Source organism: Elephas maximus, chromosome 16 (genome assembly GCF_024166365.1).
Source record: "Elephas maximus indicus isolate mEleMax1 chromosome 16, mEleMax1 primary haplotype, whole genome shotgun sequence".
Lineage (NCBI taxonomy): Eukaryota > Metazoa > Chordata > Mammalia > Proboscidea > Elephantidae > Elephas > Elephas maximus.
In genome coordinates this window covers 46332978-46405066 of record NC_064834.1, presented here as the reverse complement: position 1 = coordinate 46405066, position 72089 = coordinate 46332978, and the positions used below count along the sequence as shown (strand labels likewise).

At 38.8% G+C, this 72089-nt stretch overlaps 1 pseudogene; it reads left to right on the top strand.

Annotated features, from left to right (window-relative positions):
* Nucleotides 1-28962: 28962 nt before the first annotated feature.
* Nucleotides 28963-63397, top strand: LOC126059564 (cytochrome P450 2C9-like; annotated as a pseudogene).
* The last annotated feature ends 8692 nt before the right edge of the window (nucleotides 63398-72089 follow it).

Genomic DNA, 72089 nt, shown 5'->3' with positions numbered 1-72089 from the left:
AATTTGTTTTTGTGATTTACCTATTTGAGTTGATATCAGGATGTTCTGTTTTGTGACCTTGTGTTGTGCTGGTATCTGATGTTATTGGTTTTCTGACCAAACAATATCTTTTAGTATTTCTTGCAGCCTTGGTTTGGTTTTTGCAAATTCTCTAAACTTGTGTTTGTCTGTAAATATCTTAATTTCGCCTTCATATTTCAGAGAGAGTTTTGCTGGATATATGATCCTTGGCTGGCAGTTTTGCTCCTTCAGTGCTCTGTATATGTCGTCCCATTCCCTTCTTGCCTGCATGGTTTCTGCTAAGTAGTCTGAACTTATTCTTATTGATTCTCTCTTGAAGGAGACCTTTCTTTTCTCCCTGGCTGCTTTTAAAATTTTCTCTTTATCTTTGGTTTTGGCAAGTTTGATGATAATATGTCTTGGTGTTTTTCTTATTGGATCAATCTTAAATGGGGTTCGATGAGCATCTTGGATAGATATCCTTTCGTCTTTCATGATGTCCGGGAAGTTTTCTGTCAGCAGATCTTCAACTATTTTCTCTGTGTTTTCTGTCCTCCCTCCCTGTTCTGGGACTCCAATCACACGCAAGTTATCTTTCTTGATAGAGTCCCACATGATTCTTAGGGTTTCTTCTTTTTTTTTAATTCTTTTATCTGATTTTTTTTCAGCTATGTTGGTGTTGATTCCCTGGTCCTCCAGATGTCCCAGTCTGCATTCTAATTGCTCGAGTCTGCTCCTCTGACTTCCTATTGCGTTGTCTAATTCTGTAATTTTATTGTTAATCTTTTGGATTTATGCATGCTGTCTCTCTATGGATTCTTGCAACTTATTAATTTTTCCACTATGTTCTTGAATAATCTTTTTGAGTTCTTCAACAGTTTTATCAGTGTGTTCCTTGGCTTTTTCTGCAGTTTGCCTTATTTCGTTTCTGATGTCTTGAAGCATTCTGTAAATTAGTTTTTTATATTCTGTATCTGATAATTCCAGGATTGTATCTTCATTTGGGAAATATTTTGATTCTTTTGTTTGGGGGGTTGTAGAAGCTGTTATGGTCTGCTTCTTTATGTGGTTTGATATCGACTGCTGTCTCCGAGCCATCACTGACTGGGACGCTGGCTCCAGGCTCCGAAAACAGTCGCTGCTTCCCCGTATTTTTTCGTTCTCCGTCTCTAAATCTTTGTTTGTTGTTCAGGGTTCGTAGATTGTTATGTATGTGATCGATTCACTTGTTTTTCCGAGTCTTTGTTGCAAGAGCGATCTGAGGTAACGTCTACCTAGTCCACCATCTTGGCCCTCGCAGCTCTTTTCAACTTTTGCATTCCATTCAGCAGTAATTATCAATGCATGCTCATTGCATGTTTCATCAATTTCAGGCTGCAGAAGTTGGTAAAAATCTTCAATTCCTTCATCTTTGGTCTTAGTGTTTGGAGTGTAAATTGGAATCATAGTTGTATTAACTGGTCTTTCTTGTAGGCATGTAGATATTATCCTATCATTGACAGCATTGTACTTCAGGGTAGATCTTGAAATGTTCTTTTTGACAACGAATGCAACCCTGTTCCTCTTCAAGTTGTCATTCCTGGCATAGTAGACCATATGATTGTCAGATTCATAATCACCAATACCAGTCCATTTCAGCTGACTAATGCCTAGGATATTGATCTTTATGCATTCTGTTGCATTTTCGACAATTTCCAATTTTCCTAGATTTATGCTTCATACATTCCAGGTTCTAATTAAATGAAATTCAACTGTGTGGATTATCATGAAATATGAATAACACTGTGAAGGGTGGGAATTCAAGAACACTTAATTGTCCTCATGAGGAACCTGTAGGTAGATCAAGAGGCAGTCGCTCAAATAGAACAAGGGGGTACTGCGTGGTTTAAAGTCAGGAAGGCATGTGTCATGTCAGGGTTGTATCCTTTCACTATACTTATTCAATATATAATCCGAGAAGCTGGACTGTATGAAGAAGAATGGGGCATCAGGATTGGAGGAAGACTCGTTAATAACCTGCCATATGCAGATGACATAACTTTGCTTGCTGAAAGTGAAGAGGACTTGAAACACTGATGAAGATGAAGATCAAGGACCACAGCCTTCAGCATTGATTACACCTCAACATAAAGGAAACAAAAATCTTCACAACTAGACCAATAAGCAATGTTATGATAAATGGAGAAAAGGTTGAAATTGCCAAGGATTTCATTTTACTTGGACCCACAATCAACTTGCATGGATGCAGCAGTCAAGAAATCAAAAGATGCATTGAGTTGGGCAAATCAGCTGCAAAAGACCTCTTTAAAATGTTGAGAAGGAAAGATGTCACCTTGAAGACTGAGGTGCACTTGACCCAAGCCATGGTGTTTTCAATCGAGTCATATGCATGTGAGAGCTGGACAATAAATAAGGGAGGCAAAAGAAGAATTGACACCTTTGAATTGTGGTGTTGGGGAAGAATATTGAATATACCATGGACCGCCAAAAGAACGAACAAATCTGTCTTGAACGAAGCATAACCTGAATGCCCCTTAGAAGCAAAGATGTCGAATCTATGTCTCATATACTTAAGAGATGTAACAGGTGGGATCAGTCCCTGGAGAAGGACATGATGCTTAGTAAAGTAGAGGGCCAGGGAAAAAGAGGAAGACCCTCGAGGAGATGGATTGACACAGAGGCTGCAACAAGGAGCTCAAGCATAACAACATTTGCGAGGATGGCACAGGACTGGGCAGTATTTTGTTCTCTTGTACAGAGCATTGCTATGAGTCGGAACAGAATAGAAGGCACGTAATAACAACAACAGTTTTTGACCAAACAATTGGACAGTATAGCCTAGCCACATTGAAGCAAAAACTATTAGAGTGTGCATTTGGGAAAAGAAAATAATTAGGCTTTGGGGGATTACTCCACACTGCTTATGTACTGACATGATTACAGAGAACCCCAAAACCACTATGGTTCATCAGTCGGAATAGGAGTTTATGAAGGTCAGGTAATCAGGGAATATAGAAAGGATAGTAGAAGAAAGTTGTTATAAACATTGGAGACAACACAAATGCTTCTTTGCTGTGCTAAAATAAATTCTAATGCAATTGAGCAGTCCAATACTACCTTGGCTAAAGACTCCAAACATTCTCGTTGTGTAGTTATTGCATTAGCAACATATTAGCAATTTGGATCAGAGTGGCAGATAGATTACGAACAGAATGGACATTTCTAATTTCACGATTATAAAAGCATGGTATAGTAGCACATAAGAAAGGCTATTCTTTTCCTGAATAATCAGCTTATGGGATTGCTTGTAAGAACAAGGTCTCTCCTGTCTGCAGATTAAATCTGAATCACTGTTCAGTAGTAAGTTGTCACTGTAGGAATGGGTACTCACGAAAAACCAAACCAAACCCAGTGCCGTCGAGTCGATTCCGACTCATAGCAACCCCCTACAGGACAGAGTAGAACTGTCCCATAGAGTTTCCAAGGAGCGCCTGGTGCATTTGAAGTGCCAACCCTTTGGTTGGCAGCCGCAGCACTTAACCACTACGCCACTGGGGTTTCTGGATACTCATAGAAACTCCTAATCCTAAAGTATATTGGCCTATCATACTCCAGCCATCTAAATGTGGCAAAGCTCAAGTATAAGTTGAATTATTGGACTTCTTTGCTGCATAAATTGACCCTCCACATAAAAGACATACCCAGCTGTGGTACATAACATGCTATTTCCAGTTCAAGTATCAGGAAATGCAATGGACTGATCAGCTCTTTAAAGCTAGGTTGTAACTAATGAGTCATCACAGATGGGAAATTCTCCAAAATTCCAGAGGCAAGCACAAATAGGGAGATCTGGATTAAATTCAATAGAGTCATTGATTATTAAGGGATAATATCAAGCACTATTAACCAAAAATTCACATTTTGTGACCAGAGTAGAACATTCTACCCATGTAGGAGGAAAAACTGAAACAGGGAGTTGATAAGTGGATAATTCTGGCCACCACTGTTAAGACATTGGGGGTAGGCTGTGGTTACAGGGTCCAGCTGTAGGCTGTACTAACCCACAGGTCTACTTTGTCCCCAGTGTTTCTGAGTAGGAACACTCAATGCATTACCAGAAACTTCACGTACAAACAGTGTGAAGTCTAAATGATAGGAAAGCTTAAAGCAGGTGTTTTAATCACAGCTTTTTAGTTATTGTCTCTTGATCTTTGGGGATAAGATAGAATGGATCAGGTTTAGAGGGGTCTCAATATTTACATAAAATTTGTGTCGTTAAAGAGTAATTAGGAAACTAAGCTTGGCAATAACTGTAAAGACCTAGAAATCCCCTTGTTTCTTTGCCTTAGGCAAGGGAAAATCAGCAATAGCCTGTTTTCTCTTGGAATCAATAGAAGTGCCTTCTGCAGAGATTAAATGACCTAGGTATTTGACAGGAGGCTGAGCTAATTGCAATTTTTCCTTTGAAACTTTGTGTCCATCAAGGGCTAAATGCTTTAACAATTCAATGCTACCTTAACAGAGTAGATTTATTTGAAAATTGCAAAGGCTGCAAATCTGCATGTAATATTTGAGAAAAATACCTGGGGGCCTCTATAATCCTGGGGCATGACATTCCAAGTTGTTGATTTTCCCAGGTAAAAGTAAACAGACACCACTTCTGGGGTCAAGAGAAATGTTCAAAAATGCTCTAAGCCCAAATGCGCTAAACCAGGCTCATAGCAGCCCTATGGGACCGAGTAGCATTGCCCCATAGGGTTTCCAAAGAGTGGCCGGTGGATTTGAATTGCTGACATATAGCTCTTAACCACTGTGCCACCAGGGCTCCATGCTCTATACAGAAACAAGAAAAAGCAAGTGTTGCCAAGCCAGAATTTTTAAACAGCTTCACATGTGATTTTGGTCAGGTAGTGTTTATTGTGGAAACCCTGTGTCGCATAGTGGTTAAGTACTAGGGCTGCTAACCAAAGGGTCAACAGTTCGAATCCACCAGGCGCTCCTTGGAAACTCTATGGGGCAGTTCTACTCTGTCCTATAGGGTCGCTATGAGTTGGAATCGACTCAACAGCACTGGGCTCCCGGGGTAGTGTTTATTGTGTCAGAAATGTACATATACATTTGAGGTGGGACTTCGCTGGGGTTTACAGCACAAATTTGGGGAATCTGTGAAGATCCCAAGACATTTCAAGGGCCCCACGTTTATAATGGTTTTAGATTTAGCGCCTTTGGCATTTCCTCTAAATGAGCTGTAAGACTGAAGGAAGCCATTCATAGGCTTAAAGGCCTGAATCGTTGCTGGATCGTGCTCTTGTAGTGTCCTATAAAAATAGTTTTGATTTTGTATTGATCTTTTGAGTAATATAATTATATTACATTGCAGTTTTAGGTTAAAATATTAACATAGTGAATATAAAACTTTTTAACTATACCATACCACAAGTTTCATGTTCGTGTTGTTTAAAAAGCCCCCCCCCCCCACCCTTTTTTAAACACAGTGGAGCTTCAAAAAATTAAAGCAGCAGAACTTCCTCTACCTCCGAGAGGCCCTATGACTATTCCGCAGAAACAGGAAGGTGTCTCCTCGGTCCTATTTAGCCAGGATGGATGCTGTCAACAAATAAGGATAGAAAAAATTAAATACATGTCGAGGTTGAACCTGCTTTCCTTTCCAAGCTGCATTATTCCCTCTGCACCCATTTTAGTTTAGATGTGCTTGTCTTTCTTCCCCTCTGGTTTGCAGGCTCTTTATTGAATCATAAAGTGAGTCCCAGAGCTGTTAAGTGAGCAGCTCAAGATCACCCGGGCAGTCAGCAGCTCCATCGGGGCCAGAGCCCAACTCTGCTTCAGCCTCTTCATAAAAATCACACCTTCGTCAGCTGTGTTATTTTGGAGAACTCTTGTTCAGACTCATTGTCACTCTTAATAGACTGTATGCATCTCAAGGGGGAGCCACATCCTCTGTAGCACCCAGAAACAGGTGGAAAGTGGAACTCACTAGTTACTCAATATAATAAATATGACCATTCTCATTAACATTATATATAGGTTTATATACACTATGTGTAGATACATATGTACACATATATATGTGTGTATGTGTATATATATACAAACATATCTGCCGATATGTCTTTCTCTATATCCTTTTATTTTCAAAATAATGTTGATATTTATGCCTCCCACTGTGGTGTAGTGAAAATAGCATGAGCTCTTCCACCAGAACAGCAAAAAATGAAGACTGGTACCACACAGTGTTGGTGCAGATGCGAAGGAACGGGCACAGTCTTACAGTGCTGGTGAGTGCAAGTCCATACAACCTTTCTTCTCAGACTGCTCTGGGTGGATTAGAACTGCCAGCCTTCTCGTTAGTAGTCGAGTGCTTAACTGCGCCATCAGGCACTCCTCAACAGTAAAAGAGGCACTACTAATATTTCACGATCAGATGTGGCTGTAGAGACATGCAAAATATCACCATCGTATATTCCAAATATCAGACTTATAGAAGGCAAGATTCTGGATGACCATGTATTTGAAACCCTACAAAATGTGTGTGAAACTAATGAGTATAATGAGATTGGGTGGTTGCTCTTAAATGCTTTGGAGAAAGTGGAGAAATAAAAGGATGATCTGTGGGCTTCAAATTCCCAGGACCAGTGCCACATAAATGACTTGAAAGTTTCTATGTCTTCCCTGAAAGAAAACCTTAACTCCTATAGTTACAAGGTGAGGTTTCAGGAAAGCAAAACCCAGAGTCTCATCCTGTGAGTGGCTGAATTATAATACAAATTGATTTCTAAACTTTGCAGGGTATTTCCTGATAATGTGAGAACATTGATTGGAAAGCAAGGGGATCTTACAAATAGGAATGGAAAAGACACATAAGAAACCCTAATAAAGCTGGGGATATTGAACCCCAGAGTTCTGATGTGGCTTCTCTGCCAGCAGAAGCAGCCCTTACACCCCTGTCTGAGGACCTTAACCCTGCTTTTCCAAGAGGAACTGTAATAGCCACCCTCCCTCAAGTCATTACCTGCAAGACACTGCTGATTCTTCTCAGATCTCACCCAACCACCCACCCCTCTTGGCTTCTGAATTATAACTAGACTCAAGTCCCATCAGGCCCAAAAAGGTGAGGAACAAAATATGATCCAGGAATAAGTGTGCCGCACACCAAAAACTGCATGATTATTCCAATTTATACAGACAAAAATCTAGAGAATATATGTGAGAATGGATATTAAGGATGTGGGATTATGGTGAAAGGAAAATGAAGTTGGAGCACAGTGAATTTATTGACATGGGCACACTAAGCAGACATTCTAGATTCAGCTTCAAAGCTCAAGGGATTAGACTGCTCATCCACCCCCCAAAACTCAGAGGACACATCTTTCATCATGACTTTTGAGAAATAAATAGGAGAGAAGAATGCAAGTATCCTTAAAAAGCCCTGTGGTTGATCTTCTCTGTAGGTCAGAAGTTACAGTGGGAAATGCTGCTGCTGACCTGGGAATCCTTAAGTGCAATGGGGATAACTGAATCCTGGGGAGCAGGGGCCAAGTGGCTGCGCTTAATCACCAAAGACAAGGTGTGTGTGGTTGCCACAAGGGACAGAGGCATCAAAGCAGCAATCAGAATAGTCTGACTCACAGACACCTGTGGTTGATTAGAGTCTATTTAAAAGAGAAATAGATAGGCAGTGTACTCAATACTTGATTTTTATAAGTGAAAGAGCTCTAGGTTGAGTGAACAGAAGTCTGTCTTGAATCACTAAAAGACAGAGTCATGTTCCTTCAGTTAATACCCAGGCTTGAGCAGCTTATACACCCAAAACACCTTGAACGATGGGAAGGCCTGGACTTTTGACGAAGGACTCCACCACACTGCCAGTAATTTATACTGTTATTATTTCTCCCAGCTGTTTCCAAAACGACCTATAGCTTTTACAAGAGTGACTATAAGTCAAAGTCAGGATTTTTTAGAGAAACAGACCCACTATGATAGATGATCAATAAATGATAGAGATAGAGAGAGAGAGAGAAAGAGGTTGAGATATAAATGTGTATATATAAGGAGAGAGATTGATTGATATTTGAGGAACAGGTTCATGTGATTCTCAGGGCTGGCAAGTCTACAATCTGTAGGTCAGGCTGGAAAATATGGCAGTCTAGGGTCTCAAAACTGGTAGGTCAGTTGATGGAGGAGCAGGTAGAATTCTGACAAGTTACCTATTCATCTTTTGGAGCAAAATACTTCCTTGAGAAACCTCCATATTTGATTTTAAGGCCTTCAACTCATTGAATGAGGCCCACCAAGATTATGAGGTTCATTTGTTATAATCAAGGTCAATTGATTTAATCACATGTATTTTATTACATCTGGACTAGAATTTGACCAAAAATTGAGCTCTACATTCTAACCAGGAAACCCTGTTCGCATAGTGGTTAAGTGCTCCAGGTGCTAACCAGGAGGTGGCAGTTCCAATCCACCAGGCCCTCCTTGGAAACTCTATTGGGCAGTTCTACTCTGTCCTATAGGGTCGCTATGAGTTGGAATTGACTTGACAGCAGTGGCTTTGGTTTTTGTTTTTTTTTTCTGACAGTCTACCCAAGTTGAAGCAGAAACCATCACACGGTACATTTGTGAAAAGAAAATAATCAGACTTTTGCAGATTATTGGACACTGATTATGCACTCACACTAATTACAGAGAACCCAAAAACCACTATGGTTCACCAGTCAGAGTAGGGGCTTATGGAGATCAGGTAATCGGGCAATTTGGAAAGAATAGTAGAATAAAGTTGTTATAAGTAAGAGCTATATCCACATGATCAGTTTCAGAAGTGAGGACTGTAATTGATATGAGCGTTTCTTCTTTATATTCCTATAATACTCATAAGAATCTGCAAAAGTCTGACATGCTTTTTCCAATTTGAAAATCAGGAAATAGAATGGACTGATTGCTCTTTCAAGCTAGGTTGGAGCTAATGAGTCATCACAGATGGGAAATTCTGCAAAATTTAGGGGTTTCCAGAGATGAGCACAAATAGGGAGATTTGGATTAAATTCAATAGAGTGAATAATTATTAAGTGATATCTAGCACTATTAACCAAAACTTCCCATCTTGTTTGTGACCAGTGCAGAACATTCTATCCACGCATGAGAAGATTGAAACAGGGAGTTGATGGGTAAGTAGATAATTCTGGAGGTAGCACAGTTTAACATGGATGGCTTTTTAAAAGTTTTTTTTTTTTTTTTAAATCAATAGTAAAATTAGATGTGAGCTTCTAATCTAAAACTGGCATAAGTAGAGGACGGGTGTGGTCCTGTGTGGATCGTGTGGCAGAGTCACAAACCCAACATTCTGTTAAATTGCTGATGAACTAATCTGATAAAAGCATTTTCTTTCCAAGCATCTGTGGTGGTTATAACAAACAAAAAGAAAATGTATTATAGACTCTGTAATAAAAGGCAAATTAAACAATATAGTAAAGTAAAAAGGAACTTAATGAACATAAAACACATTTTGTAGTAATTCACCAAGAGAAGAACAAGTAGGTCCCAATGAATCTTTTAGCTGATGTCCTTTCCAATAAACTTAATCTCCTGGGTTAATATTAATTCATGGAGGAGGGTCACATTTCAGCTCCTCAAATGCCTCCTTAACTTGTGAGAGATTTCTCAGGGTGTTACATTAAAGATGGACAATATTTTAATAATGCAGTTTGTACTAAATGAGGGTCAGTAGAGGCAATGTAGGGAAGAATCACAGGACTTCCAGTAATTATGTCATAAGGAGTAAGTTTATAAGATCCAGAAGGAGTGCTTCTGAAATTCAGAAGAACTAAAGGGAGAACTAATTTGTTTTTATACCATTACCTCTTTCCACGAGACCAGAGGACAGTGGGAGGTAAGGGCAATGCAATCTCTGGTATATGGGGCAAACTTGGCACAATTCATGAATAACTTGTCCAGTAAAGTGAGTTCCTAATCACTACAAAGAATCTTGGGTGCTCCCCAAGTGGGTTTTATGTTTTCAAGAAGCTTTTTGCCACAGAAGAGGCAGTAGCCTGTTGGCAAATAAAAGCTTTTACCTAGTGTGAAAATCTGCAAGTCATCACTAAGGTGTATTTGTAACCACTCGAAGGTGGAAGCTGGATAAAGGCCAAATGCTATTAGAGCATAGGCTCAGAGGGCAAAAGATATTGTCCAGGGGAGGTCTTAAAATGTTCCCAGGATTATAACAGGGTCAAATACAACAGTGAGCAGTCACATGCTAGGCTGCTTTAGAAACTTTCCCCACTGGTATTTCTTTAAAACTTCAATCGTTTTGTCTCTCTTTAGATGAATATTCTCATGTAGAGTTCTCATCATAGGGACATGGGAAATTTAGGAAGAAGGATTTTGACATTGGGTCCTCACGATAGCTTAGTGTCAGGAATTTGATAACAGCCTGACTTTTTGTCTCACCTTCTTTAGATGGAGCCAGTTGCTGATGTTTTAAATGCTGTTCTTCGTGGGTGTGAACGTATCAGCAGTTTCACGTGGACAGGTCTCTATTGCTTCTTCCCAAAGCCTCTCTGTATCCTCTTTTGCTGTAGCAGCATCAATAATTTTGGCAGCAGCTTTTTTGTAGCTAAATTGTTTTTTCTAATTTTCTCAGTTTGGGGCTCTCCCTTTGGCTGCTGTGCTTGTGTATTCACTAAGCAGTAAGACATCTAATAGGTCTGCTACTAAAGCCTCATTTTTGTAATTTTACTAGAGGAAGTTGAAAATTTCTTTGTTTCATAACATTTCAAAATTATGTGTAATTTTATATTCATATCTTGAATTTGTAAAAATAGTTACAGACTTCTCTTTAGCTAATTTATGTGTTTGGGTAAGAGCAGTAAGTACGGTGTCTTGAGCCGAAGTAATTGGGGAGAGTGACTTGCTTTTAAGGACTCTGGTATAAGTTGTAACAATGTAGCCAGTCTGATAGTGAGAACTAGAAGTTTATTTTGAATACAAAACATCTACAAATAATGTCATATCAGGGTTTGCCAAAACCGGGTTTTTTTGTTTTGTTTTTTTAATTACTCCCATGAGGCAGAAGCTGCTCAGTCAAGTCCAGACAGCTATATTGTGGGAAAGACAGTCATCTTTATCAGCTATAGGGAGAGGCATAAAAAAAATAGGGAGAGGCATAGCCAGGTGTAAAGTGTCTACCGTATGTAACCTAATATTAGCATCTGCCAGAAGGAGCACTTCATAAGAAGCGAGTCTGCTAGCAGATATAAAAAAAAAAAAATTTTTTTTTTTTGGAGGGTTAAAGCAGAATTAAGCAATGGAGAATCAGCATGGGGTACATACATTTAAAAGATTTCTCAAGACTATATCCGCAGTGTTTTCTACTAACTTTGCTGTAGTAGCCACTACCCTAAGACATGGGGTGTAGCCCCTGGTTACAGGATCCAGCTGTAGGCTATAATTACCCACAGGTCTACTTTCTCCCATGTGCTTCAGAATAAAAACACTTAATACATGACTAGAAACTTTGTGTACAAGCAGTGTGAAATCTAACCGCTGGTTAGGAAATCTTAAAGCAGGTGTTTTAATCAAAGCTTCTTTTTTACTTATCACCTCTTGATCCTTGGGCATAAGATAGAATGGATCAGGTTTAGAGGGTTTTCATTATTTATGTAGTGTTTGTGTCATTAAAGAATAATTAGGAATCTGAGCTTGACAATAACTATAAAGACCTAGACATCTCCTTAATTGTTTATTCAACAGAACAAAACACTGCCTGTTCCTGGGTCACCTTACAACCGTCAGCATTTTTGAGTCCATCACTGTGGCCACTGTGCCGGTTCATCTCACCAAGGGTCCTCCAACGCTCATTGGCCCTCTTCTTTGCAAAACATGATGTTCTCCTCCAAAACTGTTCCTTCTGGATGACATGTCCAAAGCAAGTGAGTCAGACAATGTTCTCTTGTGATTCATAAAGTTTTCTAAGTCTAATTTTTGGAAGTAGATCAATAGCCCTTTTTTCGTAGTCTGTCTTAGTCTGGAAGTTCTGTTGAAACCTGTCCACCAGGGGGCCATGCTGATATTTGAAATGCTGCTGGCATGCTTCAAGGATCATAACAACGTGAAAGCCGCCATGGTATGACAAACGGACAGATGTGTTGTAGATTTGGATATTAAGTATGGCTTAAGGACATGTGAATAGTTGCCAAGTTGACATGGGGTGGATTGTGATGGTTAATTTTATGTGTCAACTTGGTTAGGATATGCCCATAAAAACAAATGAAACCCCTTGCTGTTGAGTTGATTTTGACTCATAGTGGCCCTATAAGACAGAGTAGGAGTGCACCATACAGTGTCCAAGGAGTCACTGGTGGATTCAAACTGCCGCCGTTTTGGTTAGCAGCCTAATGCTTAACAACTGTGCCACTGGGGCTCAGGCTAGGCCATAATACTCAGCCACTGAATCAAACACTAATCTGGGTGTTGTGAAGTTATTTTCAGTGATGGCTAACATCTTCAGTTTACTCTTGATAATATAGGTGGGTCTCATCCAATCAGTTGAAGGTCTTATGAGAAAAAGCTGAGGTTTCCCAGAGAAGAAGAAATTATACATCAGACTGAAATATCAACTCCTGCCTGAGGTTCCATCCTGTCCACATTCCCCATTCATTTTAGACTTACATCCACTCCAAACCCCCATAACTGCCCACCTTGGTAGAGTAGAAAGCACACACCAGAATAAAAGCAAATAAACTGTGACATTTGCCTGGAGTAATACGGCTGCTTTAGGGTTTGAGGCCCCACCCCATCTTGCCTTTCTTCTGGTGTCCCTAATCTACTTTTTAGGACCTGTAACTAAGTGTAATTAAGGAAAGATCCTTCTCTGTGGTTAAACTGGAAGAAAGTCAATAAACTGTTTCCCAGGGGCTGTCAAAACCTCCCTGCCAGTTGGCCTCCGGAAATACATCTTCGTTGATAAGGAGGTAAAAAGAATATCTCAGGAAAAGGCCTTTGTTCTGACAGTTATCTGAATCCCCCAGGCAACCATGTACAAGAAAGTTTTCTCTTCAGCCAGCTGTTTCAAAGGAACTCTGTAACCCTCACAGTAAACCAGCCTTATGCTAAGTTTCTAATGTCCAATTGCAATAGTTCATCTTAGGTTCTTTTTCTCATCTGTTAAAAAGTCTGTGCAGGGAAGTCCCCGGGAGGCAGTGACTGGTCTTGGAGCAGAAAGAGCAGCGTCCGAGCCGGGGAACCGTCCCACAGGGATTTGGACTGGACGCAGTTTCCCAGTGATGGCTCGGAGACAACAATCCATATCAAACCACTTAAAGAAGCAGACCATGACAGCTTCTCCAACCCCCCAAACAAAAGAATCAAAATCTTTCCCAAATGAAGATACAATCTTGGAATTATCAGATACAGAATATAAAAAACTAATTTACAGAATGCCTAATGATATCACAAATGAAATTAGGATAACTGCAGAAAAAGCCAAGGAACACACTGATAAAATTGTTGAAGAACTCAAAAAGATTATTCAAGAACATACTGGAAAAATTAACAAGTTGCAAGAATCCATAGAGAGACAACATGTAGAAATCCAAAAGATTAACAATAAAATTACAGAATTAGACAACGCACTAGGAAGTCAGAGGAGCAGACTCGAGCAATTAGAATGCAGACTGGGACATCTGGAGGACCAGGGAATCGACACCAATATAGCTGAAAAAAAATCAGATAAAAGAATGAAAAAAAATGAAGAAACCCTAAGAATTATGTGGGACTCTATCAAGAAGGATAACCTGCGGGTGATTGGAGTCCCAGAACAGGGAGCGGGGACAGAAAACACAGAGAAAATAGTTGAAGAACTCCTGACACAAAACTTCCCTGACATCATGAAAGACGAAAGGATATCTATCCAAGATGCTCATCGAACCCCATTTAAGATTGATCCAAAAAGAAAAACACCAAGACATATTATCATCAAACTCACCAAAACCAAAGATAAACAGAAAATTTTAAAAGCAGCCAGGGAGAAAAGAAAGGTTTCCTTCAAGGGAGAATCAATAAGAATATGTTCTGACTACTCAGCAGAAACCATGCAGGCAAGAAGGGAATGGGACGACATATACAGAGCACTGAAGGAGCAAAACTGCCAGCCAAGGATCATATATCCAGCAAAACTCTCTCTGAAATATGAAGGCGAAATTAAGATATTTACAGACAAACACAAGTTTAGAGAATTTGCAAAAACCAAACCAAAGCTACAAGAAATACTAAAGGATATTGTTTGGTCAGAGAACCAATAATATCAGATATCAGCACAACACAAGGTCACAAAACAGAACATCCTGATATCAACTCAAATAGGGAAATCACAAAAACAAACAAATTAAGATTAATTAAAAAAAAATACACATAACAGGGAATCATGGAAGTCAATATGTAAAAGATCACAATAATCAAAAAGAGGGACTAAATACAGGAGGCATTGAACTGCCATATGGAGAGTGATACAAGGCGATATAGAACAATACAAGTTAGGTTTTTACTTAGAAAAATAGGGGTAAATAATAAGGTAACCACAAAAAGGTATAACAATTCTATAACTCAGGATAAAAACCAAGAAAAACGTAACGACTCAACTAACATAAAGTCAAGCACTATGAAAATGAGAATCTCACAATTTACTAAGAAAAACGCCTCAGCACAAACAAGTATGTGGAAAAATGAAATTGTCAACAACACACATGAAAAGGCATCAAAATGACAGCACTAAAAACTTATTTATCTATAATTACCCTGAATGTAAATGGACTAAATGCACCAATAAAGAGACAGAGAGTCACAGACTGGATAAAGAAACACGATCCATCTATATGCTGCCTACAAGAGACACACCTTAGACTTAGAGACACAAACAAACTAAAACTCAAAGGATGGAAAAAAGTATATCAAGCAAACAATAAGCAAAAAAGAAGAGGAGTAGCAATATTAATTTCTGACAAAATAGACTTTAGACTTAAATCCACCACAAAGGATAAAGAAGGACACTAGCTAATGATAAAAGGGACAATTGATCAGGAAGACATAACCATATTAAATATTTATGCACCCAATGACAGGGCTGCAAGATACATAAATCAAATTTTAACAGAATTGAAAAGCGAGATAGATACCTCCACAATTATAGTAGGAGACTTCAACACACCACTTTCGGAGAAGGACAGGACATCCAGTAAGAAGCTCAACAGAGACACAGAAGATCTAATTACAACAATCAACCAACGTGACCTCATTGACTTATACAGAACTCTCCACCCAACTGCTGCAAAATATACTTTTTTTTCTAGCGCACATGGAACATTCTCTAGAATAGACCACATATTAGGTCATAAAACAAACCTTTGCAGAGTCCAAAACATCGAAATATTACAAAGCATCTTCTCAGACCACAAGGCAATAAAACTAGAAATCAATAACAGAAAAACTAGGGAAAAGAAATCAAATACTTGGAAAATGAACAACACCCTCCTGAAAAAAGACTGGGTTATAGAAGACATCAAGGAGGGAATAAGGAAATTCATAGAAAGCAACGAGAATGAAAATACTTCCTATCAAAACCTCTGGGACACAGCAAAAGCAGTGCTCAGAGGCCAATTCATATCGATAAATGCACACATACAAAAAGAAGAAAGAGCCAAAAGCAGAGAACTGTCCCTACAACTAGAACAAATAGAAAGTGAGCAACAAAAGAATCCATCAGGCACCAGAAGAAAACAAATAATAAAAATTAGAGCTGAACTAAATGAATTAGAGAACAGAAAAACAATTGAAAGAATTAACAAAGCCAAAAGCTGGTTCTTTGAAAAAATTAACAAAATTGATAAACCATTGGCTAGACTGACTAAAGAAATACAGGAAAGGAAACAAATAACCCGAATAAGAAATGAGAAGGACCACATCACAACAGAACCAAATGAAATTAAAAGAATCATTTCAGATTATTATGAAAAATTGTACTCTAACAAATTTGAAAACCTAGAAGAAATGGATGAATTCCTGGAAAAACACTACCTACCTAAACTAACACATTCACAAGTAGAACAACTAAATAGACCCATAACAAAAAAAGAGATTGAAACGGTCATCAAAAAACTCCCAACAAAAAAAAAGCCCTGGCCCGGACGGCTTCACTGCAGAGTTCTACCAAACTTTCAGAGAAGAGTTAACACCACTACTACTGAAGGTATTCCAAAGCATAGAAAATGACGGAATACTACCCAACTCACTCTATGAAGTCACCATCTCCCTGATACCAAAACCAGGTAAAGACATTACAAAAAAAGAAAATTATAGACCTATATCCCTCATGAACATTGATGCAAAAATCCTCAACAAAATTCTAGCCAATAGAATCCAACAACACATCAAAAAAATAATTCACCCTGATCAAGTGGGATTTATACCAGGTATGCAAGGCTGGTTTAATATCAGAAAAACCATTAATGTAATCCATCACATAAATAAAACAAAAGACAAAAACCACATGATCTTATCAATTGATGCAGAAAAGGCATTTGACAAAGTCCAACACCCATTCATGATAAAAACTCTTACCAAAATAGGAATTGAAGGAAAATTCCTCAACATAATAAAGGGCATCTATGCAAAGCCAACAGCCAATATCACTCTAAATGGAGAGAACCTGAAAGCATTTCCCTTGAGAACGGGAACCAGACAAGGATGCCCTTTATCACCGCTCTTATTCAACATCTTGTTGGAAGTCTTAGCCAGGGCAATTAGGCTAGACAAAGAAATAAAAGGTATCCGGATGGCAAGGAAGAAGTAAAGTTATCACTATTTGCAGATGACATGATTATATACACAGAAAACCCTAAGGAATCCTCCAGAAAACTACTGAAACTAATAGAAGAGTTTGGCAGAGTCTCAGGTTATAAAATAAACATACAAAAATCACTTGGATTCCTCTACATCAACAAAAAGAACACCGAAGAGGAAATAACCAAATCAATACCCTTCGCAGTAGCCCCCAAGAAGATAAGATACTTAGGAATAAATCTTACCAAGGATGTAAAAGACCTATACAAAGAAAACTACAAAGCTCTACTACAAGAAATTCAAAAGGACATACTTAAGTGGAAAAACATACCCTGCTCATGGATAGGAAGACTTAACATAGTAAAAATGTCTATTCTACCAAAAGCCATCTATACATTTAACGCACTTCCGATCCAAATTCCAATGTCATATTTTAAGGGGATAGAGAAACAAATCACCAATTTCATATGGAAGGGAAAGAAGCCCCGGATAAGCAAAGCACTACTGAAAAAGAAGAAGAAAGTGGGAGGCCTCACCTTACCTGACTTCAGAACCTATTATACAGCCCCAATAGTCAAAACAGCCTGGTATTGGTACAACAACAGACACATAGACCAATGGAACAGAATTGAGAACCCAGACATAGATCCATCCACGTATGAGCAGCTGATATTTGACAAAGGACCAGTGTCAATTAACTGGGGAAAAGATAGCCTTTTTAACAAATGGTGCTGGCATAACTGGATATCCATTTGCAAAAAAATGAAACAGGACCCATACCTCACACCATGCACAAAAACTAACTCCAAGTGGATCAAAGACCTAAACATAAAGACTAAAACGATAAAGATCATGGAAGAAAAAATTGGGACAACCCTAGGAGCCCTAATACAAGGTATAAACAGAATACAAAACATTACCAAAAATGATGAAGAGAAACCCGATAACTGGGAGCTCCTAAAAATCAAACACCTATGCTCATCTAAAGACTTCACCAAAAGAGTAAAAAGACCACCTACAGATTGGGAAAGAATTTTCGGCTATGACATCTCCGACCAGCGCCTGATCTCTAAAATCTACATGATTCTGTCAAAACTCAACCACAAAAAGACAAACAACCCAATCAAGAAGTAGGCAAAGGATATGAACACACATTTCACTAAAGAAGATATTCAGGCAGCCAACAGATACATGAGAAAATGCTCTCGATCATTAGCCATTAGAGAAATGCAAATTAAAACTACGATGAGATTCCATCTCACACCAGCGAGGCTGGCATTAATCCAAAAAACACAAAATAATAAATGTTGGAGATGCTGCGGAGAGATTGGAACTCTCATACACTGCTGGTGGGAATGTAAAATGGTACAACCACTTTGGAAATCTATCTGGCGTTATCTTAAACAGTTAGAAATAGAACTAGCATACAACCCAGAAATCCCACTCCTAGGAATATACCCTAGAGATACAGGAGCCTTCATAGAAACAGATACATGCACACCCATGTTTATTGCAGCTCTGTTTACAATAGCAAAAAGTTGGAAGCAACCAAGGTGTCCATCGACGGATGAATGGGTAAATAAATTGTGGTATATTCACACAATGGAATACTACGCATCGATAAAGAACAGTAACGAATCTCTGAAACATTTCATAACATGGAGGAACCTGGAAGGCATTATGCTGAGCGAAATGAGTCAGAGGCAAAAGGACAAATATTGTATAAGACCACTATTATAAGATCTTGAGAAATAGTAAACCTGAGAAGAACACATACTTTTGTGGTTACGAGGGGGGGAGGGAGGGAGGGTGGGAGAGGGTTTTTTATTGATTAATCAGTAGATAAGAACTGCTTTAGGTGAAGGGAAAGACAACACTCAATACATGGAAGGTCAGCTCAGTTGGACTGGACCAAAAGCAAAGAAGTTTCCGGAATAAACTGAATGCTTCAAAGGTCAGCGGAGCAAGGGCGGGGGGTTGGGGACTATGGCTTAAGGGGACTTCTAAGTCAATTAGCATAATAAACTCTATTATGAAAACATTCTGCATCCCACTTTGAAGTGTGGCGTCTGGGGTCTTAAATGCTAACAAGCGGCCATCTAAGATGCATCAATTGGTCTCAACCCATCTGGAACAAAGGAAAATGAAGAACACCAAGGCCACACGACAACTAAGAGCCCAAGAGACAGAAAGGGCCACATGAACCAAAGACCTACATCATCCTGAGACCAGAAGAACTAGTTGGTGCCCGGCCACAATCGATGACTGCCCTGACAGGGAGCACAGCAGAGGACCCCTGAGGGAACAGGAGATCAGTGGGATGCAGACCCCAAATTCTCATAAAAAGACCAAACTTAATGGTCTGACTGAGACTGGAGGAATCCCGGCGGCCATGCTCCCCAGACCTTCAGTTGACACAGGACAGGAACCATCCCTGAAGACAACTCATCAGAAATGAAAGGGACTGGTCAGCGGGTGGGAGAGAGACGCTGATGAAGAGTGAGTTAATTATATCAGGTGGACACTTGAGATTGTGTTGGCAACTCTTGTCTGGAGGGGGGATGGGAGGATAGAGAGAGAGGGAAGCAGGCAAAATTGTCAAGAAAGGAGAGACTGAAAGGGCTGACTCAAGAGGGGGAGAGCAAGTGGGAGTAGGGAGTGAGATGTATGTAAACTTATATGTGACAGACTGATTGGATTTGTAAACGTTCACTTGAAGCTTAATAAACGTTATTAAAAAAAAAAAAAAGTCTGTGCAGCTTTGCAATTTTGGGAGCATTTGTTTCACTCTGTATAAGATCAGACATATTCCTGGTCTGGACTGGTTTGAAGGTTCAGTAAATCTCTGCTTTACCTTCAACAAAGCATATGTTGTACTCTTTGATGTTTATATTGTGTCAGAAGTGGGATTTTGATGACGCATTGCCTTTCCGGTCTCTGGACACCAATAACATGGGCTTCTGGTCAACCAGTGATGTTGCTTTGGCTTGCCACCTCCTCAGATTCCAGGGGGTGTCCTCAGGTAATCCCTCTCAAAATCAAGGCTCTGCACCCTTGTGTTGAATCTATTCAAGACTTATCATTGGATTTCCTTTCTCCTGTACTTTAATATTCAGTTCACTCTGAACGTTTTGACAATTTCATTGTGAAATTAAGCATTGTGAATCTGTTACATAGCAACAAACCCCTGATAAAACTCTGGTCTAATCCTGGGAAAGCTAGAAGTTCAGCTCACTAAGCTTGGACAAGCTCTTTCTTTTCAAGTGCACATTTAAGGACCCCAAATGGGGTATTTGTTTGAGCTCATGATCCACAAGAATCTCTAAGGAGATGATAGTCAATTCCAACTTGCAGGAGGAGGTGACTGTTCCTGCCTGCTTTGTAAGGTGAATGGCTACTTTGAGGATCTTTTGAACTTTCTACTTTTGCTTTCTCTGACTTTTTTTTTTTTTTCTTTTTTGCCAGCACTTGTATGTTAATAGTTCTAGCAAGAATGCCTCTTTTGATTAGTTTGTTTGTTTGTAAGGTCCTTGTTGAAAGTTATTAGTCTGGATTTCCCCCCTAGTGGGACACTGGTTTGGTGTTCATGTTCAAAAATACTACAAGCTAAATACCTGTTAAAAAACCTGTTGCTGTCGAGTCGATTCCAACTCATAGCGACCCTATAGGACACGGTAGAAGTGCCCCCATAGAGTTTCCAAGGAGCGCCTGGTGGATTTGAACCACCAACCTTTTGGTTAGTAGCCGTAGCACTTAACCATTATGCCACTAGGGTTTCCAAAGCTTAATACACTTGAAGTAAATTTGAATATCACTGTTCACTTTGATAAAACGAGTTTTATCTAAAATCTGGTTTTCTGTTGAATTGGATAGACCTTACCCAAGAATTGCAGCATATGTTTTAATAAGTTTACTTGTTTTGTCTTGTAGTTTACAAGTCTGATTTTTTAGCTGACCTTAAAAACCTTTTGCTGCCAAGTCGATTCCAACTGATATAGATAGGTAAATTTATGAATATTTTGTCTTTTTTGTGGCTTTTTTTTTTTTTGGTCTTGTCTCAAGAAGCTGTGACTAGTAGTTGTTATTTTTTTTTTTTTCCGTATGAGGCAGCATTTTAATATTAAAAGAACTAATTATTATGCCTGAGCTTCTAATAGCTACTTTAAGAAACTTTGACATAAATTAATAGATTTGTAACAAGCACCAAAAAAAAGACAAGCTATTCTAACCAGTTTCTCTAAAGCATGCTATAAAGCAGTCAGAAAGACAGTTATGAAAATAATCTCCTACTTCCAGATGGTATTATAAATTAGATTTCAATATTTCTTCAAAGAACACACTCTAATATGTTTAATAATAAATACACATTTATAAAAGTTTAATTGTACAAATACTTCCAGGATTAATGAACATGAATTTGTTCTAACAAAGATTTTTATGTTCTGTACTATATCAGTTTTAAAGGCAAAACCTTCCTGAGTAACTTAAGCTAAGTGTTATATGAAATATGTTTTCTTTAAGAAAAGAGATAAATTTGAAGACCTTTAAATAACTTACGGATGTTAAATTGACTTAATATCCAAGTTTATACTCTTGCTTTTTATGCCAAAGGAAAAGATAGATAGATAGATAGATAGATAGATAGATAGATAGATAGATAGATAGATAGATAGATAGATAGATAGATAGATGATAGATAGATAGATAGATAGATAGATAGATAGATAGATAGATAGATAGATAGATAGATAGATAGATATGCCTGCTGATAAATATATTCATTATTGCCATTTAAAAGATTATACAAAAAAAAAAGTTTAAAGGTGTATAAAAAAAGGAATTTATTTAATATACTCAGTTTTTATCTACCTGGCTAAAATTCGATTAGTTCATTTATAATATTTTTAAGAACTTTTAATATCAAATACTGTATGAAGCTCAGAATTGGGTTTCTCACTGGTAAAATCAAACTTTCTTTGATTACTGAGTTGAAGAGTTATTCTTTTGTGTATTCTGGCTCAAAACAAGAATTTGGTCTCTCATTAGAATAAGACTCCTAAAAAAAAAAAAAAAAAGACTCCTAGGTTGAAAAAAAGCTGCATGGGAAGAAATGGCATCCTGAAACTTGAGATGGGGACATATGGGCAGATAATCAGGGAGCCATTTCACTCCCATCTGAAGAGATTACTCCATCTTTGTCTGCTAAACCACCCTCTGCAGCAAAACTGTTACTCCATTACCCCCATTTGATGAGATTAGCCCAGCTGTGTCTGAAGAGCCTTTGTCTGAGTCATTGCCTTGGGCATCACCTGAGGCAGATGCCTTACAATACTATGCTGATTGTTCTGAAAACACCTGGGCCACAACCTATTTTGGCTTCTAGACCTATAAGTAAACTTAAGTACCAAAGAGCCCCCAAAAGTGAATTACATAGTGTGACCCAGGAGAATGTATGCTACACTCCAAAAGAACTGCTAATCTTTTTTAATATATACAAACAGAAGCCTGGGGAATACGTATGGAAATTGCTATTAATGATGTGGAAAAATGGTGCAAGGAACATAAACATGGATCAGTCTGAGTTTGATATGGATCCACTAAGCACAGATTCTTCATTCAGTGTTTCAGCTCCAGAGGTTAGGAAAGGATCTAATAATTTATTTTGTTGGGTCACTGAAGCATGAATTATGTGGTGGCCTACAGTAAATCAAGTTGAAGTACCAGACCTGCTTTGGTATACAGTAGAAGAAAGTACCCAACAGCTTAGAGAAACTGGCCTGTTAGAGTAGATTTATCAAGTTATACCCAGAGACTCACAGACGAGTGCCCAGAGGACTAGGAGTTTCTCCAGGCAAGAACCTGGGTCCAAAGGATGTACTCTACTCCTGGTGCTTCTTACTTGGTGGAATGAAGTCCCCACTTTCAGCTTGATTCCCTTTCCTTTCATCTCTTGTAAGATAAAAGGTGGTGCAGGCCATCCCCAACGGAAACTCACTTTACTTTGAGTCAGGGATGTGACCTTAGTAAGACTGTTACAATCCCACCCTAATCCTCTTTAACATCATGAAATGGATGTTAAACAACCACAGAATACTGTGAATCATAACCTGACCAAGTTGATGCATATTTTTGGGGAACACAATTTGAGCCATGATATCACCAAAGGGATCCAATAGTTAAGCATCCAAATAGGGTTTGCTCTGATAAGGCCTCTTTAGCACTGAGGGCCAAAGCGATAGACAAGATAAGGTTCTTTTAAAGCAAAGAAGGGCTTAATGCTAGAGCCTGTAGAAGGAAACTTAGCTTGATGCCACAGTTCAGGGTACATTGCAAGTGGGGCTGTGTAACCAACTAAGTTTTTAGATACCTGAATCTATAAACAATGTCCGTGGAAGCTGCAGTCAAGAAATCAAATGACTCATTGCATTGGGCAAATTGACTTCAAAAGACCTCTTTAAAGTGTTAAAGAGCAAAAATGTTAATTTGGCGACTAAGGTGCTCCTGACTCAAATCATGGTATTTTCAATCACCTCATATACATGCTGGACAATGAATAAGGAAGACCAAAAAAGAATTGATACCTTTGAATTACAGTGTCGGCAAAAAATTTTTAATACACCATGGACCGCCAGAAGAACAAATGTTTCTTAGAAGAATTACAGCTAGAATGCTCCTTAGAAGTGAGGATGGTGAGGCTTTGTCTTACATACTTTGGACATGTTTTTAGGAGAGACCAGTCCCTGGAAAAGGACATCTTGCTTGCTAGAGGGTCAGTAAAAAAGAAGAAAACCCTCAAGGATGTGGATTGATAAAGTGGTGCAACAATGGGCTCAAACATAACAATGGTTGTGAGGATGGCACAGGACTGGGCAGGAATTTTTTTCTGATGTATATAAGTTCACTGTGAATCAGAACTGCCTCCACGGCATCTGACAAAACATAGCATCATGCTTCCCTATGTGAAATTCTATTCCACTTTAATTTATGACATCAGAAGATAGCTCAGCTTCCCAAATTCTGTATCTACTTTATCACAAAATCCTGTAATTCTTTTTGAGAGCAGAGTAGATGCTCTTTTGATGTAATCAGACCTTAAGTGCAGTCAGAATCTGGTTTCGATCTCAGGGCTGAAAGGCAAAGATTCACATAGAGAAAGGGAATCTGTTACAAAGGTAGCACCAGCAAAGCCCTAAGGCGTATGTCTAGATGTGTGAGAGCTTCGGATGGGCCCTCTGTGGCACGTGGAAATGTCTTTCTGTGGTGATGCATATATGTCTTCACTATTGGCGAAACCATTTTGTCATTCAGGTACATGCTGTACATTCAGAATTTAGAATGTGAGTCATACTCCACCACGCATAGTGCCAGGCAGCTAATAGCTCCTTTTCTTTTTCAGGCTTAACAGATTCATTGAATTTTCTGTTTACTGAAGTTCTAAAGGTTACAAAGAAAAAAGAAAAAAAATAAAGAAATAAACGTTAAAATTTTTGGTTCTAAATTCTGTATTACATATTGCAGTGCTCAGCTTAAATGGATTCAGTTTTAGTCCTAGTACTTTATTTCTCAGGTCTGTTTCTCCTTTTACTCTGGACACAGTGGATGAAAAAACGAAGTGCCCACCTGGGCCTCCTTCCTTAATTCTTGCAATGTATTTCAGATAAATGCTAAGGATAACAGCAAATCCCTATATGTGGTAAGTCTGCTTTATTCTTGCAACTAGTTTGCAGTAGTTAAGTAAGGCTCTTTACATCTTTAATTAATTTTCATTCTTCAGGCCAAATTTTAAAGGACATAATTTTAAAATAACATATTGGTTTTTACAATTACAGAAGAAGCAGAGAGATACTTTCAGATATAAAGTACAGTATACATGCATGAGTCATTTTTTTTTTAGTGTTAAAATCAATTGAAAGTGAAAAAAGTAGTGATTAGTCATTTCTATTAGAACTTCAGTTCCTTTTTCTAAGATTATGCTGTGATAAAGGGACATTGATATTCACAGATAATGTTCATGTGTGCGGTCCCCACAGAGAAGCGTCCCTAGGTAGCCACATGTGGTTAAGTCAAACCTTGGGTCTTCCAGAGGACAATGAAAGGTGTGAGAGCTGGACCTCAACGGGACTGCCTTGTTTCTTCAGGTTTTGCAAGTTTCCCACTTTCGACAAGGGGTAGTCATACCACTTTTCTATTGCTTTTATTTTAGTGCAAAATATCTGTCTTCCTTCTCTGATAGGTTTCTGCCTTATACAGATTCCAGCTTTAGCGAGTTTTTCTGTATTTGATGAACAAGTGAGGGAGTACACATTGCTGTCCAGTCAATTCCTACATGTAGCGACCCTATAGGACGGATTAGAACTGCCCCATAATGTTTCCAAGGGGCACCTGTTGGATTCAAATTGCTGACATTTTGGTTAGCAGCTGAGCTCTTAACCACTGTGCCAGCGGGGCTCCAATGAGTTTAATTTTCTTTCATCACTGAACTCAGAAAAGCTGGTGTCTCAACCCAGATGACCCCCTTGATCACCAGTGTTGATTGGTTGCCCAGTCACTGCACCTTGAAATTCCTTCTTGGCCTTGGTGTTAGACAGACCAGGGTAGAAATCTTAGCTCTGCCACATATCTACTCCATGACATCTGTGCAGATTTCTTACTAGCTTCATAAGTTAATTCTTACAGCATTAAAATCCAGTTGCTGTACAGTCAGTTCCAACTCATGGCGACACCACATGTTTCAGAGTAGAGCTGTGCTCCACAGGGTTTTCAGTGACTGTAATCTTATTCCTTACCTCCCAGATTCATTACCTGTATATATCATTCATTCCAGAAATACTGAATAGCTCTTTTCTGCCAGGCACTATACTGGGTGCTAGGGATACAGTGATGAGCATAAATAGATATGACCCTTGATACAGGGTACAGACAGGGAACAGACTGGGAAAACTGATATTTATTAATTCACCACAGAAATAAACAATGATAACAAGGAATTACATAAAGGATTATATTGCACTGAGAACTGGTAATCAGGACAACCTGCTAAGGAGAAAACAGAAATGGAACATCAAAAAGATGTGTATGGAAATGCTCATAACAGCATTATTCTTAAGACCCTCAAGCTAGAAGCAACCCAAATGCCCATAACAATATAATGGAAAAAATAAATTGTCGAATAATTATGAAATGCAACTCTACACCAAAAGTATAACCTAATACTGCCATTTACAACAACATGCATGAATCTTGTAAACATACTAGTAAGTGAAAATGCTAGATACTAAAAACTGCATACTGTATAATTCCATTTATATAAAGTTCACAAAGAAGCAAAACACATTTTGGCATCGTAGTGGATATAATTGGGGAGGGATTCAAATAAGTGGGGGCGAGATTTGGGGGTTTTCAAGTCTTGGCAAAATTCTTTTTCTTGACTTCTGTGTTCATTATATAGAATGTTCACTTTTTGATAATTCATTGAGCTATACTTTTAGGACAAGTACAACTTTATGCATATTATGATTTTATGAAAAAGGGCACTGAAAAAAAAAAACAGTTCAAATGCACAACCCTGGCCAAGCTGAAGTTTGCATTACCCTGTGACTGTGGAGGCTTCACTTTGATGCCCTCCTGCCATCCATTTGGACAGTGATGGGAAATCTCTTCAATATGGAAAATCACCGAACTGGGAGTGGGGAATCCGGATTCTGGGGAAAGGCCTTGTATTGATCTTTGGTGACACTCCATCTCTCTGAGTCACCAATTGTTTATTCTTAAAAATAAGCAAAGATCAGACTATTGGATCTGAGATCCCTTCTGTCTCTAAAATATCTACAGTTCCCTCATTCTGTAAAATGAGAAGGGCCAGGCAGGAACCTCAGCAGAAGGAAAGAGGAGCAGAGCAGAGACACCCATCTGTCCGGAATAAAATGATTGCACTAGAGAGACCAGTGGAGGTTACGTCACCCAAGAAAGGTAATGTGATTGTTTTACAATCCAGAGCTCTGTGAGTCAAGCAGCTAAATCCCTGCTTCCCTTTGTCCTGGATAAAGGACCCCAGGAAACCAGGGCTCACACCAGTTCTAAAGGTTACAAATTCAAACATTTCTGACCTCCGATTTTAATCAGCTAGTGCTGCAACTATTAACTCAGTTATTGTTTATTTTGAAAGTCACTGCTTAGGATGAATCACGAAATACTGCATCATAGTTCACACTCAGTAAATGGTGACCTGCTGGAACTGAATGTTCAGTGTTCCGTGCTCAGACTGTGTGTCCTTGGACAAGGCACAGAATGTCCTCATCTCTAAAGGGGAATCATTTTAGCACAGGCATAGGTCATAGAGAAAATCAAAAGAGATATTATGGGTGTGAAAATCCTCTCTAAATTGCTAGTCTGTATTGTAAACCTGAGATGTAAGATATTTTGAATCGACAAAGTGATTTTCCCCTAATAGAAGTTCTTAAAACAACTACACTGATAAGTATCAAGCAAATGTGATAGTATCTTCACAAAAGACATCTTTGTACAAGCATTGCCATGAGTGCTATAGTAACGTATATCAATCCAGTTGTATTTAGATCTTCATGACCACTAAGTGTCATCCCCCATTTAGTTCTGTGGTATGTGCACATTGTGTTGATTCCATGCTGTGTGTCTGATTAATGAATTTCCTGCTCCCATTTGACACCAAAGCACACAGTGCTGTTCCTCCTATCATCTCCCTTCTTTGCTCTGCAATAGGTTCATTCCAGTTTTTCTGACAAGGACAGACCAAAAAAGCAACAGAAGCATCTGTGTGAGGAGGTAACTGATAGGTGGGGAAACCATAGACTCTTAATCCCTTCCCACTAAATTCCTCTGAGACTGGCTCTTCCCTCTGTTATGCTGAGCACACTTCATCTCTACAGTGATGGAGGGGGAGACACCGTATCTTGGGCACCTATGGCCCTGTTATCTCTGGAGTCAGATATGGGCTTCTATTCAGTGTGGGGAGTCCTCGGGTGGTGCAAAAGGCTCGCCTGCTAACTGAAAGGTTGGAAGTATGAGTCCACATAAAGATGCCTAGGAAGAAATTCGTGGTGATCTACTTACAAAAAATCAGGTGTTGAAAAGTCTATGGAGCCCACTTCTACTCTGACACATATGGTATTACCATGAGTTGTAATTGACTCTAGGGCAACTGTTTGTATTTTATTCATTTCATGTGAAGCCTGTAGTTTTGTGAACAGAGTTAGTGGAGAGTATATTCAGAGTAACAAATGTTCTGGGATTTTCTCTTGTACTCAGTTTATTCTTGAGTTAGCTGCGACATAAGAGATGGTGCTCCACACGGGCATCAGGGGGTCTCACTCAAATCCCGGTTCTGCCACATAGGAGCCATGTGATACTAGAAGGCTATTATCTCAGTGTCTTCATTTTCATTTGAAAAATTAAAAAAAAAAATTCTACCTCCCACTGGTTTGGGGAGAGGGTGGACTTTAATGGTAAAATCTATGTACTAATAGACATAAATTCCTGGATACATGTTTGGTCATTCGAGATACATGAATTATGCTAGGAGGTACTGTATTTTATGTTCAGATAGGACAGTACTACTATATACATTAAAAAGTTCAAAAGTCTTCCATTTTCAAGGTCAAAGTCTTCTAATATTTCAAAACCCTTTGCAGGGCATGTTTATACACAAGGCTTAGAAGACACTGACTCCCCTCAGTACCTACATTTCCAACTTGTCGGCAGTCTGAGAACCCAGAATGTTGTGCAATATTTTTTTATCTAATCCTTTACTTCAATATTTCTCAATCCTGGCTGCACATTGGAATCTCAAGTGGTGTTTTGTTGATTTTTTTTTTTTTTTTCTTACCACTACCTGGGCTCAACCCTATACCTGTTGAATCCAAATCTCCAGGGTAGGGCCTTGTCTTTGGAAAGAAAGAGAGCAAGATTAAACGACACTTTACTTTTATCTGCATCAGCGAGCCAGAGTCCACTCAGAAAGAATTACAGCAAATCTATCTGATTGGTCACTTTAATAATAAGAATCACAAGTTAAGCAGCAGGGAGTATTTGAAATCTTTGGGTGGGAAGCCTGTAGTTGACTGAGTGAGAAGAGAAGGCTCCAATGGATCCGGTTGTGGTCCTGGTGCTCTGTCTCTCCAGTTCGCTTCTCTTTTCACTCTGGAAACAGAGCTATGGGAAAGGGAAGCTCCCGCCTGGCCCCACTCCTCTCCCAATTATTGGCAATATCCTACAGTTAGATACGAAGGACATCAGCAATTCCATGTGCAATGTAAGTATGCTTTATGCTTAGCCAGTGGCTTGCAGGGGATAAAGAAATTAACCCCTACTTTAAAATATAATGTGTCCTAGGATTGCTATGAGTCGGAATCCACTCAACAGGAAATTTTTTTTTTTTTTTTCTTTTCTTCTTTAGAAGCAAAGTATTAAAATAGATCATCTTAAAGCAAAATAGCCCCTGTGGATTTTGTTGCTTTTTTTTTTTTTTTTTTTTGTGGTCTGTTATCCTCAGAAATAAAGGAATGAAGTAATGCATTACAAGAGAAAAGAAAAATTTGGTCCAGTCCTTGTAGCACAAAATCAAAACAATGAAGTGGGGAAGTGGCAAAAGGAAGCAGCAATGCTGCCCTTCATTGTCTCACAGCCGACTGCTGTGATTTTTTGGCTGAACATAAACAGTGTTGGAAGTGCTTTGTGATTAGAAAGTCCATTCAGGAGTCATCTATGGTATAAACTGTGTGTTTTGTTCAGATTAGCAGTGAAAATTAAGCTTTTCCTAAGAAGGCAATTATGACTGATATCAAGGGAACAGGGATGGTCTGATGACCAGCCTGGGTGAATGAAAGAAAGCAGCAATCAGGGAGGCCTTGCTGGTGACAGCATCCTTTTGGATTCTGCACAGAGCTGCTGTCTGTGACATGGAAACACTGCAGGATGGAAGAAACGATTCTTCCAGGAGATGTGGCCTGTACTGGCACTGTCTCTGTGGTGCCCATTCTCTTTCTGTGTGAACAATACCTGTGGCTATCAAACTGGGCTGGCCTTGGAATCACATGGACTGGTTTTCAAAACTAGACATTTCTAGTATTTACCACAGTGCTACTGAATAGAATCCCCATGGGAAGAGATGTATAAATCAGTCAGCTGGATATTGGGCCAAAGGTAGGCGTTATGGATAAAGTGTTTCCATGTACCAGAAATCGACCAAGCAACGTTACAAATTTGGGTCTTCTAATTGGCTGAAGGAAACCCTGGTGGTGTAGTGGTTAAGTACTATGGCTGCTAACCAATGGGTCGGCAGTTCGAATCTGCCAGGTGCTCCTTGGAAACTCTATGAGGCAGTTCTAGTCTGTCCTATAGGGTCGCTATGAGTCAGAATCGACTCGACAGCTCTGGGTTTGGTTTTGGTTTCTTTAATTGGCTGGAATTAGAGAATGCCAGAAAGATGTTTCCCTGTGTTTTATTGACTATGCATAGGCATTAGACTGTGTAGATCTTAACAAATTATGGATAACATTGTGAAGAATGCAAATTCCAGAACAATTACTGGTGCTCATGAGGAACGTGTACATAGATCAACAGGCAGTCATATGTACAGACCAAGAGAGTACTGCGTGGTTTAAAGTCAAGAAAGGTATGCATCAGGATTGTATTTTTTCACTGTATTTAGTCAATCTGTATGCTGAGGAAATATTTCAAGAAGCTGGATTGTATGAAGAAGAATAGGGCATCAGGATTGGAGGAAGACTCATTAACAACCTGTGTTATGCAGATGACACACACTTGTTTGCTTAAAGTGAAGAGGACTTGAAGTACTTACCGATGAAGATCAAAGACCACAGCCTTCAGGATGCATTACACCTCAACATGAAGAAAATGAAAATCCTCACAAGTAGACCATTAAGCAACATCGTGATAAATGGAGAAAAGATTGAAGTTGTCAAGGATTCATTCCACTTGCATCCACAATCAACACCCATGGAAGCAGCAGTGAAGAAATCAAAAGTTGCATTGCATTGGGCAAATCTGCTGCAAAAAACCTCTTTAAAGTGTTAAAAAGCAAGAATATCACCTTGAAGACTAAGGTGTGCCTGAGCCAAGCCATACTGTTTTCAGTCACCTCATATGCATGCAAAAGCTGGCCAGTGAATAAGGAAGACAGAAGAATTGACACCTTTGAATTGTGTGTTGGCAAAGGATATCAACTCTACCATGAAATGCCAAAAGAATGAACAAATCTGTCTTGGAAGAAGTGCAACCAGAATGCTCCTTAGAAGCAAAGACTTAGGACATTTTATCAGGAGGAATCAGCCCCTGGAGAAGGACATCATGCTTGGAAAAGTAGAGGGTCGGCCAAAAAGAGAAAAACCCTCAAGGAGATGGGCTGACACAGTGGCTGCAACAATGGGCTCAAGCATAACAAACATTGTGCAGATGGCAGGGGACCAGGCAGTGTTTCATTCTGTTTTACACAGGGTTGATATGAGTCAGAACCGACTCAATGCCACCTAACCACAACAACAAGTTACTAGCTGAAGTAGCCTTGGTGGTGAAGTTGTTAAGCATTCCTGGGCTAAGCAAAAGGTCAGTAGTTGGAACAAACCAGCCCCTCCTTGGGAGAAAGATGTGGCAGTCTGCTTTGTAAAAATTACAACCTTGGGAACCTTATGGGAGAGTCCTGCTCTGTCCTGTAGTGTCATTATGAGTCAGAATCTACTTGACTGCACCAGGTTTTAATTATTAGCTGAGAGACACTAGGAACAAAATCGAACTTCTCTTAATCTCAGTTTCCTTTTCTGTAAAACAGGAGTAAGTAAACCTGCTCATGGTGTTCATGTGAGAGTAGCTATAACGATGTGTGGAACAAGTGTTTGTCCCCTCGCCTGGCACATCAGCAGTCCCTCAAAGGGCAGCTATGAATTTGCCATCATGTCTGTTCAAAATTAAAAATATTTGAAATTGGGTGTGGTTTAATAAAACATCAAGAATATGATGACAATATCAGCCTGAATGATGCACAGCTTATAGATCAAGTAGTGACTTCTTAGCTAATATTTGCTTCCAGTTTCCATTTCCCAGCCGTCAAAAGCCTATGGCCCGGTGTTCACTCTGTATTTTGGCATGAAGCCCACAGTGGTGTTGCATGGGTATGAAGCAATTAAGGAAGCCCTGACTGATCTGGGAGAAGAGTTTTCTGGAAGAGGTCATTTTGCAATATTTGAAAGAACTAAGAAAGGATTTGGTAGGTGTCTGTGTCTGTTTGTTGATTGAAGAGATGCTCAGGCAGAACTTGGGCCATCCGCGTGGCTGCCTAGGTCAGCATCCTCCTTCTTGCCAAGGATCTCCAAACTAATTTCTGTGTTCCCTCCTGTAGGAATCATTCACAACAATGGAAAGACGTGGAAGGAGATGCTGCGCTTTAGTCTCCTGGCCCTGCGGAATTTCGGGTTGGGGAAGAGGAGCCTTGAGGACCGAGTTCAGGAGGAAGCCAGCTGCCTAATGGAGCAGTTAAGAAAAATGAAGGGTGGGTGATTCTTTACTCTGTAACACTGACCTTAACAGATGGCTCTGTTCTTTATGGGGTCTTTGGAAACATTTCAGGGGAGGCCAAATCTTTCCTTGTGGGTAGGGACTACCAGCGCACAAGTAGAGGAGGGAGGGTTTGAAGCAGAGAACAAGGAAGCGTTTGTATATGCTGTGTGTGTGCATGATTGTACACACGGTGTGTGTATAAAAGGCTCTTTTAATTTGATTGTTCGTTGTTATCTTCGGTTGAGAAAATTATCAAGATAGAAGGTTTTGAGTCTCATTTTTTCTAAGTTAAAAAGAAGTATTTTGCCCTACCATGATTGTGGGTTACCTATGCCAGATCGTTTCACAGGGGAATACTTGTCAAGTGGACACTGTGGGTGTGACCTCATCACACTCCTATGAATCATGCAGCAAGGGATTTTTGCTTTCACTTCATTGGACTTCATGTTATGGTCACCCTCCCTGACATGTCTGAGGGTTTCTGCCAAGGCCATACCTGCAGTTCTGACCAGGCATGGTGCTGGTCTACTGGTTTTCATCACATAAAAGAAAAAAAAAAAGAAAAAAGAACCAAAGCAGTTGCCATTGAGTAGATTCTGACTCATAGCAACCCCATAGGACAGAGTAGAACTGGCCCATTGTGTTTCCCAGGATCAGCTGGTGGTCTTAAACTGCCTGCCTTTTGGTTAGCAGACCAGGTCTGTACCACTGTACCACCAGGGCTCCTTTCATGTCCTGGGCATCTCTTAGTGCAACTCTCATCAATTGTGGTTCCCTGTAAACACAGGACTATTTTAAAACTACCAGCATGAATTACTTAATGTTACTCTCTACTAACTGTATTGATGTTTGTATTTTAAGAAAAGGTATGGTACGGCCCAATTCTGTAAAAGATACAAATACCAGTTTGTAAAACTTAAGTAGATTTCAATTGCTATTAATAACTCTTTGCTCTGTCTTCTCTAATGATGAGTTGGTTCTTTTTGTCTTTGCTTATCTTTTTCTGCCCCATAATTGGATTTTGGGTGCGAACATTATTATTTACCTCCCACTGCCAGCTTTTCTAGCCTATAAAATACATGTCACAATAAGAGTGTTTTTCAGCTTTGATTCCAAATTATCCTGGATTTTAATACCTTCTTTCAAAAGAACGGAAAGGAAAGATTGAAAATTATATTTTAACTTTGAAGCACACACACACAAAAGTATCCCAAAAGATTCCCAAATATCCCCCAATACCCAGCTAAAATACAACTACTCTGAATGCTTAGATCCCTGCAGAGTTTTGGGTTTCAGATGGTACAGGAGAAGCTAGTTGCACAGGCTTCCTGTTATTTGATGCTTTATTATTCCTTCACAACACTTTTGATTCAATTGACCCTTAGTTACATCTATAGATAGGAGTTTGGGGACATTTTATATACAAAATTTACAGCTCATTTGATTAGAACAGCTTCGTTGTATAAATCTTCAATCAAAAACTAATTAAACATTTCCTTTGCTTTAAATTTTTTATCTGTGAAGTGATGGAATTAACCTAAATGATGGTCAAATTTTAAAATGCACTGTAACAGGTATTCTGTTGATGGTTATCTAAAGCAATATCCCACAATTCCACAAGAGGGCGAGCCTGGCAAAAAATTCAGTTATGGAGCTGATTGGAGATGAACCCAAAAAAGTCATTGAGTAGAGCTGATTCAGATTCACAGAGACACATATAGTTTCCAAGATTCTCTCTCTCTCTTTAGATACGTATATATACATATAAACGCCTTCGAATTGTGGCGTTGGCGAGGAATATTGAACAGAACAAGGACTGCCAAAAGAATGAACAAATCTATCTCGAAATCCAACCAGAATGCTCCTTAGAAGCAAGGATGGTGAGACTATGTCTCACATACTTTGGGTACATTATCAGAAGGGATCAGTCCCTGGAGAAGGACATCATGCTTGGTAAAGTAAAGGGTTAGAGAAAAAGAGGAAGACCTGCAAGGAGATGGATTGACACAGTGGCTGCAACAATGGGCTCGAGCATAGCAACAATTGTGAGGATAGTGCAGGACTGGGCAATGTTTTCTTCTATTGTGCATAGGGTCGCTATGAGTCAGAGCCAAACTGACAGCAGCTAACAACAATAAGAACATATATACAAATGTGTTTTTTAAGCAATTCTTTTTTAAAAAAATCTTATTGTCCTTTAGTTGAAAGCTTATAGCTCAAATTAGCTTCTCGTTTAAAATTTTATACACAGATTGTTTTGTGACATTGGTTGCAATCCCTGTAATGTGTCAGCACTCTTCCACGTTCCATCCCGGGTTCTCCTTATCCACTCGTCCAGTTTTCCTGTTCCTTTCTGCCCTCTTTGATTTTGGGCAGGTGTTGCCCATTTTGTCTCATATGCTTGATTGAACTGAGGAACAGTTTCCTCAAGTGTGTTACTGTTTGTTTTATAAAAGTGTTATTGTTTGTTTTATAGGCCTGTCTAAACTTTGGCTGAAAGGTGAACTTGAGAAATGGCTTCAGTTATGAGTTAGCAGGGTGTCCAGGGTCTATATTCTTAAGGGTTCTTCCAGTCACTTTCAGACCAGTAACTCTGCTCTTTTTTTTTTTTTTTGGAATTCAGATTTTGTTCGATAATTTTCTCCTGCTCTGTCCAGGACCCTCTGTTGTGGTCCCTGTCAGGGCAGTTTGTGGTGGTAGCCTGGCACCAACTACTTCTTTTTTGGCTCAGTCTTGAGGAGGCTGTGGTTCATGTGGTCCGTTAGTCCTTTGGACTAATATACTCCTTGTGTCTTTGGATTTTTTCATTCTCCTTTGCTCTGGATGGAATGGGACCAATGTAAGTATCTCAGATGGCCACTCACAAGCTTTTAAGACCCCAGATGCTACTTACCAAAGTAGGATGTAGAACATTATCTTTATGAACTCTGTTATACCAATTGACATACACGTCCCCTGAGACTATGCTCTCCAATGCTCAGGCCCAGTAAATTGGTCCCGCAAGGTGCTTGGAATATTTCTAGGAAGTGTCTATGATTTTAACTTGGTCAAGTTGTGCTGCCTTCCCCTGTATTGTATGTTGTGTTGCCCTTCACCAGAGTTAACACTCGTCTACTCCCTACTTTGTAATTTCCCCATCCCATTGCTCTCCTACCTTGTAACCATCAAAGATTCTTTTTTTCTGTGTATAAACCTTTTCTTGAGCTTTTAGAAAGTGATCTCACGCAATGTGTGTTCTTTTGTGACAGATTCATGCATATTGTGAGATGTTTTGTGGATTCATCCATCTTCTTTATGTTAGGTAGTATTCCATTGAGTATATGTATCATGATTTGTTTATTCATTTATCTGTTGATGAGTACTTAGGTTGTTTCCATCTTTTTGCTATCGTGAATAATGCAAGGCTCTATATCTTTATGTGAGCAGACTGCCACGCCTTTTTTTCTCTAGAGAAACAGCTGGTGGATTCAAACCACTGACCTTTCTGTTAGGAGCTGAGCAGTTAACTACTGTGCTACCAGGGCTCCTGATTGGAGATGATGGGTACTACTTTTTAGAGCCAGAAAGAACCCTCTTTTCCCCAACAGAAAGGAAGAAAGAAAAGTATTCCACTTATTAATTTACTTTTTCATTTTTTTGCCCTATATATCATTTAAATATGAAATGAAAATTTCTTATTTTACTTTTATTAGGCAAACTATCTTCTTAGAATTTCTCTTCGTTTGTACTAACCTACCTACTCATACTACAAGGAAGGTTTTTTATTTTTTACATTTGTTCCTTTAAATACCTGAATTCACCTGTAAACACTCTCTTTAATCTGTCCCTCTGCCGGTTCTATACATGGTTCCTTTAACTACCCGGTATATATAAGAAGTGCTGAGGTCCCTAACTATTTTCTCCTTTCCTTTATCAGTGCTTAATTGTTGGCAGGCTTTGCAGACAGATGTGATTCTACCATCACAACTTAGATTATTGTTGTTGTCGATGTTGGCAACCTCATGTATAACAGAATGAATCCTCACCTAGTGTGCCAGTACATCTCATTGAGGGTTTTCCTCATTTTTGCTGACCCTCTACTTTACCTACTATTATGAAATTGAATTTTAGGGTCACTATGAGTTTTTTTTTTTTTTTTTTTTTGGAATCGACTTGCCGGCAATGGGTGTTTTCTATTTTATCAAATATAACGTCTTTATTTAGGGATTGGTCTTTCCTGATGACATGTATAAATTAAGCAAGACAAAGTCTTGCCCTCCTCGCTCACAGGAGCATTCTGCTTGCATTTCTTCTAACACTGATTTGTTCATACTTCTGGCAATCCACAGTATATTCAATATTGTTTGCCAACACTCCAATTTCAACACATAAGTTCTTCTGTCTTCTTTTTTCATTGTTCAGCTTTTGCATGCATATGAGGCGATTGAAAAGACATGGCTTGGGTAAGGTCCACCTCAGTCATTAAAGTGACATCTTTGCTGTTTAGAACTCTAAAGAGGCTTATTATTATTTTTTAAGAAAATATTGTCTTAATCTTTTTTTCTTTTACCCTCCAAAATTATAGGCACCTTGATTTAGAATGGTGTAAATAAAATGCAAGGAAAGCGAAGGCAGTTTTGGGAACATCATTATTAAACTAGGAAGTAAGGAAGGGTCAATTGACTTTGAAGAAATTATACCCATGCTGAATATGTGGGTGACAAGGGGATTTCAAGGTAAATGTTGTTTCAAACTTTCTAACGTTATTTCAGTGACAAAGAATTTTATATGTATATTTTAATGTTTTTTTTTTTTTTTCTTGTTTCCAATTCTTTAGCCTTGCCCTGTGATCCCACTTTCATCCTGGGTTGTACTCCCAGCAATGTGATCTGCTCCATTATTTTCCAGAATCATTTTGATTATAAAGATCAGAATTTTCTTAATTTGATGCAAAAATTAAATGAAAACGTCAGTATTCTGAGCTCCCCATGGATACAGGTGAGGCCAAGATCCTTTCTCTGGCAAGTCAAACTTATATAATGGACCAAGCTGTGAAATGAATGTTTGAACACAAAAATCCTGGCCAGAGCATAGCAACCAGGAGTAAACATCTGGGAAATATAACCAACCTCTTTATTTTACACAGAAGAAATTGAGTTCTCAGAACATAGAGCTCTTTTCAATCCCATTGGCTCCCTACACAGTGGTTTTTCTCCTAAACCCCAAAGCCCAGTTTCTATAAAGTATTACAGTGACTGCCCCAAAAGCATGCCTATAGCAGTCATTGGAGATCCAAGGCCCTTGTTGAAAGGCTTCCATTACCAATAAGGCTTGTCCTTCATTCAATACGTAATGATTTATTTATCAAAAAGCTTGGCAGAAATATTCTAACTTAGCATGTCAAAAAGAGAGAATGTGCAGGACTACCAATGTTACTAAGATAAGGTTGGTTATGCTTCCTTTGGGATCTTAGATGACAAAACGATTGGGTGTACAGGGTATAAACCATAAACAATCATCACAATTTTACCCTGTGCTTACCTGGCATATCCTGCACCCTGTGAAGATGATGCTTGTATCATCTTACAGAACTCACTTAGCTGCTCTGGTGTACAGGCATCTATCCACAAAATGTTGAGCTGGGTTTCATGGTATCATCAATCTCCTCTCAGTTCTAAAACCCTGATTCTATTTCTATTTCAGATTGATAGAAGTAAAAGCAACCATGAGTAGCTTTGTGCTCTATATCAATCAAATTGCTTAGACTTCTTTAACCTCCTCTGTCCTCATCTAAAAATGCGAATCATAGTAATTCATGACATTGGTAATTGAAATTTGTAGACAAGTATTGATATACAAAATGAGAGGATTGATATAAAGATTCTTTTATACCATAGGAATAATATATGAGTATCAGAAATAATGATCATCGTTGATCATGTGGTCAATTTTCTGCCCAGAATCTTTCTATAAGCATAGAGAATTCATGTACGGTAAGAATCTCCAGGTCCATATGGAGACATTTTCATTCATCTTTATGGCTCCAGTTTCCACCAGGGTTAGGCATATCATACATATGTATTTATTAAAAGATTTACATTTAATAAATGATTCTCTTCATCTTGTAGGTCTACAATCCCTTTCCAATGCTCATTGATTATTTCCCAGGGAGTCATAACAAATTCCTTAATAATGGTGCTTAAATAAAAAGTTATGTTTTGGAGAAAGTGAAAGAACTCCAAGAAAGCTTGGACATTAACAATCCTCAGGACTTTATTGATTGTTTCCTGATCAAAATGAAACAGGTAAGATGTTAGAGCAGTTCAGTTATTTATTGCTTGTGCATTTTGTCCTTCAATTCATAGTTCTTTACTTACTAAAAAAAAAAAAAAAAACTTACTAGGGATGGTTAAAGGACAAGCAAGAAATTCTTTTTTTTTTTAATTTTTTTATTTTTTAATTAACTTTTATTAAGCTTCAAGTGAACATTTACAAATCCAATCAGTCTGTCACATGTAAGTTTACATATATCTTACTCCCTTCTCCCACTTGCTCTCCCCCTATTGAGTCAGCCCTTTCAGTCTCTCGTTTCGTGACAATTTTGCCAGCTTCCCTCTCTCTCTATCTTCCCATCCCCCCTCCAGTCAAGAGTTGCCAACACACTCTCCAGTGTCCACCTGATTTAATTAGCTCACTCTTCATCGGCATCTCTCTCCCCCTCACTGGCCAGTCCCCTTCATGTCTGATGAGTTGTCTTCGGGGATGGTTCCTGTCCTGTGCCAACAGAAGGTCTGGGGAGCATTGCCGCCGGTATTCCTCTAGTCGCAGTCAGAGCATTAAGTATGGTCTTTTTATGAGAATTTGGGGTCTGCATCCCACTGATCTCCTGCTCCCTCAGGAGTTCTCTGTTGTGCTCTCTCACAGGGCAGTCATCGATTGTGGCCGGGCACCAACTAGTTCTTCTGGTCTCAGGATGATGTAGGTCTCTGGTTCATGTGGCCCTTTCTGTCTCTTGGGTTCTTAGTTGTCGTGTGACCTTGGTGTTCTTCATTTTCCTTTGCTCCAGGTGGGTTGAGACCTATCGATGCATCTTAGATGGCCGCGTGTTAGCATTTAAGACCCCAGACACCACATTTCAAAGTGGGATGCAGAATGTTTTCATAATAGAATTATTTTGCCAATTGACTTAGAAGTCCCCTCAAACCATGTTCCCCAGACCCCCGCCCCTGCTCTTCTGACCTTTGAAGCATTCCTTTTATCCCGGAAACCTCTTTGCTTTTAGTCCAGTCCAATTGGGCTGACCTTCCATGTATTGAGTGTTGTCTTTCCCTTCACCCAAAGCAGTTCTTATCTACTGATTGATCAATAAAAAACCCTCTCCCTCCCTCCCTCCCTCCCCCCTTCATAACCACAAAAGTATGTGTTCTTTTCAGTTTTTACTATTTCTCAAGATCTTATAATACTGGTCTTATACAATATTTGTCTTTTTGCCTCTGACTGATTTCGCTCAGCATAATGCCTTCCAGATTCCTCCATGTTATGAAATGTTTCACAGATTCGTCACTGTTCTTTATCGATGCGTAGTATTCCATTGTGTGAATATACCACAGTTTATTTACCCATTCATCCGTCGATGGACACCTTGGTTGCTTCCAGCTTTTTGCTCTTGTAAACAGAGCTGCAATAAACATGGGTGTGCATATATCTGTTTGTGTGAAGGCTCTTGTTTCTCTAGGGTATATTCCGAGGAGTGGGATTTCTGGGTTGTATGCTAGTTCTATTTCTAACTGTTTAAGATAACGCCAGATAGATTTCCAAAGTGGTTGTACCATTTTACATTCCCACCAGCAGTGTATGAGAGTTCCAATCTCTCCGCAGCCTCTCCAACATTTATTATTTTGTGTTTTTTGGATTAATGCCAGCCTAGTTGGTGTGAGATGGAATCTCATCGTAGTTTTAATTTGCATTTCTCTAATGGCTAATGATCGGGAGCATTTTCTCATGTATCTGTTGGCTGCCTGAATATCTTCTTTAGTGAAATGTGTGTTCATCTCCTTTGCCCACTTCTTGATTGGGTTGTTTGTCTTTTTGTGGTTGAGTTTTGACAGAATCATGTAGATTTTAGAGATCAGGCGCTGGTCGGAGATGTCATAGCTGAAAATTCTTTCCCAGTCTGTAGGTGGTCTTTTTACTCTTTTGGTGAAGTCTTTAGATGAGCATAGGTGTTTGATTTTTAGGAGTTCCCAGTTATCTGGTTTCTCTTCGTCATTTTTGGTAATGTTTTGTATTCTGTTTAAGCCTTGTATTAGGGCTCCTAGGGTTGTCCCTATTTTTTCTTCCATGATCTTTATCGTTTTAGTCTTTATGTTTAGGTCTTTGATCCACTTGGAGTTAGTTTTTGTGCATGGTGTGAGGTATGGGTCCTGTTTCATTTTTTTGCAAATGGATATCCAGTTATGCCAGCACCATTTGTTAAAAAGACTATCTTTTCCCCAATTAACTGACGCTGGGCCTTTGTCAAATATCAGCTGCTCATACGTGGATGGATTTATATCTGGATTCTCAATTCTGTTCCATTGGTCTATGTGCCTGTTGTTGTACCAGTACCAGGCTGTTTTGACTACTGTGGGTGTATAACAGGTTCTGAAATCAGGTAGAGTGAGGCCTCCCACTTTGTTCTTCTTTTTCAGTAATGCTTTGCTTACCCGGGGGTTCTTTCCCTTCCATATGAAATTGGTGATTTGTTTCTCTGTCCCCTTAAAATATGACATTGGAATTTGGATCGGAAGTGCATTATATGTATAGATGGCTTTTGGTAGAGTAGACATTTTTACTATGTTAAGTCTTCCTATCCATGAGCAGGGTATGTTTTTCCACTTAAGTATGTCCTTTTGAATTTCTTGTAGTAGAGCTTTGTAGTTTTCTTTGTATAGGTCTTTTACATCCTTGGTAAGATTTATTCCTAAGTATTTTATCTTCTTGGGGGCTACTGTGAATGGTATTGATTTGGTTATTTCCTCTTCGGTGTTCTTTTTGTTGATGTAGAGGAATCCAAGTGATTTTTGTATGTTTATTTTATAACCTGAGACTCTGCCAAACTCTTCTATTAGTTTCAGTAGTTTTCTGGAGGATTCCTTAGGGTTTTCTGTGTATAAGATCATGTCATCTGCAAATAGTGATAGCTTTACTTCCTCCTTGCCAATCCAGATACCCTTTATTTCTTTGTCTAGCCTAATTGCCCTGGCTAGGACTTCAAGTACGATGTTGAATAAGAGCGGTGATAAAGGGCATCCTTGCCTGGTTCCCGTTCTCAAGGGAAATGCTTTCAGGTTCTCTCCATTTAGAGTGATATTGGCTGTTGGCTTTGCAGAGATGCCCTTTATTATGTTGAGGAATTTTCCTTCAATTCCTATTTTGGTGAGAGTTTTTATCATAAATGGGTGTTGAACTTTGTCAAATGCCTTTTCTGCATCAATTGATAAGATCATGTGGTTTTTATCTTTTGTTTTATTTATGTGATGGATTACATTAATGGTTTTTCTGATATTAAACCAGACTTGCATACCTGGTATAAAGCCCACTTGATCAGGGTGAATTATTTTTTTGATGTGTTGTTGGATTCTATTGGCTAGAATTTTGTTGAGGATTTTTGCATCTATGTTCATGAGGGATATAGGTCTATAATTTTCTTTTTTTGTAATGTCTTTACCTGGTTTTGGTATCAGGGAGATGGTGGCTTCATAGAATGAGTTGGGTAGTATTCCGTCATTTTCTATGCTTTGGAATACCTTTAGTAGTAGTGGTGTTAACTCTTCTCTGAAAGTTTGGTAGAACTCTGCAGTGAAGCCGTCCAGGCCAGGACTGTTTTTTTGTTGGGAGTTTTTTGATTACCGTTTCAATCTCTTTTTTTGTTATGGGTCTATTTAGTTGTTCTACTTCTGAATGTGTTAGTTTAGGTAGGTAGTGTTTTTCCAGGAATTCATCCATTTCTTCTAGGTTTTCAAATTTGTTAGAGTACAATTTTTCGTAGTAATCTGAAATGATTCTTTTTATTTCATTTGGTTCTGTTGTGATGTGGCCCTTCTTGTTTCTTGTTCGGGTTATTTGTTTCCTTTCCTGTATTTCTTTAGTCAGTCTAGCCAATGGTTTATCAATTTTGTTAATTTTTTCAAAGAACCAGCTTTTGGCTTTGTTAATTCTTTCAATTGTTTTTCTGTTCTCTAATTCATTTAGTTCAGCTCTAATTTTTATTATTTGTTTTCTTCTGGTGCCTGAAGGGTTCTTTTGTTGCTCACTTTCTATTTGTTCAAGTTGTAGGGACAGTTCTCTGATTTTGGCTCTTTCTTCTTTTTGTATGTGTGCATTTATTGATATAAATTGGGCTCTGAGCACTGCTTTTGCTGTGTCCCAGAGGTTTTGATAGGAAGTATTTTCATTCTCATTGCATTCTATGAATTTCCTTATTCCCTCCTTGATGTCTTCTATAACCCGGTCTTTTTTCAGGAGGCTATTGTTCATTTTCCAAGTATTTGATTTCTTTTCCCTAGTTTTTCTGTTATTGATTTCTAGTTTTATTGCCTTGTGGTCTGAGAAGATGCTTTGTAATATTTCGATGTTTTGGACTCTGCAAAGGTTTGTTTTATGACCTAATATGTGGTCTATTCTAGAGACTGTTCCATGTGCACTAGAAAAAAAAGTATATTTTGCAGCAGTTGGGTGGAGAGTTCTGTATAAGTCAATGAGGTCAAGTTGTAACTAGGTCTTCCGTGTCTCTATTGAGCTTCTTACTGGATGTCCTGTCCTTCTCCGAAAGTGGTGTGTTGAAGTCTCCTGCTATAATTGTGGAGGTGTCTATCTCACTTTTCAATTCTATTAAAATTAGATTTCTGTATCTTGCAGCCCTGTCACTGGGTGCATAAATATTTAATATGGTTATGTCTTCCTGATCAATTGTCCCTTTTATCATTATATCGTGTCCTTCTTTATCCTTTGTGGTGGATTTAAGTCTAAAGTCTATTTTGTCAGAAATTAATATTGCTACTCCTCTTTTTTTTTGCTTATTGTTTGCTTGATATATTTTTTTCCATCCTTTGAGTTTTAGTTTGTTTGTGTCTCTAAGTCTAAGGTGTGTCTCTTGTAGGCAGCATATAGATGGATCCTGTTTCTTTATCCAGTCCGTGACTCTCTGTCTCTTTATTGGTGCATTTAGTCCATTTACATTCAGCGTATAGATAAATAAGTTTTTAGTGCTGTCATTTTGATGCCTTTTCATGTGTGTTGTTGACAGTTTCATTTTTCCACATATTTTTTTGTGCTGAGGCGTTTTTCTTAGTAAATTGTGAGATCCTCATTTTCATAATGTTTGACTTTATGTTAGTTTAGTCGTTATGTTTTTCTTGGCTTTTATCTTGAGTTATGGAGTTGATATTCCTTTTTGTGGTTACCTTATTTTTTACCCCTATTTTTCTAAGTAAAAACCTAACTTGTATCGTTCTATATCGCCTTGTATCACTCTCCATCTGGCAGTTCAATGCCTCCTGTATTTAGTCCCTCTTTTTGATTATTGTGATCTTTTACCTATTGACTTCCATGATTCCCTGTTATGTGTATTATTTTATTTGTTTATTTATTTTTTAGAATTAATCTTAATTTGTTTGTTTTTGTGCTTTCCCTATTTGAGTTGGTATCAGGATGTTCTGTTTTGTGACCTTGTGTTGTGCTAGTACCTGGTATTATTGGTTATCTGACCAAACAATCTCCTTTAGCATTTCTTATAGCTTTGGTTTGGTTTTTGCAAATTCTCTAAACTTGTGTTTATCTGTAAATATCTTAATTTCGCCTTCATATTTCAGAGAGAGTTTTGCTGGATATATGATCCTTGGTTGGCAGTTTTTGTCGTTCAGTGCTCTGTATATGTCGTCCCATTCCCTTCTTGCCTGCATGGTTTCTGCTGAGTATTCTGAACTTATTCTTATTGATTCTCCCTTGAAGGAAACCTTTCTTTTCTCCCTGGCTGCTTTTAAAATTTTCTCTTTATCTTTGATTTTGGCAAGTTTGATGATAATATGTCTTGGTGTTTTTCTTTTTGGATCAATCTTAAATGGGGTTCGATGAGCATCTTGGATAGATATCCTTTCGTTTTTCATGATGTCAGGGAAGTTTTGTGTCAGGAGTTCTTCAACTATTTTCTCTGTGTTTTCTGTCCCCCCTCCCTGTTCTGGGACTCCAATCACCCGCAAGTTATCCTTCTTGATAGAGTCCCACATGATTCTTAGGGTTTCTTCATTTTTTTTTAATTCTTTTATCTGATTTTTTTTCAGCTATGTTGGTGTTGATTCCCTGGTCCTCCAGATGTCCCAGTCTGCATTCTAATTGCTCGAGTCTGCTCCTCTGACTTCCTATTGCGTTGTCTAATTCTGTAATTTTATTGTTAATCTTTTGGATTTCTACATGCTGTCTCTCTATGGATTCTTGCAACTTATTAATTTTTCCACTATGTTCTTGAATAATCTTTTTGAGTTCGTCAACAGTTTTATCAGTGTGTTCCTTGGCTTCTTCTGCAGTTTGCCTTATTAATTTTTCCACTATGTTCTTGAATAATCTTTTTGAGTTCTTCAACAGTTTTATCAGTGTGTTCCTTGGCTTCTTCTGCAGTTTGCCTTATTTCATTTGTGATGTCTTGAAGCATTCTGTAAATTAGTTTTTTATATTCTGTATCTGATAATTCCAGGATTGTATCTTCATTTGGGAAAGATTTTGATTCTTTTGTTTGGGGGGTTGGAGAAGCAGTCATGGTCTGTTTCTTTATGTGGTTTTATATGGACTGCTGTCTCTGAGCCATCGCTGGGAAACTAGTTTTTCCAGAAAATCTGACTGGTACACTGGCTCCTGGCTCTGATAACAATCACTGTCTCCCCGTATTTGTTCATTCTCCATCTCTAAATCTGTGTTTGTTGTTCAGAGTTCGTAGATTGTTATGTATGTGATTGATTCACTTGTTTTTCCGAGTCTTTGTTGCAAGAGGGATCCGTGGTAGTGTCCACCTAGTCCGCCATCTTGGCCCCGCCTCCGACAAGCAAGAAATTCTTGACAAGCACTTTTAGTACCCAGGTGTGCATAGATCTGCACTTAGCATCATAGAATAAATTAGACTGTTAAATAATTAGAATACATAGACCCTGTTCTTTAGGTACTAATAATCTACTTGAAGAGAAGCAGAATGCACACCTCAGTGAAATGGAATCAATTACAAACAAGCAGAAATGTAGGAAATATGATGCCAAAAAATGAAGATGCAAATGATCATTGTCCACAGTGAGAAGGAAAGGCTTGACCTAGGTAAACTTTCTGCATGTTCTGAGGTTCAATGTAGATCTTACAATATTTTCAGTGAGGGACATGAAAGAACATTACAGATGGGTTGAATGGTGTATTCAGAGGATGACAGGCATGTGATGTCAAAGAGATAAAGGAGCTGGAAGATCAAAGCCTTTATGGAGTGTTCCCAAAGATGAATTTGGACAAATAGGGAGATAGATGTTGGTGTCTTTCAGGTAACCTGTAAACAGAAATGCTGGCATGGGAAGATTTGATCTGGTCAGGTGGCTAGATTATGAGTCCTAACAGGATGAAATGCAAATAATTTTTAAGGAAATTATTCCGGGACCTGTAGAAAACTCTGCATGATAAGAATGGAGCTCAAGGACCATCTGGGAGATTTTCCATTTATTTAGACTTAGTCTCAAGGAGAGTGTGGACCTTGGAAATGCAGAGGTGTCTGAAATAAAATGAAAGTCGTTCATTATGTCGTGTTCTCAGAGATCTAGGAAGAGAATCAGTGAGGCAGTGCCCAGGAAGTCAAAGAAGAAGCAATGTTTTAGAAGAAATGGATCAAATAAAATAGGGAAATGAAGAACATTGTACTTGGAAAGCTCTGTGAATTTGGTTAAGATTTTGTGTTGGAAGAACCCTATAGAGTGTGGTTTTAGTAGAGAGGTGAGGATGGGAACCAAATTACAGGGGATAGTGTGTGAAATTGCAGTCATGAGACGAGACTTCATATTTGACAAGTTTAGCAAAGAGATAATGATTTGGATGCTGAATTTCAACAACGATAAAGTCATGCTGAAAATCTGTGTAACGAGAGTAATATAGATTCCATAAAGATATGTGCTTAGCTACAAGGTTTTCATTGAAATGGGGAGAGGTGGAATTCAGTACACTCTGACAAGAGCTGACTCTGATAGAGATTCCTTCCTCTGGGGCCACCATTAGCGTATTCAGCCCCTTTTTTTGGCACTGGGCAGAAAACAAAAGTCAGTTAGTAGCCCAAAATGGGAAGGAGTGAAAAACTGAAGGAGGTAATATTCAAAGAATTATCCATGGATTTGAACGAGACCACTTAAATCGTATGTTCCAGATGAAATGCAGTGAAGGAAATGGAGTGGTTTAAAGAAACTGGTAAGGAAGAAGCAAATAACTTCCTCTGTCAGCCTTTGCTGCTGCTAGGGCAATGATTTTTCTCTTTCTCTGGGGTCCAGTTATTTTGAGAATCTGATTCAAAGCGTGGACACTTTCTCAAAAGTGTGCATATGAGTTGCACCTGAATGATTTTTACCAATGCACCTACACGAGATCCGGTATTTTGCTCACATTTACAGGGGATTCCTTAATGCTTTGAAGCATCTGCAGTTATCTATCCCAGGTTAAGGAGGCTCTAAGGTCTCTTGCATTTCAGTTACAAGGTAGCCATGAGTTGAAGCCGACTCTACAGCAACTAACAACAACCATTACCTCAGTGTGATATTTAAAAACAACATTATTTTTCTGGGCCTTACTATTGTGTTAAGAGCCTAGATTAATTTTTTGGTTAAACTTAAATTGACATATAATTCACATACCACACAATTCACTCATGTAAAGTGTATAATTCAAAGGTTGTTAGTTTATTCAGAGTTGTGTAGCCATAAAAAAATACTACCATCAATTTCAGAACATTTTCATCAACCTGAAAGAAACCAAATGCTCTTTAGCAGTCATCCTCCATTTTTCCATAACCCTCCCAGCCCTATGAATTTTAGTATAAGTTTACCAATGTCTGCAGAAGAAGACAGTTTGGATTTTGATAGGAGAGCTCATTAAATCTGTAGATCTAGTATGGTAGTAATGCCATGTTAGCAATGTTAAGTGTTAAGATCCATGAACATGAAATGTATTTCCACTTACATAGGTGTTCTTAAATTTCTTTCAACAAAGTTTGGCGTAATCTATCTTAATTTTGATAGGGTATGCACACATAACCACTTTATCTCCAAATTCACTTGAACAGATGACAGTATTAAAATTCATTTATTAGCACTCTGCTCCTTTTTTGGCTTTAGAGTAATTTTGAGTTGATGAGCTTAGAAAACAATGAAATTAATTTTGCTGAGGGAGATGACTAGGGTTTGCCTACCATGTACACCCATTGATAGGAGTAAATCAGTCTTAATGGGGTTAATTGTGTGATGTTAGATATGCCACAGGTCACCAGGAGATTTTAAGGTACCTCATTAAAATAATGCTGCTCGAGTCCAAAACATCGAAATATTACAAAGCATCTTCTCAGACCACAAGGCAATAAAACTAGAGATCAATAACAGAAGAACGAGGGAAAAGAAATCAAATACTTGGAAAATGAACAATACCCTCCTGAAAAAAGACTGGGTTATAGAAGACATCAAGGAGGGAATAAGGAAATTCATAGACAGCAACGAGAATGAAAATACTTCCTATCAAAACCTCTGGGACACAGCAAAAGCGGTGCTCAGAGGTCAATTTATATCAATAAATGCACACATACAAAAAGAAGAAAGAGCCAAAATCAGAGAACTGTCCCTACAACTTGAACAAATAGAAAGTGAGCAACAAAAGAATCCATCAGGCACCAGAAGAAAACAAATAATAAAAATTAGAGCTGAACTAAATGAATTAGAGAACAGAAAAACAATTGAAAGAATTAACAAAGCCAAAAGCTGGTTCTTTGAAAAAATTAACAAAATTGATAAACCATTGGCTAGACTGACTAAAGAAATACAGGAAAGGAAACAAATAACCCGAATAAGAAATGAGAAGGACCACATCACAACAGAACCAAATGAAATTAAAAGAATCATTTCAGATTATTATGAAAAATTGTACTCTAACAAATTTGAAAACCTAGAAGAAATGGATGAATTCCTTGAAAAACACTACCTACCTAAACTAACACATTCAGAAGCAGAACAACTAAATAGACCCATAACAAAAAAAGAGATTGAAACGGTAATCAAAAAACTCCCAACAAAAAAAAGTCCTGGCCCGGACGGCTTCACTGCAGAGTTCTACCAAATTTTCAGAGAAGAGTTAACACCACTACTACTAAAGGTATTCCAAAGCATAGAAAATGACGGAATACTACCCAACTCATTCTATGAAGCCACCATCTCCCTGATACCAAAACCAGGTAAAGACATTACAAAAAAAGAAAATTATAGACCTATATCCCTCATGAACATTGATGCAAAAATCCTCAACAAAATTCTAGCCAATAGAATCCAACAACACATCAAAAAAATAATTCACCCTGATCAAGTGGGATTTATACCAGGTATGCAAGGCTGGTTTAATATCAGAAAAACCATTAATGTAATCCATCACATAAATAAAACAAAAGACAAAAACCACATGATCTTATCAATTGATGCAGAAAAGGCATTTGACAAAGTCCAACACCCATTTATGATAAAAACTCTTACCAAAATAGGAATTGAAGGAAAATTCCTCAACATAATAAAGGGCATCTATGCAAAGCCAACAGCCAATATCACTCTAAATGGAGAGAACCTGAAAGCATTTCCCTTGAGAACGGGAACCAGACAAGGATGCCCTTTATCACCGCTCTTATTCAACATCGTGTTGGAAGTCTTAGCCAGGGCAATCAGGCTAGACAAAGAAATAAAAGGTATCCGGATTGGCAAGGAAGAAGTAAAGTTATCACTATTTGCAGATGACATGATTATATACACAGAAAACCCTAAGGAATCCTCCAGAAAACTACTGAAACTAATAGAAGAGTTTGGCAGAGTCTCAGGTTATAAAATAAACATACAAAAATCACTTGGATTCCTCTACATCAACAAAAAGAACACCGAAGAGGAAATAACCAAATCAATACCATTCACGGTAGCCCCCAAGAAGATAAGATACTTAGGAATAAATCTTACCAAGGATGTAAAAGACCTATACAAAGAAAACTACAAAGCTCTACTACAAGAAATTCAAAAGGACATACTTAAGTGGAAAAACATACCTTGCTCATGGATAGGAAGACTTAACATAGTAAAAATGTCTATTCTACCAAAAGCCATCTATACATTTAACGCACTTCCGATCCAAATTCCAATGTCATATTTTAAGGGGATAGAGAAACAAATCACCAATTTCATATGGAAGGGAAAAAAGCCCCGGATAAGCAAAGCACTACTGAAAAAGAAGAAGAAAGTGGGAGGCCTCACCTTACCTGACTTCAGAACCTATTATACAGCCACAGTAGTCAAAACAGCCTGGTATTGGTACAACAACAGACACATAGACCAATGGAACAGAATTGAGAACCCAGACATAGATCCATCCACGTATGAGCAGCTGATATTTGACAAAGGACCAGTGTCAATTAACTGGGGAAAAGACAGCCTTTTTAACAAATGGTGCTGGCATAACTGGATATCCATTTGCAAAAAAATGAAACAGGACCCATACCTCACACCATGCACAAAAACTAACTCCAAGTGGATCAAAGACCTAAACATAAAGACTAAAACGATAAAGATCATGGAAGAAAAAATTGGGACAACCCTAGGAGCCCTAATACAAGGTATAAACAGAATACAAAACATTACCAAAAATGATGAAGAGAAACCCGATAACTGGGAGCTCCTAAAAATCAAACACCTATGCTCATCTAAAGACTTCACCAAAAGAGTAAAAAGACCACCTACAGATTGGGAAAGAATTTTCAGCTATGACATCTCCGACCAGCGCCTGATCTCTAAAATCTACATGATTCTGTCAAAACTCAACCACAAAAAGACAAACAACCCAATCAAGAAGTGGGCAAAGGATATGAACACACATTTCTCTAAAGAAGATATTCAGGCAGCCAACAGATACATGAGAAAATGCTCTCGATCATTAGCCATTAGAGAAATGCAAATTAAAACTACGATGAGATTCCATCTCACACCAGCAAGGCTGGCATTAATCCAAAAAACACAAAATAATAAATGTTGGAGAGGCTGCGGAGAGATTGGAACTCTCATACACTGCTGGTGGGAATGTAAAATGGTACAACCACTTTGGAAATCTATCTGGCGTTATCTTAAACAGTTAGAAATAGAACTACCATACAACCCAGAAATCCCACTCCTCGGAATATACCCTAGAGATACAAGAGCCTTCATACAAACAGATATATGCACACCCATGTTTATTGCAGCTCTGTTTACAATAGCAAAAAGTTGGAAGCAACCAAGGTGTCCATCAACGGATGAATGGGTAAATAAATTGTGGTATATTCACACAATGGAATACTACGCATTGATAAAGAACAGTGACGAATCTCTGAAACATTTCATAACATGGAGGAACCTGGAAGGCATTATGCTGAGCGAAATGAGTCAGAGGCAAAAGGACAAATACTGTATAAGACCACTATTATAAGATCTTGAGAAATAGTAAACCTGAGAAGAACACATACTTTTGTGGTTACGAGGGGGGGAGGGAGGGAGGGTGGGAGAGGGTTTTTTTATTGATTAATCAGTAGATAAGAACTGCTTTAGGTGAAGGGAAAGACAACACTCAATACATGGAAGGTCAGCTCAATTGGACTGGACCAAAAGCAAAGAAGTTTCCGGGATAAAATGAATGCTTCAAAGCTCAGCGGAGCAAGCGCGGGGGTCTGGGGAACATGGTTTGCGGGGACTTCTAAGTCAATTGGCAAAATAATTCTATTATGAAATCATTCTGCATCCCACTTTGAAATGTGGCGTCTGGGGTCTTAAATGCTAACAAGCAGCCATCTAAGATGCAGCAATTGGTCTCAACCCACCTGGAGCAAAGGAAAATGAAGAACACCAAGCCCACATGACAACTAAGAGCCCAAGAGACAGAAAGGGCCACATGAACCAGAGACCTACATCATCCTGAGACCAGAAGAACTAGTTGGTGCCCGGCCACAATCGACGACTGCCCTGACAGGGAGCTCAGCAGAGGACCCCTGAGGGAGCAGGAGAGCAGTGGGATGCAGACCCCAAATTCTCATAAGAAAACCAAACTTAATGGTCTGACTGAGACTGGAGGAATCCCGGCGGTCATGCTCTCCAGACCTTCTGTTGACACAGGACAGGAACCATCCCTGAAGACAACTCATCAGACATGAAAGGGACTGGTCAGCGGGTGGGAGAGAGATGCTGATGAAGAGTGAGCTAATTATATCAGGTGTACACTTGAGATTGTGTTGGCAACTCTTGTCTGGAGGGAGGATGGGAGGATAGAGAGAGAGGGAAGCCGGCAAAATTGTCAAGAAAGGAGAGACTGAAAGGGCTGACTCAAGACGGGGAGAGTAAGTGGGAGTAGGGAGTGAGATGTATGTAAACTTATATGTGACAGACTGATTGGATTTGTAAACGTTCACTTGAAGCTTAATAAAAGTTATTATAAAAAAAAAAAAATAATAATGCTGCTCTAGTGTACTTTTTTTTTTTTTTTTTTAGTGTACTAGTTAGGAAAAGAGTTTTTCTTTAGGCGTGTTGATGACCCCCTCTAGTCAATATTTCACACTTTCCTTTTTTTATTGATTGTTCAGTGTCCCATCATCATCCCCTAGTCCTAAATCAACCTCACTTGTTCTTGTCAAGTGTTTTTCCTCCTCCAACTTCCAATTCATGAGAGCTCCATTCAGTCAATCCCGTAGTCTCAGCATGTGCATTATCCCCTCTCTCTCCTTCACCCTTATGGGCAATTAGTGCCCTAACTCTCTGTCTTCATGTTTGTTGAGTCTCTTTAATTTGTGTATTCCTGTCCATTTCTGTAGTTGTTCAGCAGACCAAGTTACCTATGGCATTGCATCTGGAATACAGTCATGCTGTCCATCTTGTCTTTATGAATCCATTTTCTTTTCCTATAATTCATTCTAGGCTGCGCTGCCATATAAGCTTTTGCACAATTTAACTTCATGATGTGTTTTCAATCAGTACTGAGTCCATATAAATACTTTATAAGAAGAAGATAATTTCAAACTCTTGATTCAGTCTTACGTTTTTCATGATAAGGACCCAATTTATACATGCGTATCAGAACTGACTTGACAGCAGTGGTTTTTTTTTTTTTCTTTTTTGGTTTATCAACTTAAATTGTGTTTTGTCCCCAATTAAAGGGAAACCCAATTCACAATAGTCTTAATCACATAGTGGGTTTATCTCACATTTATCTCACAAAGAGTCTCATGTTAGGCAGTCCAAGCAAGTACAATAGCTCAGAAGCATCAAGGAGTCAAGAGCCTTCCACTTGCCTTCACCAAATTTAGTATCTAGGCCTTTATCTTCATGCTTCAATCCTCCTGTCCCGAGATGATGTATGCCCAACCTGCACCTGCACATCTGGGTTTTGAGTAAGAAGTAGGAAAGAGAAGAAGTGGTACCAGGGGGTTTTTGCTTATATCTCATTGGCAAGAACTATGTTGTATCACCCATATTACTGCTAAAGAGGCTGTGAAATGAAATTATTTTTTCAAATACATGATAAAGGGTTAGAAAATAAAGATTAGGTCAATTTGTCTACAATCTCTGCCATACCATACGCTAGTTCATTTTATAAAATACTACTCCAATTTCTAAGTTCGCTTAACTTTAGAACAACCTGAGTTGTTTTGGATGCATTGCAATTTAATATACTGGGAAGCTAATTTGTCAACGTTGTGTCAAATCATTCCTAGGAAAAGCACAATCAACAGTCTGAATTTATTTCTGAAAATTTGTTAACCACAGTATCTGATCTGTTTGGAGCTGGGACAGAGACAACAAGCACCACCTTGAGATATGGACTCCTGCTTCTGCTAAAGCACCCGGAGGTCACAGGTATGACCACAGATGGTGAAAAAGGGCAGGGTGAAATTCAGAAAGGAAGTTGGCAACACACAGCTAGTGTTTTCCATCATGCTTCTCTTAGAGAAGCCTCATTATTTAAATTTCTGTGCCACCAGGTATAATTTGTCTAAATGTGATGAAGAGGTAAAAATGAGACAACTTAGCACAATAGGCAATTTTTTTAGTTATCTAGTGTTGCTATAACAGAAATACCACGAGTGGATGGCTTTAGCAAACAGAAATTTATTTTCTCACTGTTTAGGACGCTAGAAGTCTGAATTCAGGGCGTCAGCTCCAGGGGAAGTTTTTGTCATCGATCTTCCCCTGAATCTAGGAGTTTCTCAGTGTAGGGACCCCAAGTTCAAAAGACGTGCTCTGCTCCTAGATCTTCTTGCTTGGGGGTAATGAGGTCCCTATTCTCTCTGCTCATTTCTGTCTTTTATATCTCAAAAGAAATTGGCTCAAAATACAGCCTAATCCTGTAGATTGAGTCCTGCTGCCTCATTAATGTAACTACCTTTAATACTGCCTCATTAACATCATAAACCAACACTAAACCCATTGCCATGGCTGAGTCGATTGAGACTCAGAGCAACCCGTAGGACAGAATAGAACTGCCCCATAGGGTTCCCAAGGAGTGCCTGGTGGATTCAAATCCCGACCTTTTGGTTAACAGCTGTAGCTCTTAACCGGGGTTTCCATTAACATCATTGAGGTTTGGATCAATAACGCATGGGATAATTTCATCAGATCACAAAATGGTGGGAACCACACAATAGTGGATATCATGGCTTAGCGAAACTGACACACATTTTTAAGGAACACAGTTCAATCGGTAACAGGGAGGGGCACTGAGGGAAGGAAAGGACAGTGTGCGCAGAACTAAACATGATAAAGCTCTGTATCAGGATTCCACGGGAAGAGAGTTGCAGCAGAAAAATTTCAGAAAGGCTAATGGCTACCAGGCCTAGAAAATAACCAGCTCCCGATGACCTGGGTAGGTAAAGCAAGTGTGAGGGAAGACCAAGAACGAAGGGGAAGTGATCAATTATCTGAGTGTTTCCAATAATTAGGAGATTATTACTAGGAGTTTCAAACTACTACACTTTCCAGAGCATCCAGAAATCATTCTGAATTTGCATCTAAGAAGTTAGTAATGAAATAAAGAGATGCTTTTAAATCACAGAGTGCATAAAAATGAAATATAAGCATAGTTATAGCAGGAAACAATATTTATGTAGTCATAATGATGTAAACCCCCAAGTGTCTGTCAGTTTGTCATACTGTGGGGGCTTATGTGTTGCTGTGATGCTGAAAGCTATGCCACCGGTGTTCAGATGCCAGCAAGGTCACCCATGGAGGACAGGTTTCGGCTAAGCTTCCAGACTAAGACAGACTAGGAAGAAGGACCCAGCAGTCTACTTCTGAAAAGCATTAGCCAGGGAAAACCTTATGAATGTCAGCGGAACATTGTCTGATATAGTGCTGGAAGATGAGCCCCCCCCCCAGGTTAGAAGGCACTCAAAAGATGACTAGGGAAGAGCTGCCTCCTCAAAGTAGAGTTGACCTTAATGACGTGGATGGAGTAAAGCTTTCGCGACCTTCATTTGCTGATGTGGCATGACTCAAAATGAGAAGAAAAAGCTGCATACGTCCATTAATAATTGGAACCTGGAATGTACAAAGTATGAATCTAGGAAAATTGGAAATCGTCAAAAATGGAATGGAAAGCATAAACATCAATATCCTAGGCACTAGTGAGCTGAAATGGACTGGTATTGGCCATTTTGAATTGGACAATCATATAGTCTACTATGCTGGGAATCACAACTCGAAGAGGAATGGTGTTGCGTTCATGGTCAAAAAGAACATTTCAAGATCTATCCTGAAGTACAACACTGTCAGTGATAGGATAATATCCATATGCATACAAGGAAGACCAGTTAATATAACTATTATTCAAATTTATGCACCAACCACCAGGGCCAAAGATGAAGAAATAGAAGATTTTTAATAGCTGCTGCAGTCTGAAATTGATCAAACATGCAATTAAGATGCATTGATAATTACTGGTGATTGGAATGGGAAAGTTGGAAAAAAAGAAGAAGGATCAATAGTAGGAAAATATGGCCTTGGTGATAGAAACAATGCTGGAGATCGAATGATAGAATTTTGCAAGACCAAGGACTTCTTCGTTGCAAATACCTTCTTTCACCAAAATAAACCTCGCCAGATGGAACACACAGAAATCAAATTGACTACATCTGTGGAAAGAGACAATGGAAAAGCTCAATATCTCCAGTCAGATCAAGGCCAGGGGCCAACTGTGGAACCGTCAATTGCTCCTGTGCAAGTTCAAGCTGAAACTGAAAAAAATCAGAGCAAGTCCACAAAAGCCAAAATATGACCTTGAGTATATCCCACCTGAATTTAGAGACTATCTGAAGAACAGATTTGATGCATTGAACACTAGTGACCGAAGACCAGATGAGTTGTGGAATGACATCAAGGACATCATCCATGAAGAAAGCAAGAGGTCACTGAAAAGACAGGAAAGAAAGAAAAGACCAAGATGGATGTCAGAGGAGACTCTAAAACTTGCTCTTGAGCGTCGAGCAGTTAAAGCAAAAGGAAGAATTGAAGAAGTAAAAGAACTGAACAGAAGATTTCAAAGGGCCTCTAGAGAAGACAAAGTAAAGTATCATAATGACATGTGCAAAGAGCTGGCGATGGAAAACCAAAAGGGAAGAACACGCTCGGCGGTTCTCAAGCTGAAAGAACTGAAGAAAAATTTAAGCCTCGAGTTGCAATAGTGAAGGATTCCAGGGTGAAAATATTAAATGGTGCAGGAAGCATCAAAAGAAGATGGAAGAAATACACAGAGTCATTATACCAAAAAGAATTAGTCGATATTCAAGCATTTCAAGAGGTGGCATATGATCAGGAACCGATGGTACTGAAGGAAGAAGTCCAAGCTGCTCTGAAAGCATTGGCGAAAAACAAGGCTCCAGGAATTGATGGAATATCAATTGAGATGTTTCAACAAACAGATGCGGCGTTCGAGGTGCTCACTCGTCTATGCCAAGAAATATGCAAGGCAGTTTCCTGGCCAACTGACTGGAAGAGATCCACATTTATGCCTATTCCCAAGAAAGGTGATCCAACTGAATGTGGAAATTATAGAACAATGTCATTAATATCACACAAAGGCAAAATTTTGCTGAAGATCATTCAAAAATGGCTGCAGCAGTATATCGACAAGGAACCGCCAGAAATTCAGGCTGGTTTCAGAAGAGGACGTGGAACCAGGGATATCATTGCTGATGTCAGGATCCTGGCTGAAAGCAGAGACTACCAGAAGGATGTTGACCTGTGTTTTATTGACTGTGCAAAGGCATTCGACTGTGTGGGTCATAACAAACTATGGGTAACACTGTGAAGAATGGGAATTCCAGAACAGTTAATTGGGCTCATGAAGAACATTTACATAGATCAAGGGGATACTGATTGGTTTAAATTCAGTAAAGGTGTGCGTCAGGGTTGTATTCTTTCACCATACCTATTTAATCTGTATGCTGAGCAAATAATATGAGAAGCTGGACTATATGAAGAAGTACGGGGCATCAGGATTGGAGGAGGACTCATTAACAACCTGCGTTATGCAGATGACACAACCTTGCTTGCTGAAAGTGAAGAGGACTTGAAGCACTTACTAATGAAGATCAAAGACCACAGCCTTCAGTATGGATTACGCCTCAACATAAAGAAAACAAAAATCCTCACAACTGGACCAATGAGCAACATCATGATAAATGGAGAAAAGATTGAAGTTGTCAAGGATGTCATTTTACTTGGATTCACAATCAACAACCACGGAAGCAGCAGTCAAGAAATCAAAAGACACATTGCACTGGGCAAATCTGCTGCAAAGGACCTCTTCAAAATGTTGAAGAGCAAAGATGCCACCCCGAAGACTAAGGTGAGCCAAGCCGTGGTATTTTCAATCACATCATATGCATGTGAAAGCTGGACAATGAATAAGGAAGACCGAAGAAGAGTTGACGTCTTTGAATTGTGGTGTTGGTGAAGAATATTGAATATACCATGGACTGCCAAAAGAACAAACAAATCTGTCTTGGAAGAAGTGCGGCCAGAATGCTCCTTAGAGGCAAGGATGGCGAAACTGCATCTTACATACTTTGGCTATGTTGTCAGGAGGAATCAGTCCCTGGAGAAGGACATCATGTTTGGCAGAGTACAGAGTCAGGAGAAAAGAGGAAGACTCTCAACGAGGTGGATTGACACAGTGGCTGCAACAATGAACTCAAGCATAGCAGCGATTGTAAGGATGGCTCAGGACCGGGCAGTGTTTCGTTCTGTTGTGCATAGGGTCTCTATGAGTCAGAACCGACTTGATGGCACCTAACAACAACAACAACAATGATGTAAAAAATGGGTATCGATATAACTAAAAATGGTGATATCAATATAATGTAGAATGGGGTGGGGAAAGTATATACGAGTGTATGTGCCTATGTGTGTGCCAGTGTGTGTGCATGGATGTGTGTGTGTTTTGTATGGGAGTCAGATGCACTTGTAAATCCTCATCTCCCATACCTGGCTGTGGTTGTTGTTAGGTGTTGTCCCGTTGGTTCTGACTAATAGTGATAGTATATACAACAAAATGCAACACTACCCGATTCTGTGCCGTTCTCACAATTGTTGCTCTGTTTAAATCCATTGTTGCAGCCACAGCACCAATTTATCCCGTTGAGAGGCTTCCTACTTTTCACTGACCCTTTACTTTCCCAAGCATAATGTACTTCTCCAGGTCAGGTCCCTCCTCTTAACATCTCCAGAGAAGGTGAGACCATGGGTAACCTTGCTGATATTTGAAATACTGGTGGCATAGCTTCCAGCATCATAGCAACACAAAAGCCACCACAGTATAACAAACTGACAGATGGGTGGTGGTATGTATGTCTGCATTGTTGCAACTCTCTCTCTCTATCTAGGTGTACTTCAGGGCATATAACATGTTTATAATGATATTGGGACAATTTCATAATGCTTCATGTAATGCTGAATTGCTATGGCAGTTGTGCCAATTTCCTCCTTTCCATCAGTTCTTATGTCTTATCAGCTAAAGTCCAGGAAGAGATTGACCACGTGGTTGGCCTACACAGGAGTCCCTGCATGCAGGACAGGGGCAGCATGCTATGCACGAATGCCATAGTGCATGAGATCCAGAGATACATTGACCTCATCCCCCTAAACACACCCCATGCCATGACCTGTGACATTAAATTCAGGAACTACCTCATCCCCAAGGTAAGATTTGTTTCTTCAAGTACTCTTAAAGTTCCCGTGTTCGCAGTATGATTTCAATCTTCGACCAACACAGGATGAGAAAAGTGCAAATATCACAAGCGTGGGTAGATGAATTTTGCATTGTGTTGTGTCCAATTTGGGGGTACAAAGCTTTATTACACACCTTGATATCTGGCAGTATAAGCCTTACAAATTTGTTCTGATTCTTTAAGATTGTTTAGATTTCTCCTACCTGTTTTATTTATTTTCCAAATAAATTTTAGTATCGGTTAGTCAATTTCCCAAAATATTTCACTGGGATTTTAATTAGAGTAGCATTAAATTTGTAGATCAGCTTGGAAAGAACTGACATGTTGAATCTTTCAATTCATGAATATGGTATATGCTACCAATCTATTGGGGCTTTCTTTATCCATAATGCTTTGTTTTCATTGCAGTGGCTTGCATATCTTTTGTTAGCAGCTTTCCAAGGCCTTCTAACACGTGGTGCCTTCTTGTTCAATCTACTCTATCCCACTTGAAGCCAGCATGTACTGCTAATATAATAAATTAGGAGAACTAAAAATTCTGTTTTGGGGGATGGGTAGACGTTTGAGTTTGGTAAATTTTCAAAAATTATCTCTAGTCTCAGATGACATGATTCCATATATATAGAAGATTCCAAAGAATCCACAAAATATGTTCAAAACCTAATAAACAAATTCAGAAAATTAGCAAGAGTACAAGATCAACATGCAAAATTCAGTTGTGTTTCTCTAAATTAGCAATGAACCACCAAAACATCTGATAAGAAGCCAGACACAAAAGGTCATATGTTATAGTATTCATTTATATGATACATCATCACTATGAGTTGGAATCGATTCGATGGCACTGGGTTTTTTTATCTATAACCGATAAACCCATACAGACAGAACACAGATTAGTGTTTGGCTGGGGTTAGGGGAGGGGTAAAGAAAAAAAAATTTTTTTTTTTTTTTTGGGTAAAAAAAATTTTTTGGGTAGTAGGGATAAATTCAGTGGTAGGGGGCTTACTTAGGAGTGAAGGTAATGTTTTGGAACTAGATAGAGATAGTGGTTGCACAACATTGTGAATGTACTAAATGCCACTGAATTGTTCACTTTAAAATAGTTAATTTACTGTATATTAATTTCACCTGAATAATTATTAAAAACAGATGAACAAACAAACAGATAGTAGGCGGGATTTGGGCTTCCTATGGGCAGTGATTTGTTGACAACTGGTTTAAGACAGCCATACCCATAGAGCTTTCTGCAACGATGGCAATGTCTTATGTCCGTGCTGTTTAATACAGTAGCCAGTTCCCGAGTACCTGAAATACGATGAATGCAACTAAGGAACTGAATTTTTAATTTTATTTAGTTTTAATTGTTTTAAATTTAAATATTATTAACAATCTATGACTAACCAAAAAACAAAAAACCAAACCTGTTGCTGTCAAGCTGATTCTGACTCATAGAGATCCTGTAGGACAGAGTAGAACTGCTCCATACATTTTCCAAGGAGAACCTGGTGGATTTGAACTGCCAACCTTTTGGTTAGCGGCTGTAGCACTTAACCACTATGCCACCAGGGTTTTCATTATCAGTATTAACTACTGCTAAATAATTGCTTCTAAGGATAGTTCTGCTTGTGTTTCTTCCAAGACAAATTCATTGGTTCTTTTGGCAGTCCATGATATATTCAGTATTCTTCACCAACAACACAATTCAAAGGCATTGATTCTTCCTTGGTCTTCCTTATTCGTCATCCAGCTTTGGCATGCATATGAGGCAATGTAATACACGTGGCTTGGGTGAGGCATACCTTAGTCTTCAAGGTGACATCTTCGGGGTCAGGTGCACCTTACTCTTCAAGGTGACATCTTCGGGGTCATGTGCACCTTAGTCTTCAAGGTGACATCTTTGCTTTTCACGACTTTACATAGGTCTTTTGCAGCAGATTTGCCTAGTGTTGTTTGATTTCTTGGCTGCTGCTTCTATGGATGTTGATTGTAGATCCAAGTAAAATAAATCCTTGACAACGTCCATATTTTTTTCTGTTTATCATGATGTTACTTATTGGTCCTGTTGTTAGAATTTTTATTTTCTTTATGTTTAGATGTAATCCATACTGAAGGCTGTGGTCTTTGATCTTGAGCAATAAGTGCTTCACGTCCTCTTTACTTTCATCAAGCAAGGTAGTGTCATCTGCCTAATACAGGCAGTTAATGAAACTTTCTCCAATTCTGATAACCTGTTCTTCATATTGTGAAGCTTCTAACCTATAATATACCATTTTCAACCATCAAATTGATGAAGACAAAAGCTGAAAAACATTGTGTTGGTGAGGATATGTGTAGATGAGTACTTGCATGCACTGGTAGCTGAATTATGAAATACCACATCATTTGGAAGACAATTTAGCAATATTTACTAAAATATGTAATGTAAGAATTCAAATTCTTGATGTCTACTCTGTGTGTAAATGGAGGAACATCTAAATAATTTTCATTACATCATTACTTGGAAAAAAGTAATATTATAAACTATCTTTATGTTCACCAGAAGTGAAATGGTTCATTCATATTGTACAACATGAATAAGGCAGATGTATATGTGTTCATAATGATCAGAGAAGCTAGGCTTTATGAAGAAGAATGCAGCATTAAGATTGGAGGAAGACTCATTAGCAACCTGCGATATGCAGATAACACAACCGTACTTGCTGAAAGTGAAGAAAACCTGATGCACTTACTGATGAAGACCAAAGACTACAGCTTTCAGTCTGAACCACACCACAATATAAAGAAAATAGAAATACAAGTTGACCAATAAGCAATATCATGATAAAGAAAGAAAGAAAGAAAATATCGAAGTTGTGAAGGATTTCACTTTACTTGGATTGACAACCAATGCCCATGGAAGCAACAGTCAAGAAATCAATTGACACATTGCATTGGGCAAATGTACTGCAAAAGACCTCTTTAAAGTGTTGAAAAGCAAAGATGTCACTTTGAGGACTAAGGTGCACCTAACCCAAGCCATGATATTTTCAGTTGCCTCATATGCATGCAAAAGTTGGGCAGTGGATTAGGATGACCGAATTATGCTGTTGGCTAAGAATATTGAACTATACCGTGGACTGCCAAAAGAATGAACAAATCTGTCTTGGAAAAAGTACTGCCAGAGTGCTCCTTGGAAGCAAGGATGGCAACACTTCATCTCATGTACTTTGGACATGTTATCAGGAGGGATCAGTCCTTGGAGAAGGATATGATACTCAGTAAGGTAGAGGGTCAGTGCAAAAGAGGAAGGACCTCCACGAGATGGATTGACAATGGGCTCAAACATAGCAAGGATAGTGAGGATGTCACAGGAAGGGGCGGTGTTTGATTCCTTTGTACATAGGTTCACTATGAGTCGGAACCAACAGTACCTACCAGCAAAAAGAACTTATGTGTTTGTATGGGACAATATTCAAATTATTTAATAAATATAAAAATCAAGACGCAGTAGAGTACTTGACATTTGGGTAAAGAAAAGAGGAAATTGAGAAATGACATGAATGTGTATAGGTTTTTCTGACTGATGTGCATAAAGTATTTTTGGAAGGGCATATTTCTGGAAGGACGTATAACTAATTGCTGGGAATTGTTTCTAGAAAGTCTAAACGGGGTTCTTTGGTTAGATGCAATGGAGTCCTAGTTTTGATTATATGTGCTTTTGTGTCTTGATGTATTCTATTTTTTAATCAGGATATAAACTATGTAAAATAAAACTCACCCTTTTAAATAAACTGGTCAATGAGCTTTCACAGTTATGTAACCACCACCACAATCGAGATACAAAGCATTTCAATCACAGTCCCCCCAAAAACTTCCCTCCTGCTCCTATTGCAACCAGTCCACTCCACCACCTCCAGTGTTGTCTGTCTGTCCCTGCAGTTTTGCCTTTTCCAGAATGTTATATAATGAAATGTGACATAAATGGAACAATTTATAATCGGTCATAACTCTCTCTCTATTTTTTTATTCAGAATGGAGAATAAAATTCATTATAGGTAAAATATGTGACAACTTCCTTATAAATTAATCAATAATATTCTGAGGATAGAATATATAGGGGTCAGTGAGTCATGGACAAGTTTCATATAGAATATCTAAAACATATTAAGAAGGCCTGTCACCCAGATATTCATTTCTTCCATTATTATTGGAGCTGACTTTTGTAATATTATTACCCCTAGATATAAACAAAACCATCCCCTGTTTATTACTTTATTTATCTGGGTAGAAATGTAACTGTGTTTCTTTGGATGTGTGTTTCCTCATCTATAGATCAAAGACATTAGGCTAAGTGATGTCCAATATTTTACCAACTCCATGATTTCTGTATAACTAAGCTCAATAATACCTATTCATTCTAGGGCATGACCATATTAACATCACTGTCTTCCATGCTGCACGACAACAAAGAATTCCCCAACCCAGAGATCTTTGACCCTGGTCGCTTTCTGGATGAGAGTGGCAACTTTAAGAAGAGTGACTACTTCTTGGCTTTTTCAGCAAGTAACAGAAATTTATATCCATCTGTAATTTAGGTAACAGGGTACCTGTATGAGATCAGTTGAGACTTCCAAGGCACCTACTTGGGGCTAGTAGAATTGCTGATTGTATGTGATCACAAGCACCACTCCCAATGCCATATGCTTTCCCATTCATGAAAAATTCTAATTATTGGGCCAGTGTAGTGAGTTTTTGGGGATGTGACCCAGTTCTCCCATAGGGAGAAAGTTAGGGAATGAGTTGATTGAATTCTGTCTCCAGATACATCACTGGGCTACCCAATAGCATCTCCTACAGGGTGAAACTCATTTAGGTTGCTAGCACCTTTCTTAAATGTATCCGATGCCACAACCTTATTGTTTTCTGTGTGAGCCCCTCACACACCCCCCACCTCTCAAGGCTGAGGTCTGGAGATACAAATATCCGTAAACACAGAATGTGCACTCAAGGGCCTTGCTCACTCCCTAGTTAAGAAAGCAAATGAATAAACAGATCCAATATGACTAGAGCTGTGAGAGAGGGAATCACAGGCTGCTCAGGGCACAGAGTGGGGAAGCCACCAACTTCCTGTTCTCAGATACCTCACAATAAGGCATAAAATGTAATAAGCAGCATTCTAATAATAACAATGAAATGTGAGTTGCATCACAGATTCAGAAAACAAAGAAAGAAGAGGGGGCAAGGCATTTTTTGAAAAATTGTGGTTTATATATATACATGAGAAAACATTTCCCATCTCAACATTCTTAGATGTGCAACTCCGTGACATTATTACATTTGTCATGTCATAAAGAGTCACACAATATCCATTTTCATATTTTTCTAACACCCTTAACAGAAGCTCAGTACCCCTAAGCAATGACTCTTTCTCCTTAGCTCCCATCTCTGTTGTTAGGTGCTTTAGAGTCGGTCCCGACTCGTAGAGGCCCTGTGCACAACAGAAGGAAACACTGCCTGCTCTTGCACTGTCATTAAAATCGTTATGCTTGAGCCCACTGATGCAGCCACTGTGTCAATCCACCTCATTGAAGGTCTTCCTCTTTTCTCCTGACCCTCTACTTTACCAAGCATGGTGTCCTTCTCCAGGCACTGATCCCCCCCAACAACATGTCCAAAGTATGTAAGATACAGTCTCACCATCCTTGCTTCTAAGGAGCATTCTGGCTGTACTTCTTCCAAGACAGACTTTTTTGTTCTTTCGGTACTCCATCTTATATTCAATATTTTTCACCAACACCACAATTCAAAGGTGTCAATTCTTCTGTCTTCCTTATTCATTGCCCAGCTTTCACATGCATATGATATGATTGAAAATACCATGGCTTGGGTCAGGTGCACGTTTGTCTTCGAGGTGACATCTTTGCTTTTCAACACTTTAAAGAGGTCCTTTGCAGCATATTTGCCCAACGCAATATGTCTTTTGATTTCTTGACTGCTGCTTCCGTGGGTGTTGATTGTGGATCCAAGTAAAATGAATTCCTTGACAACTTCAATCTTTTCTCTGTTTATCATGATGTGGCTCATTGGTAGAGTTGTGAGGACTTTTGTTTTCTTTATGTTGAGATGTAATCCATACTGAAGACTGTGGTCTTTGATTTTCATCAGTAAGTGCTTCCTCTTCATTTTCATCAAGAAAGGTTGTATCATCTGCATAACGCAGGTTGTTAATGATTCTTCCTCCACTCCTGATGCCCCATTCTTCTTCATATAGTCCAGCTTCTTGGATTATTTGCTCAGCATTCAGATTGAATAGGTATGGTGGAAGGATACAACCCTGACACACACCTTTCCTGAATTTAATCCACTCAATTTGCCATTGTTCAGTCCAAACAACTGCTTCTTGATCTATGTACAGTTTCCTAATGAGCACAATTATATGTTCTGGAATTCCCACCTTCCTCAATGTTATCCATAATTTCTTATGATCCACACAGTCAAATGCCTTTGTATAGTCAGTAAAACACAGGTAAACGTCCTTCTGGGATTCTCTGCTTTCAGCCAGGATCCACCTGACATCAGCAATGATATCCCTGGTTCCACAACCTCTTCTGAATCCAGCCTGAATTTCTGACAGTTCCCTCTCGATACACCACTGTAGATGCTTTTGAATGATCATCAGGAAAATTTTGCTTGTGTGTGATAGTAATGATATTGTTCGATGATTTTTGCATTCAGTTGCATCAGCTTTCTTGGGACTAGGCATAAAGATGGATCTCTTCAAGTCGGATGGCCAGATAGCTGTCTTCCAAATTTCTTGGCATAGATGAGTGAGCACATCCCGTCCAGTGCTGCATCTGCTGAAATATCTCAATTGATATTCCGTCAATTCCTGGAGCCTTTTTTTCTGCCAAGGCCTTCAGTGCAGCTTGGACTTCTTCCTTCAGTACCATCGATTCCTGATTATATGCTACCTCTTGAAATGGTTGAACAATGACTAAATCTTTTTGGTATAATGACTGTGTATTCCGTCCATCTTCTTTTGATGCTTTCTGCGTCGTTTAGTATTTTCCCCATAGAACCCTTCACTGTTGCAACTCGAGGCTTGAATTTTTTCTTCAGTTCTTTTAGCTTGGGAAACACCGAGTGTGTTCTTCCCTTTTGGTTTTCCATCTCCAGCTCTTTGCACATGTCGTTATAATACTTTGTCCTCTCGAGCTGCCCTTGGAAATCCTCTCTTTAGTTCTTTTATTTCATCATTTCTTCCTTTTGCTTTAGCTGCTTGATGTTCGAGAGCAAGTTTCAGAATCTCTTCTGACATCCACCTTGGTCTTTTCTTTCTTTCCTGTCTTTTCAATGACCTCTTGCTTTCTTCAGGTATGATGTTCTTGAAGTCATTCTACAACTTGTCTGGTCTTCGGTCATTAGTATTCAATGCATCAAATCTATTCTTGAGATGGTCTCTAAATTCAGGTGGGGTATACTCAAGGTCATATTTTGGGTCTCGTGGACTTGCACTGATTTTCTTCAATTGCATCTTGAATTTGCATATGAGCAATTGATGGTCTGTTCCACAGTCGGCCCCTGGCCTTGTTCTGACTGATGACATTGAGCTTTTGCATCGTCTCATTCCACAGATGTAGTCGATTTGATTCCTGTGTGTCCCATCTGGTGAGGTCCATGTGTATAGTCGCTGTTTATGTTGGTGAAAAAAGGTATTTTCAGTGAAGAAGCCATTGGTCTTGCAAAATTCTATCATTCGATCTCCAGCATTGTTTCTATCACCAAGGCTGTATTTTCCAACTACCAACCCTTCTTCGTTTCCAACTTTCCCATTCCAATCACCAGTAATTATCAATGCATAGAGATTGCATGTTTGATCAATTTCAGACCTCAGAAACTGATAAAAGTCTCCAATTTCTTCATCTTTCGCCTTAGTGGTTGGGGCGTAAATTTGAAAAATAGTCATATTAACTGGTCTTCCTTGTAGGTGTATGGATATTATCCTATCACTGACAGCATTGTACTTCAGGATAGATCTTGAAATGTTCTTTTTGACGATGAATGCAACGCCATTCCTCTTCAAGTTGTCATTCCCAGCATGGTAGACTGTATGATTATCTGATTCACAATGGCCAATACCAGTCCATTTCATCTCACTAAAGCCTAGGATATCTATGTTTATGGTTTCCATTTCATTTTTGACGATTTCCAATTTTCCTAGATTCATACTTCGTACATTCCAGGTTCCAATTATTAATGGACGTTTACAGCTGTTTCTTCTCATTTTGAGTCGTGCTACATTAGCAAATGAGGTCCCGAAAGCTTTATTGCATCCTCGTCATTAAGGTCGACTCTACTTTGAGGCGGCAGCTCTTCCCCATTCGTCTTTTGAGTGTCTTTGAACCTGGAGGCTCATCTTCTGGCACTATATCAGGCAATGTTCTGCTGCTATTCATAACATTTTCACTGGCTAACTCTTTTCAGAAGTAGACTGCTGGTCCTTCTTCCTAGTTTGTCTTAGTTTGGAAGCTCAGCGGAAGCATGTCCTCCAAGGGTGACCCTGTTGGTATCTGAATACCGGTGGCATAGCTTCCAGCATCACAGCAACACGCAAACCCCCACTGTACGACAAATTGACAGTCCCGTCTCTAGTAACCACTAATAAATTTTGGCTCTTTTATATTTGCCTATTCTAGATATTTCTTTTAAGTGGAATCATGCAATATCCACCTTTTTGTGACTGGTTTATTTCAGTGAGCATAATGTTTTCAAGTTTCATCCATGTTGGAGCGTGGATCAGGAGTTCATTTCTCTTTATGGCAAAGTGACATTCCATTGTCTGTATGGACCACATTTTATTATGTTTTCATCTATTGATGGTCATTTAGTTTGTTTCTACCTTTTGGCTATCATGATCAATGCTGCAAAGAGCACTGGTGTACATTTATCTGTTTATGTTCCTGCTTTCAATTCTTTTAGGTATATACCTAGGAGTGGAACTGATTGTAGCTCAGTGAAGTATCTGGAAGCAGAAGGCAATCAACCCCTTCTCTGGCTTTCTTACTTTAGAAGAACAAATGGTAATGCTTTTAGAAACCTCAAACTGTTTTTCACAGTTGCTGTACCATTTTACAGTCACAATTCTTCCACATCCTTGCCAGCACCTGTTCTTTTCTTTTTCTTTTTATCATAGTAGTCTTAGTGGCGGTGAAGTGATATCTCATTGTAGTTTTGATTTGTATTTTCCTCGTGACAAATGATGTGAGCATCTTTTCATGTGTGTCCTGACCGTTTGTATTTCTTTTCTGGTGAAATGTCTATTCATGTTCTTTGTCCATTTTTCTTTTTTTTGATTGGGTTGTTTGTCTTTTTGTTTTAAGAGATCTTTATATATTCTGGATATTAAACCATATCAGATATAGAGTCCCCCAAAATGTTTTCCTAACCTGTAGGTTGTCTTTTCACTATGTTGATAAAGTCCTTTGATGAATGAATATTTTAAACTTTGATAAAGTCCCATGTATCTATGTTGTCATTTGTTGCTCATGTTTTTGTTGCCATAGCTAAGAACCAATTGTTAAATACTAAATTTCAGAGCATTACTGGTATGTTTTCTTGTAAGAACTTTATGGTTTTAGTTTTTACATTTAGGTTCTTAATATATATTGAGTTCACTTTTTTTTTTTATTTGGGGTGATCCAGTTTTCCCTGCACTATTTATTAAAGAGACTATTCTTTTCTTCATAGAATGGACTTAGCATCCTCATAAAAACTCAATTGATCGTAGATGTGCAGGTTTCTTTCCAAACTTTTAATTCTGTTCCAGCAGTGAATATATCTATCGTTTTATCAGTACCCAAATCTTTTCATTACTTAAGTTTATAGTATGCTTTGCTATTACGAAGTGCCAGTCCTCCTACTTTGTTGTGTTTTTAAGAGTGTGCTGGCTATCAGGGGCCCTGTATAGTTACACATAAATTTGAGGATTGGCTTTCCATTTCTGGAAGGAATAATGTTGGGATTTGCTGGGTATTACATTGCATTTATATATTGCTTTGAGTAATATTGATGTTTAACAAGAGTAAGACTTCCAATCCATGAAAATAGAATGCCCCTATACTTATTTAGGTCATCTTTGATTTCTTTCAGTAACGATTTATAGTTTTCAGTGTACAACTCTTTTACATCTTTGGTCATATTTATTCCAAGGTATTTTATTATTTTAGATGCTGTTTTACATGGACTTGTTTCCTTAATTTCCTTTTCTGAATGATCATTGCTGATATACAGAAACCTGATTGATTGTTGTGTGTTTACCTTTTATCCTGTCACTTTGCTGAATTTGTTTATTAGTTCTAGTAACTTTTGTGTGGATCCTTTTGGATTTTCTGCATATAAGATCAAGACATCAGCAAAAAGGGACAGTTTTACTTCTAATTTCTCTATCTGGATACCTCTTATTTTCTTTATTTTGCCTAATTGCTCTGGATAGGACTTCCGGTATAAAGATGAACAGCAGCTGTGAGAGTAGGCATCCTTGTTTTGTTCCTGTTCTTAAAGAGAAAGCTTTCAGTCCTTCTCCATTTAGTATGAGGTTATATGAGGACTTTTCCTAAATGTCCTTTATTACTTGAGGAATATTCCTCATATTCCTAGCTTGTTGAATGTTTTTTATCACAAAAGGATGTTGATTTTCATCAGATAACTTCTCTCTTTCAACCGAGTTGATCTTTTGTTCTATTACGGTGGTATAAGATATTGATAGATTTATCAATTTGAGCCACCTTACATTCCTAAGATAAAATGTATTTGATCATGGTATATAATCCTTTTAATATGCTTTTGGATTAGGTTTGCTCGTATTTTGTTTAAGATATTTTCATCTATAGTCATAAGGAATTTTGCTGTGTAGCTTTCTTTTTTTGTGTTGTTTTTGTCTGTTTTGGTATCAAAGTAGTACTAGCCTCACAGAACGAGTTAGGGTATGTTCCGTCCTCTTCTGTTTTTCAGATAAGTTTAAAAAGTAGTAGAGTTAATTCTTAGACATATTTGTTGTATTCCTCAGTCAAACCATCTAGTCCAGGTATTTTCTTTTTAGGGAGATTTTGATGACTCATTCAATCTCATCACTTGTTATGGTTTTGTTACGGTCTTCCATTTCTTGTTGAGTCAGTATAGGAAGTTTATATATTTCTAGGAATTTGTGCATTACATCTAGGTCATCTAATTTGTTGGTGTACAGTTGAGGAGCAGGCTATTTTTACCCATGTAATTAAGGGTAGGACATTTGCTGTATATCAAAGATGTTAGAACTGCCAGCCCATTAACTGTAGGGTCAGGGAAACCATTGGAATGTGTCAGCATACCTTACAGTGATTCCAGAGCACCCTGATCTTCTTCCAGTCTTGATTTTCCTTCTTGGATATTGAGATTTCAACACATCCTGTGTGTCAGTTGAATTTCTGGTCATGAAATAAACTTCTCTAATTATTCAGCTGGAAACCTATGGCGCAGTGCTCAAGAGCTATGGCTGCTAACCAAAAGGTCACAGTTTGAATCCACCAGGTGCTCCTTGGAAACTCTATGAGGTAGTTCTACTCTGTCCTACAGGGTCTCTATGAGTCAGAATTGACTAGATGGCAAAGAATTTGGTTGGTTTTTAATTATTTGGCTTTTGATGTCTGCATTGGATCTGGCATGGCAAATACCCAGATGGCAAAGGACTGCACCCTCCCTTTAAGAAACTCACATTTTAGCAGGAATGAAGAATAAATAATGATAGAATTATGATTCAGTGTGATTTTTGCTTCAATGAAAGCAAGACTATGATAAATATGATGCTGAGGAAATCAATCGAAGGCGATTCTACTGCCTAAGGGGATCACATTTTAATGAGAAAGTGACATTTGACCTAGTTTTTGAAGGAAGTGCATCTTAGACAAAGAAAAAGCATGAAATCTTGAAACTGCACGGTATATTGGAAATTGATGAAGGGTGAGTATGGTGACAGCTGAGTGTGTAGGGTGTGAAGCCTGAAGGAAAGCTCATGGAAGTCAGGCTGGGAACATAATGTGAAGGGCCAGTTAACCAATTTGGCTCTTAACCTGTAAGACAGCTCAGGGGAGCCATTTAAAGTTTGAAGTGTGGGAGAAGCATGTTTAGACATGTGTTTTTCAAAGTACATGAAGGAAACATAGTCTTTGACTAAATTTATGCCAGAGGTACAGAGGGGAACACAGATGTATGAGCCCCCTCCTCTTAGAGCTTCTCCCTTTAATTTTCTTGGACAAGCAATGTAGGTGGTTTATAGGAAAACAGTGATGGAAACTTGAAACGTCAAAACAACAAATACAATCTGGGATATTTAAAGAAGTACTTGGTATAGAGCTCGAAGTAAATATTTCTTGAATGAAGGTTTTTGTGAACATAAGGCCTTAGTTGGATAGCAAGTTTGTTCATACTCTGTCCATCTATCTGTGCAACTATCCTTGTATCCATCCTGCTTGTCCTCCATCCATATATGTAATTATTCATCAAATAATTACTGTATATTCTGTCTGTACTAGGTAAGAAGCATAGTGTCCCAGGAGTATCTAACTTCTGTTTGTTATTTTCAGGAAAACGAATTCGTCTGGGAGGAGGCTTGGCCCGCATGGAGCTGTTTTTATTCCTGACCACCGTTTTACAGAAATTTACCTTGAAGCCTCTGGATGACCCAAAACACATCGACATCACCCCAGTGGCCAATGGCTTTGTCTCTATGCCACCCTCATATCAGCTCTACTTCATTCCTGCCTGAAGAAGCCATACTGTCAGACTGTTCCTATCCTGTACTTGCAAATCTCCTGCACTGGGGCATCATTGACTCCTTCCCATTAGTTTTCTTGACCTCACCTCTCCATATCCCCTATTCCTTCAAGATCTAGTGAAAATCTACTCTATTAAGGGGAGTTTTTGTGTTTCATGAAATAAATTAATCTTGTATTCTCCATATTGTGTAATACTTACATTGATCACCATGCCTTAATCCTTCCCTAACTGAATTATTACTGTGTTATAACTCTGAAACAGAGCAAAGAATGATTTTTTTCCTGTTGCCATCAAGTCATTTCTGACTCATGGTACCCCAGGTGTGTCAGAGTAGAACTGTGCTCCATGGGGTTTTCAATGTTTGAAACCAGGCCTTTCTTCTGAGGCTGCTCTGAGTGGATTA